This window comes from Cupressus sempervirens, chromosome 11, assembly GCF_028749045.1.
Source record: "Cupressus sempervirens isolate cs-2001-9-10 chromosome 11, ASM2874904v1, whole genome shotgun sequence".
Taxonomy (NCBI): Eukaryota; Viridiplantae; Streptophyta; class Pinopsida; order Cupressales; family Cupressaceae; genus Cupressus; species Cupressus sempervirens.
In genome coordinates this window covers 96,992,432-97,064,520 of record NC_143128.1, presented here as the reverse complement: position 1 = coordinate 97,064,520, position 72,089 = coordinate 96,992,432, and positions in this window count along the sequence as shown.

Sequence of the window (72,089 nt, the reverse complement as noted above, 5' to 3'; positions counted from 1 at the left end):
ATGATCACCTTACTATGATAGATAAATATTTGCTGCTCCTTATACTATTGTAGCCTTTATATTTCATACTTCTACTCTTCTCTGCTTGTTTAAATTAGGATATGTAAATGAACATACACATACATTATCAAATTTATATTTAAGAACATGAAATGAGCATGCATACATATAATTCCTAAACATTAAATGAACATATGTATGCATGTACATACATAAACTTCCTAAACTTGAAATGAACATACACATAGATCATTTATATGAAAATTAAATGAACCTATGCACATATAATTCCTATACATACATGAAATGAACATGCACATATTTAAGTCCTAAACATAAAATAAATGTACACATATCCTGTACATACATTAATAAAGGGGTCCTAATAGGATGTCTTAAGGGAAAAATCTAAAAATATAAATTAAATGTCTATCATAATGTTGAAATCGGTCTTGATGTTAAAACTAAAATCAAACATTAATCTAGATCATAATTTTCCAAACTAGTCATGATGATCTCTAGTTTATACGTGCATGTGGATATCTGAAGGGGTCTTAATAGGATGACTTAAAGAGATGATCTAAAAATGAACATTTATCAAGCTAGATCATAATTTAATGTAAGGGGTTCTAATGAAATATCTTAAAATGGGATAACCTATTTAGTCAAACCTTAATCTATCATAATTTTCTAAACTAGGTCATATAGATAGTTCATATATGTGTTACATGCATGTATAAAGGGGCCATTATAGTATGGTTTAAGTAGTGAAATGTAAAATAGAATGTTTAACAAATAATAATGTTCAAAGGGGTGCTAAAAGGATAGGCTTAAAAGGATGCATGTTTATAGGGGTCATAATATGATGGATTAAGGATAAAGCATACAATCAAACATCAAGATCTATCATTGATGTTGAACAGGTCCCCAAAAGAATGGCTTAGGGGAAAAATATATGAAATCAAAGACCATTAGGTATCTATCATAATTTTCTATATGTTCCTTGAAATTAGTTCATAAATATGTGTTTAAATGACTCCTAATTTAGGAATTTCATTAACCTAGGAATTTCATTAACCTAGGAGAAGCTATAATTGAAAATTGAAATCTATATGAAAATGTACATGACATAGGGTATCTCAGGAGTAACTAAGGCCAATGACATGCTTAGCTACCCAAACCACCATGTATGATTTAACACAACGGAAAAAAACATAAAAGAGAACAACACCATTGAGAGAGAACAATATTTTTTATTGATTCATGAAAATATCATCATACATGCCCATTTGTAAGGCCTTCTAGGTTATGGCTAGATAAAAAATACATTCAAATCCAAGATCCAACTTCAAATTCACATTTTCCATTTCTGGTCTGAAATCATCTCTAAAAATTGCTATAGATCTAGGCCTAAACACTCTATTTATACTAGCCAAAATGGCTTACAAATATTTCTAGAAAAAATCAACTCTTAGCAAATATTAAATACCCATCATGAAAATAAACCTAGCATTAAATACTTGAAGAGCCACAAGTCACCCTTCATCAAGAATTAAATGTTTAGAAATTGATGTTTGAGAAAAATTGTGATATATCGTAGCTCCAATTGAATTAGAACTCATGCTTCAAACTGTAGGTATTATTTTAGGTCCTCTACAAGCCTATAAGTGCCCAAAGGCTGATTCACTAAGGATAAGTGTGCATCCATCCCAAAAGACAAGCATAGAAAACTATTGCATAGAACTGCCAAAAATAAATACTATGGGAGAATTGCCATATCTCCCAACCTATGAGGAATTAGAGCTTGTGCCTTTGATAAAAGGAAGTAATCTGTGCCCTCTTCAATCCTTGAAAAGTGCATCCTTTCGTTCATTTTACAAAATTAGATAATTGGTTTGCAAAGTGTACCTAGAAACTAGAAAACACAGTTTTAGCAAAATATAGATTCAGCAAAACACAATTTCAGCAACAATGTAAAAAAATTGAAAACATGAAAGATAATAGTGCAACCTAGGATGCTCCTACATTATACAACTAGGGTTGGAATAATTGATTCTCCTAAATTATTTAGATTTCACAATTTGAGCTGAATCTAACTCAAATTGAGAAATCCATGAAGCATCTTCCATAGGTCTATTCTTCCACTTCACCAGATATTCATAATAATCTTTTCTCCTTGTTCTCTTACCAACTCTCTAATCCAATATCTATTCAACTTCTTCAATCTACTTCTTAGGATAGTCCTCTGACACACTAACTTCATCATTTGACTCATGATACTTGCATAAGTCAACAACATTGAATATAGGAGATATATCCATGTCATCAGGTAACTCAATTTCATAAGAATTTCCACTGTTAAACTTCTTCAAGATATTACAAGGTCAAAACTTCTTCATCTTTATCTTACTGTATGTTCCAACTAGAAATCTTCCTTTTTTCAGATGAACCATCACCTCATTACCAACTTGAAAATCATGATATCTCCTAGACTGATCAACATTCTCCTTGTACTTCTAATTACTTTGTTCTATCCTCAACTTCAATTCCTTATGTAAATACTCAATAAAATCAACAAATTCTTCTCCTACAAAACTTCTCTTTTCTTCACCACCAATATCTCTCAAATTTGATACTTGTCTAGGCTTCATTCTAGTAACAATCTCAAAAGCGTCTTCCCTATATACTCCTATTCACAAAATTATTATATGCAAATTCAACTTGTGCCAATACCATCTCCCAATTACTTGGCTTATTCCCAACTAAACATCTCAGAAAATTACCCAAGCTTCTATTCACAACCTCTATCTATCCATCTGTCTATGGATGGAATGTAGAACTAAACTTCTTCTCAGTACCCATCTTCTTCCACAAAGTTTGCCAAAAATAACCAACAAAATTACTATCTTTGTAAGAAATAATACTTCTTGGTAATCCATGCAATCTCAAAATCTCTTTAAAGGAAAGTTCAACAACATGTTCAGCATCTAATGTCTTCTTACATGGTATGAAATGAGCCATCTTAGAAAATTTGTCCAATACAACAAATATGGAATCATACCACTTCATTGTCTTAGGTAATCCAAGAACAAAATTCATACTGATGTCACTCCAAGATTTCTCAGGAATAGTAATAGGTGTATACAAACTAGTATTTTGACTCACTTCTTTTGCAACTTGACAAACTCTACAACTCTTTACAAATTTCTAAAAATCCTTATACATTTGTGGCTAATAATACTTCTCTTTTAGCGAACTCAATGTTTTATCAATTCCAAAATGTCTAGGCAATCCACTACTATGCTTTTCCTTAACCAGATTCAACCTCATAGAACATCTATGAATACACAATTTAATATCTTTGAACAAGATACCTTCTTGAATGAAATACTCATCATACTTACTTATGTGATTCATCAGATTCGGTACTCTATACTCTCCACACCTTAGAAAAATTAAGATCAACATCATGCAACTCTTTCATTTCATCAAAACCAAGAACTTTCACCTTCATTTGAGTCAACAAAGAATATCTTTTACTCAATGCATCAACAACTCTGTTAGGAACTACACTATTATGGTTAATCACAAATGTAAAATTCTACAAATACTGAACCCACTTCATATGTCTTTGATTCAATTTATGTTGACTTTCCAAGTATTGTAAAACTTTATGATTAGTATACAACACAAACTCCTTAGGAATCAAATAATGTCTCCACTTGTTCAATGCTTGAACAATAACATAATATTCTCGATCATACATAGAATATTTCCCTTTAGAATCATTCAAATTTTTACTAAAGAAAGCAACAGGTTTACCTTCTTGATTTAATACAGCTCCTATTGCACTACCACTTGCATCACATTCAACTTCATATACCTTATTGAAATCAGACAAAGCCAAAATAGGTAATTCAACAACTTTTTTTTTTAAAGTCTCAAAACTCTTATCAGCTCCATGTGTCCACTTGAATTCCTTTTTATCTCCCCTCATTGTCTCAGTCATAGCATTACAAACAGTAATGAAATTATTTACAAACTTTCTGTAAAAACTATCCAAACCATGGAATGATCTTGCCTCACCCACATTCTCAGGTGTAGGCCATTCAAATATTGCTATAACCTTCTCTCGATCCATTCTCAAAACATCAACTTAAATAACAAATCCCAAATACACAATCTCGTCTTGCATAAAGGAACTCTTTTTAAGATTAATTAGCAACCTTTCCTCTTTCAATCTCTGTAATAATTGTCTAACATGCTCAAGATGTTCTTCCTTAGTCTTACTAAATATTAGAATGTCATCCAAATAAAAAATCACAAACTTACCCAAGAATCTTTTTAAAACTTTATTCATCAACCTCATGAAAGTACTAGGTGCATTAGTCAAACCAAAAGGCATAACCAACCATTCATACAAACCATCTTTTGTCTTGAAAGTAGTTTTCCACCCATCACCTTCTCTGATTCTAATCTGATCATAGAAACTCTTCAAATTAATCTTGGTAAAATACTTTGCTCTACTCAAAAAATCCATTATGTCATCCATCCTCAGTATAGGAAACCTATATTTTACTATGATCTTATTAATAGCTCTAGAATCAGTACACATTCTCCATTCTTCATTCTTTTTAGGTGCTTATACAATAGGTATAACACATGGGCTCAAACTTTTTCTGATCAAACCTTTCTACAACAACTCATGCACTTGTTTGTTAAGTTCTTCATTCTCTATAGGTGTCAATCTATATGGTGCTTTGTTTGGAAAACTAGCTCTAGGAATTAGATCCGTACAATGACTTATACTTCTTACTAGAGGTAAACCATTCGAAATACTTGTAGCAACAATATCTTTGTACTCATTCAATAATTTTGCAATTTATTTTGGTACTCAGCCACCACTATCTATTGTTACTCTATCATTACCAACTTTTGATGCTTGGTCATTACTACCAACACTCAGTCCTCTAGGAACCATAGCAAAAAAACTTGATTCTTCTTTACTTCCTTTTCAAATTACTTTCCATTAACCATGCAAACTTTTATTATAGTACAAATGACCTCATCTGGACTTTCAATCAAAGGTAGCAATATTTGTTTCTTACCATTTAGCCAAAGAGTATATTGATTCAATCTTCCATCATGCACAACATACCTATCATATTGCCATGGTCTACCCAACAAAATACGAGAACAATCCATGGGTATATTATCACACAAGACTTCATCAAAGTAATGTCCAATTTTGAACTTCACAACACATTGTGCACTTACTAATATCTTATGGTTATCTTTGATCCTTGTAACATGATAGGTTTTGGGATGTTTCAGCCTCTACAACTACAACTTTGTAACCAACTTGTCAATCTATATGGTGCTTGGTTTGGCAGACTAGCTCTAGGAATTAGATCCATACAATGACTTATACTTGTTACTGAAGGTAAACCATCCAGAATATTTGTAGCAACAATATCTTTGTACTCATTCAATAATTTTGAAATTTCTTTTGGTACTCAACCACCACTATCTATTGTCACACTGTCATTACCAACTTCTGATGCTTGGTCATTACTACCAACACTCAGTCCTCTAGGAACTGTAGCAAAAAAAATTGATTCTCTTTACTTCCTTTTCAAATTACTTTCCATTAACCATGCAAACTTTTATTGTAGTAAAAATGACCTCATCTAGACTTTCAATCAAAGGTAGCAATATTTGTTTCTTACCATTTACCCAAAGAGTATATTGATTCAATCTTCCGTCATGCACAACATACCTATCATATTGCCAAGGTCTACCCAACAAAATATGAGAACAATCCATGGGTATATTATCACACAAGGCTTCATCAAATTAATGTCCAATTTTGAACTTCACAACACATTGTTCACTTACTAATATCTTATGCTCATCTTTGATCCATGTAACATGATAGGTTTTGGGATGTTTCAGCCTCTACAACTAAAAATTTGTAACAAACTCTTCTGATGCCAAATTTGTAGAACTTCCGCTATCAATGATTACCTTACAACATTTTCCATCCATTTTACATTTAGTCTTGAAAAGACTTCTTCTAAGGATATGTTCCTCATCACTTCCCTTATTACATAAGGTTGTTCTCACCATCAGATTTTCTCTAGCCTCAGGTCCATTTGTGAACTCCCAATGTTTCCTTAAATCACAAAATTTCTATTATTTTGTCCACTTTCAAAATATCTACATTCAAAAGATCTTTTTCCTTCTTTACCACATCTGAAACAATTACCACAAAAATTACCTCTAGAATAAGTATTACATCTTCCTCGGTAAGATCCAATGCCTCCTTGGTATGAATTACCACCTTTCCACTCAGTCTTGTCTTTGTCATCATTTTTCCATTTAGATTTTCCTTTATCATTCATAGAACTATCAGATCTGCCACCTTCTCCATAAGATCTACCTCTGCCTCTCTAGAATCTACCATCTCTACCTCTTTGTCTTTGTTCAGGCTTCTTTGTCAAGATCTCCTCAACTTTCAAGGCATATTGATATGCTTCTTCCACACTTTCCAACTTCACAAAACTTATTTCATCTTGAATTCTAAATCTCAATTCATTTATGTACCTTGAAATTTTCTCAACATCACCATATACATGTCCAGATCTGATGTCCAATCTATATAAATCCTCGGTATACTCTTTCATAGTCATGTCCTTTTAATTTAAATTTTGTATCTGTCTTAACAAGCTAACTTGGTAATCAATACGAAGGAATTTTTCCTTTACCTTATTCACCATCTTTGGCCAAGTTTCAATCTTCTCCTTTCCTCTCCTTTCTCTATTAGTTTGCAAATGATCCCACCATAGTGAAGCATGACCTTTCAACCTAGTAACTGCAATCTTCACCTTCTTCATGATCACTCTTTGTTCCTATTTTGGGACATTCCTATAGTTGGAGGCTTCTTTGGTTCTTCATTAGGTTTTCTTACCTCTTTTTGGTGGAGGGTTTTTCCCATGTGATTTTCTCTCTTTCCTCATTTTCAAAGGTTGCATTTCTTTGCATTGTACATGGGTACCTAACATGACCTCATTGCTAGGACCCATTCTACATTTCATCTTAGTTTTTGTGAGCTTAGGAAATTCCCCTAAGTTGCACTTAAGGGAGGGTGTTAGAGTAAATAATTATTTATTAATTATTTATTCTTTTACTTAAGTTTACTTAGGTTAATGCATTTATTTAATAGTTTTAGTTGATGAGTTGTTGACAACATGGAAGTTTGTTCCTATTTAAAGTCATACTTATCATCTCACCTTATTTGAGGATATCCCACCTTTTGTGGACATATGCTTAGTTGTCAACCTTATCTTCTAGCACTTTCTAGCTTGTTCTACAAGCTTCCTTGAGGGCTTTATATTCAAGCTCTTTCATTGTATTTCATAATTCATTTTCAAGGTATATTGCACAGCAATACATTTTTCTTTGTTTGCAATATCTTCTCACTCAGTCTGTTTAGTTTTTCCAAGCTCCGCCTCTTTCTTCTTTGGTTTCCCTTCAATAGGTTATTTTCATTTAGGTGATCTTGGCAAGCTGTGAACCCAAATGTACTAGTGATTACCATCTTCATTCAAATTATTTTTGAATACTCAATTAATTCTAATCACATTTTTATCTTTAAACCTAGGTACAAGAGTCCACGTTTTGTTCTTCTCTATTTGCTCTATCTCTTCATTCATAGCCTCAATCCAACTTTCATTTTCTAATGCATCTTTGACATTTCTTGGTTCAAAATCAGAAAGTAAACAAGTACCTTTTAGCTTACTTCTTGTCATAGTACCTTTAGATTTATTTCCAATGATCTGATCTGGAGCATAATGTCTCCTTACATACTTGGCTAATATAGGTTCCTTTCCTTTTTAATGAATTGCATTGTCATCCTCTTGTATTTCAACTTCAAGTTTTGGCTACCCTGTCTGCTACTCAGGTTCTTTAGACTCGATAGGCATTGGCTCAATAGCATCTGAATGTGACTCAAGTTCCTATAGCTCAATTTGAACTTCTTGCAACTCAGTGATTGAAGACTTGGGAGTAGAAGTTTCTTGATTGAAAGATGTATCTGGCACTGTATCAGGTTCAATGAGAATAAATCTCTTGTAATCTTCTCATTCGTTTTTGCTTTCTTCTTTAGTCCTTTCTGCAAACTCATCAACTTTCACATGTGCACTTTCTATGACTTTGTGAAAAGACAAATTCAAACATCTATATGCTTTACTCTTGCAAGAATATCCCAAAAATATTCCTTCATCACCCTTCACATCAAATTTAGCTTTTCTAGATTCTTTCAAAATATAACATTTACTTCTAAATAATTTTAGGTAATTTACATTGGGTTTATAGCGATACTATAACTCATAGGGGGTTTTGAATGAGTCTTTCTTCAGCTGTACTTGGTTCAACATATGAACCGTAGTGCTGATAGGTTCCTTCTAGTATTTGATAGTAATGTTCTTTTCAATCATTAAAGTTCTTGCACAATCCATGATAGATCTATTCCACCTCTTAGTTATTCCATTTTGCTAAGGAGTTCCAAGTGCTAATACATGTCTTTTGATTCCTCTTTTAATGCAAAATTTATTGAACTCATGGGAGATGAATTCACCACCTCTATTTGACCTCAAACATTTTAGTCTTTTCCATGTTTCCTTCTCTACTCTAGCCAAATACCATTTGAACTTCTCAAATTCTTCTAATTTCTCTCTCAAATACATGATAGTCATCATTCTAGAGTAATCATCAACAAAAAAATGAAGAATTTTTCCCTTGTATAGCTTTCAATTCTAATAGGTCCACACAAATTAGTATGTGCAATTTCTAAAACTTCTTTAGACTAATAGTTCTTACTTGTAAAGCTATTGTTTCCCATCTTACCAATCTAACAATTCTTGCATAGACCAACATCAAGTTTCTTTATACTAGGAATGCCTTTTACTTTCCTGAATTTGCTTATTTTCACCAGATTATCAAAGTTCACATGACATAACCTTCTGTTCCATAACCAACTTTCTTCAACTTGAGCAATAAAGCATGAACATTCACCAAGTTCAAGATAGAACAAGTTACCTTTTGTTTGTATGCCTGATCCAATCAGCTTTCCTTTGTCATCTAGCAGTCTTACTTTTCCATGCATGAATTCTACTTTGAATCCAATATTGATTAGTTGTGCCACACTCAACAGATTGTGTTTTAGTCCTTCAACCCAATAGGCATTATCACATGCAAGCTCTTTGTTTAGTGAGATTCTTCCTCTTCGTTTCATGCAGCAAGGTTCATTTTTACCAAATCTCACACTACCACCATCTTAGTCTTCAAAATATTCAAACTTTGTTTTGTCACTAGTCATATGATGAGAGAAACCACTATCCATGTTCCATGTATTATTTTTTCTCACATGAGAGATAAGTGTCATTTAATCTTCCTCATCATTGTCAAATTCATCTTTCATAGCAATGTAAACAATTTCATCTTCACCATCATCAGAATTATTAGAATCCTTAGCCATGAAACATATTTTCTTACCTTTTTTCTTGAATGATTTAAAAACTTTCTTGCCATTGCACTTGTGACCTTTTTTCTCATCTTTATTTTTCTTATTTGGACACCTAGCAGCAATATGTCCAACTTCCTCACATGAAAAATAGATTAGAGGAACTTTACCTTTGTATTTCAATTTGCCTCTAGAATATTTCCTTGCTAGAAGAGCTTCAACCACCTCAAGATCACTATCAGAACTTTTTTCTAATTCTTTTTCACTTTCTAACTGAGATTCCTTTATCTTCTTGCCCTTTTCTTTGAGTGAAAGCTTGGCTTCAAATGTTGATTCAATGTTCTTGGAAGTTGGAACATAGTTGTCATAGTTATCTAGCTCAAATGCAACCAATCTTCCTACTATTGCTTATAAATTTATCTTATGATTTTCTTCACATCTTCTTTCTTGAATTGCAAAAACTCTAACTGCATAAATGGGAAGTAATGTTCTAAGAAATTTACTTGCAACTGTTTCCTCCTCAATGTCTCCTCTAGAAGCCTTGATTGCACTGACGACTACTTTGACATTTCAACATATTTGGCAATGTTTTTATCCTCTCTCATCCTCATCTGATCAAGTTGTCCTCTTAGACTTTCTACTTTGGCTCTTCTCACATTATCATCACCTCCGTAGATATCTTTCAACTTGTTCCACATTTCAAAGGCAGTTTTGCAGTCCTTGACATCATCAAATTCTTCATAGCTTAGGGCAGATGCAATTTCTATCATCATGGTGTTATGAGTCTTCTTCTCAGTAATATCATTGATAAATAGTGTACCAGAAGGAGTTACATATGCTTCATCAAGATATTTCAATTCTATATCACCAATGGAAGCCAGATGGAGTCTCATGAGACCTTGCCAAGCTAAAAAGTTATCCCTATTAAGCCTTGGAATTTCTCTCTTGTAAGATATCCTGATCTTTAGCTTAGATCCTTGAAATCCTTCCTGCAAGCACCAAAAGCTCTGATACCAATTGTTGGAAATATAGATGCAGTAACTAAGAGGGGGGTGAATCTATTACGACAAAAATAAATCTCTTGATCCCTTAGATGTCTTATAAACTTAGTTACTACTGTCACTCGGTAGCCACACAAAAAAAATGTTGTAACTTGGTAAATATATATTACCTTATTACTGATCTTTAAGCATTCACAAAGATTTAACATGCATGCATAAAATAAATAACATCAACACAAGAGACACCAAATTTAACTTGGAAACCCAATATGGAAATAATCACCAAGTAACTAGCTACTGATTTTCACTCTTCTGAAGTGAACCCTGTTAGGAGCAACCCTGTTAAAGGTTACAAAACACATGGTTAGGTGTGACCTTGTTAGAGGATTTAATCACCTTGCTAGGAGTGGCCTTGCTAGAGGCCTTTAGAAAAATTCAATGGAACTTTTCACCTTGTTAGAGGATTTAAAAAAATGGTTGTTAAACCAACTCTGTTAAAAGATTTAGGAATCAGTGCTACAATGATGAAAAAGTAACAATGAAGTGACCTAAATGAGATGCAATTGAACTTTGTTGTTACAGATCTTTGTTCTGCTTTACTAGATCCTTTCTGACCAAGTACACCTTTTTTTCTCCTCAAAGATATTTGATCCTTCTTCAAAATTCGCTCACACTTTCCTCTTCACACAATTAACTCACTTGCATGCTCCTCATTCATTCCTCCATACTTTTGAATTCACAACTTGACCTTCTATTTATACCATATAGATTATCAAGTTGGCTCTTTTACAAGTTACATTTACCAATAATCATTACATCATTTGGCTACAAACATCACATGAAACAATTAAATTTTATTTCCCAAAACAATGAAATCCTTTATTGGTTGACCCTGCTCGGTAAACACTACTTCAGAAATGATGTTCAGTTTTAATCAACTGAAGCCCAGTAAACATTGCAAATTCTACAAAATCCTTTGGAGACCGAGTGAACTCGGTAAACACTAACTTTCCTTCGATGACCTTGTGAGCTTGGTAGAAACTGACTTTTACCACAAAAACCTTTGACACTTGAGTGGGCTTGGTAGAAATTGTTTCAACAGAGTAACATTCAAGAACACTCGGTAGACTCTGTAATTCACTTTTCTGACCAACTAAGATTGGTAGACTCTGTCTTTTGCTTTGCTGACCAACTAAGCTCGGTAGACTCTGTGATTTTATTTGCTGACCAACTGAGCTTGGTAGACTCTATCTGAATATGACATTTGTGTAACATCAAAGACAACACACAATTGAACAATTGTATCCAACACCCTCAAGATCCAACTTACAAAAATGAATCCCAGCTAGCCTAGATCTGTAACATAACAACAATCTGGTAGAAACCTCCAAGATCTTAACTTGTGCTCACAAGCCACCAAGCAACCTCCTTGTTTCTAAACCATAGCCACTAGCTCTTATCCAAACTCATAACTCCACCATAATCCTATTGTAAACTACTTCACATTTAGTGCTCTATTCAGAGACTCAGGAAAATTTTCCCTTCATCTACTCCCGAATTCACTACTCCAAAATCATCCTCCCAAAAAGCTTGCTTAACTCTAAGACAAAATACCCTATTTATAATTTCCAAATGGCTTACATATCATTCTAGAACATACAAAATAATAAGGCTGACCAACCAATGGTCAGGACACTTCCCAAGCAAAGGTCTCATCATAAATGGTGCGATTGAAATAAATCTTGCAAGTTAGTTAGCACCAAAAATGTAAAAATCATGTCCAAAATGATAACACTTGGCATAAATAGGAAAACTTGACACATGAAGAGTCACTTGGCACATGAAGAGTTACTCGACACACGAAGAATCACTCGGCACACACTATGGAACTTGGCACACACTACAAAACTTGGCACACATTGCAGTGGTGAGATGGGATAACATGTGAATCCGAGTGTTAACATGATGTGAGATAACTTGAACTTTGCTTAAACTACAAAATTACTAGCACTCGGCAATTGGTGTACCTCGGTAGCAACCAACAGAAATAGGGGGATAATGTGATGACCAGGATGCTCCTACATCATATTAACCCTAGTCCTTGAAGCCAACCAACCATAAAATATTATTAATAGTCATATTTTATTACATTAGAGTAGGCACCAACAACTTTCAAAATTCAAAAGAAATTTTGATAGAATTTCATTTTCTTTGATTTTAAGTGGCACAACTTCTAAAGACCATAGCTCAATGCTTGTTGCATTGACTAATTATTATGACCTCATTTTTGAAATTCCATAAAGTTCTCTACAATGCCTATCTTGTGCAAGCTCTAATCAATTGAGATTTGACCAAAATTTTCACAAATAGACTTAATATTGCAATGGACCTTTACTAGTAGGCTAATATACCTACGATGGACCTCTGGGGATTGAATTAGAACATTCTGAGATCAAACAACTAGCTAACTAAAAATAGTAGGCTTTTAGAAGTAGAAACTTTTCACTAAGATAGCCCTTATTGAAAAGACAAAACATAAATATTTTTTTGGGTGATGCAAGATTTGCCTTACACCTAGGATGCTCTTGCATGAATATCTTAAGTTGCAGTTGATGGTTGTTAAGAACTTTTCAATAGTTGAATTTTTGAAATAATTGTGTAGGAATAACTAATTCAACCCCTCTCAATTATTCAAATTTTTCAAAACACTTTGCATACTTATAGATTCTAAATTATACATTACATTGCAACCATTTTTTTGTTATCTTTGTATGTGACTTAAATACTTAAAAGATAATTCATATATATTTTTAAGGTGAGAATCTGCTTAGCTCTAACTAGCTTGCTTGGCTCTTTCCAATGAACTTAGTTAGGCTTTAAAAATGACTTAGTTAAACCTTACATCTTTGATGTGTCTCAGTGTCTCCATCCTTAGTGTCTTAGAGTATGTCATCAATAAACTATTTCATCAATGGCTTAGCTAATCCTTATACTTCATTACAACATCATAACTTTAACCTTTCTCTAGGTACTCTAGTTACATCTTATTGATTGCCACCTCCTTGTCAATCAACCAATTGATAGTACTTGGATCACTTAAGCAATTGTCATTCCTACAAGTAGCAAGTTTGACATCAATGACAAACAATGATTGAAAACATTCTTTACCAGTTCCATTATTCATGATCTTTTCAATCATTTCCAACAATCTCCCTCTTTGGCATTGATGGCAAAAAAACTGATCAATTGATCAACTTAGTTACCACCAAAATTACATACATTTTCTACTTGGTATATAACTCGTTCTTTTGCTGATACAATTGATACAAATTGAATCCTTTTTTCTACTTCTCCCTCTGGACTACTGCATCCTTACTTTGTATTCCTGATCCTTCATAGCTGCTTGTTGATTCTTATCTCTTCTGAATCTCCTTCTGTCATCTCTCCTTGCATACATATACATCTCCCTCTAACCTTTCATTGATCAGTTTCTCATAAATCTCCCTCTTTGACATAAATGCAAAAGATCTAGCATCTTCAACATGCTAAATATAAGCTTTTCATCTTCATGTTTTCTCCCTCTGTCACCATGCTTGTGACTGATCTGGAATTGTTGTTCTTGTTGTCATCCTCTGCATCATTCTTCTAATATTTCAATGATCTACTCCTGTTGATGCAGGGCAGCTTCTTTTTTCCTTTAGACTGCTTGAGTTAGGGGCATTACCCCCAACTTGCCTCTAAGATATTCATAAGGATCCTTAGGCAATGGTTTAGTGAAGATATCTGCAGTTTGTTCCTTTGTGTAAATGTACTCCATCTTCACTTGTTTGTCTTCCACCAATTCTCTGATATAGTGATACTTGATTGCAATATGCTTGGTTTTTGCATGCATTACTGGATTCTTAGATATGTTTATAGCACTTGTATTATCATAATACAATATCATAGGTTTGGTTACCTCTTCTTTCATTCCTTTCAATAGATGTTTAAGCCACACAATGTTTGTGCAATTGACTGCTACTACCACATATTCTGCTTCTACAGTGGACTAAGATGTGCATTTTTTTTTTTTGCCAGTCCAAGTAATTAGCCTTCTTCCTAAGAATAATGCTCCTCCACTTGTGCTTTTCCTGTCATCAATTTTGCCTCCCCAATCTGCATCTGTGTATTCATTGAGCTCAAACTTCTCATTCTTTTTGTGATATAGGCCAAAATCATCAGTTCCTTTGAGATACCTCATTATCCTTTTTACTGCCATGAGATGATTTTCTCTAGGATTAACAGAGAATCTAGCCACTATTCCAACTGCTAATGCTATGTCTGGTCTACTATGTACAACATATTTTAGTTTTCCAATCATGGATCTGTAAATTGTTTGATTGACTTCAGCTGATTCATCATTTTTGGATAGCTTATGTCCCATTGTCATTGGTGTGCTGACTGGTTTGGAGTCTTCTAATCCAAACATCTTGACTATCTCTTTGATGTACTTTGATTGTGTCATGAATATACCATGTTTTAGTCAATGTACTTGCAATCCAACAAAGAACTTGATTTCTCCAAACATTGACATCTCAAACTCATGTTTCATTTTGTCAGCAAAACTTTTTCAAAGTACTTCCTTTCCTCCAAAAACTATGTCATCCACAAATAATACAGATACAAGAATATCCTTACCTTCTTCTGATTTGATGTACATGTTGATGTTATCATCAGTTCTTTCAAATCCTATTTGCATTAGATACTTGTGAAGTCTCTCATACCATGCTCTAGGGGCTTGCTTTAATCCATATAGAGCCTTATGCAATTTGCATACATTGTTTTTGTTATTTTCATCAACAAATCCTTCTGGTTGCTCTATGTAGACTTCCTCTTCAAGTATACAATTCAAAAATGTAGACTTAACATCCATTTGATAGACTTTAAACCCTTTGAAGGCTGCATATGCCAGTAAGGTCCTTACTCCTTCCATTCTGGCAATTGGAGCAAAAGTTTCTCTATAGTCCAGTCCTTCTTCTTGTGCATACCCTTTACAAACTAGTCTTGCCTTGTTCCTTGTGATTCTACCATTCTCATCTAACTTGTTTCTAAACACCCACTTGGTTCCTATCACATTCTTGTCAGCTCATCTTGAGACTAAGGTCCATGTTTTGTTCTTCTCTATTTGTTCTATTTCTTCTTTAATAGCATTGTACATTTCACCATCTTATATAGCTTCATTTACTATTTTTGGTTCCATTTTGCTAAGCAGACATGTCTCACTTCTGAGTCTATTCCTTGTCATTGGTCCTGCCTCTTTGTTTCTAATAATTTGATCTGCAGGATGATTTCTTCTTACATATTTTTCCAACACTGGTTCTTTCCTTGTTTTCATGTTGTTTCTCTCAGAATTTGCATCTTCACTTATATTTTCATCAGATATTTCTTCATTTCCTTCAAAATATGAATGAATATTCTCTGCATTCTATAGCTCAGCTTTTGAATGTGTTTGTTGTTTGACATTCATTGTCTGTGACTCGATAGATACTAGATTTTGTTGCTGATTTTCATTTTGAGTTGCAACTTTGCCATTATTAGGCATTCCTTCATAAAAGTATACAAAGGTCTTGTATTCTTCTTCTTACTTGGTGTCTTCAATGCTTTGAACTTCTGCAAGCTCATTAAATTTCACATTTGTGCTTTCTACTACTTTGTTAGTGTTAACATTCAAGCACTTATAAGCTTTGCTTCTAGTAGAATAAAAAAGAAATGCGCCTTCCTCACTCTTTGCATCAAACTTTCCATTTCTAGACTCTTTATATATATATATATATATATATATATATATATATATATATATATATATATATATATATATATATATATATATATATATATATTCTAGTAGAATAAAAAAGAAATGCGCCTTCCTCACTCTTTGCATCAAACTTTCCATTTCTAGACTCTTTATATATATATATATATAGATATATATACATATATATATCATTTGCATCCAAATATTTTGAAATTTTTACATTAGGAGAATGCCCATACCATAATTCAAAAGGTGTTACATTTGTACCTTTCTTGACTTGAACTTTGTTGAGTGTGTAGACTGTAGTACTTACAGCTTCTCTCTAGTACTTGAGTGCAACATTTTTCTCCATCATTAAGGTCCTAGCACAGTCAATAACTGATCTATTCCTTCTATCTGCTATACCATTCTGTGGTGGAGTCTTAAGTGTTAATGTTTGCCTTTTGATTCCTTTTTCATTACAGAACTCTTCAAATTCTCTTGATGTGAATTCACCTCCTCTATCAGATCTGAGACATTTTAGGCTTTTTCCAATTTCTTTCTCTACTCTAGACAAGTACCATTTGAACATTTGAAATGCATCCGATTTTAGTTTCAGGAACATGACTGTCATCATCCTTGAATAGTCATCTACAAATAGCATTATGTATCTGTCACCTTTGTAGCTTTGCATTTCAATAGGACCACACAAGTCAATATGAATTAGCTCTAATACTTCATTAGAAGTATAAGCCTTGATTTTGAATGTTGACTTGGTCATCTTCCCTAGTTGGCATTGTTTGCACATAGTGTTATCAGGTTTCTTCAACTTTGGTAGACCTCTAACTTTCTTTATTTTTTTGATGCTTATTAGATTGTCAAAATTTACATGACATAGCCTCTTATGCCATAACAATACATCATCAGTTTGAACAATGAGGCAAGAAGCATCTTCCATTTCTAGGTAAAACAAATTACTCCTAATCTAATCACCTTTTCCTAATAGACTTCCTTGAGAATCATAGATCTTAGCTATTTCATTTCCAAATTCAACCTTGTATCCTATGTTGCCTAACTGTGAGACACTTAACAAGTTATAATTCAAGCCTTCAACATAGTATGCATTATCACATGATATCTTTTCAGTAAGCTTGATACTACCTTTCCCTTTAATCTGACATGGTGCATTGTTACCAAAACTAACACTATTTCCTTCATATTGAGTAAAGGAAATGAACTTACTTTTGTCTCAAGTCATGTGATGAGAGAATCCGCTGTCTATGATCCATCTATCATTATGGTTCATGCAGGTTACCAGGGCAGTTGCTTCATCTTCATCTAATTCATCTTTCATAGCCACATAGACTACTTCATCATCATTCTTGTCAGAGTTTTCTTCAACAATGTAGCATCTTTTGTCTTTACCTCTGCAGTCCTTGTTATCCTCCTTGTTCTTGAAGTTTCGTCCATCCTTGTAATTTTTCTTTTGTGTGCATCTGGATGCAATGTGACCAACTTCATTACAATTAAAACAAATGATTGGCAGCTTACCTTTGAATTTGTCTCTTCCTTTGTGAAATCTTCTTGCTAGTAATGCCTCCAATTGGTCTACATGGTTAGTAGCTATCAAGCTTATCTTGCAATCTACAGTGTTAACCAAGTTCTATAGTTGCTACCGAGTTCCAAAATCAGTATTTAGTTCACACCAAGCTCGCAATGTTAGTGTTGACTGAGCCATGCAGTGTCAACTAAGTAATTTAGTTTATATGCTAAATTTACCAAGAAACTAGTACTAATTGAGTTCTAACTACTTTGAAGTGATTAGTATGAACCGAGCTTCTACATCTACCAAGAGCATGATTATACTGAGTGTTGACAATGGTTGCCAAGTATCACCACCTCACCAAGTTTTTCTTCAGAACCTGAGTGCTAGTAGTTGAGCTGACTTTTTGTATTTTGGTGAAACTTATATTGTAGCTAACTTTGATGAATTGTAGTTTGGACTGATATATAAGTAATGTATTGTATCACATCCAAAAATAAGAATGTGAATAAAAAGAAATCATATGAGCACTAGTGTGAATTAAGAAGGCTACAAGCAGTATAAGGAGCAACAATGATTTATCTATCATAGCAAGGTGATTAGTACACTTCAAAAGAATCTTAACCAACAAATCAAAGTTCTAGATTAGAGATCAGCCACTGGTTCATCCTAACAGATGTATCAGTTAAATCCTTTCACAAGGTGGACTTAAAAGTCTTTTACAAATCTCTTTATCAAGTGCATACTTCATTGTATGTTTTGTAAATCCTTTAACAAGGTGGACCTGATAGTCTTTATTGCTCCTAACAGGGAAAATCATCAAAAGTGATCAATTGTAAGCCTTAACTGGCCAACTTTATAATATAGTATTAAACCTTGTGGTCATCATCCCCATCTTAGTTTTACTTTCTATTTGGAAGTTTTCTAGGTCACCATATCTTGTATCAAATTGTTATGAAAGTTTTAATGCTTTTAGTCTTTCATGCATGCAATCAAATCAGAATATAAGTGAAGGATTATTTGGTGTAATAAGAGTAAGTTTTATTGGTTCCTAGTTCACCCCTCCCCTCCTAGTAACCTAGCCTATCCTATATTTCCAACATGATCAACCTGTTCAACCTCAACAACCTATCCCCCCACAACAGTCTATCCCCCTAGCAAGCTTCTATTCCACCCTAGCAGCATCCTATTCCATCTCAGAAGAAATATTATTGCACTAACTACAACATTCAAAGACTTCAGAAATCCTTGGTTACTGGTACATTCTCTTGTGTATACAATAGTATATGCTAGAGTATTTAACATGGACTGATTTACATTCGAGATGAGATTCATGGTGCTTCTTCTGATGCTACACACACCATATAGGGAGTCCGAGAGTAAAAGATGAGAAGTCTCTTTGGATCTTACTTTTTATGAGGCATATGTTGATGTTTGTTAGCTTCAATAAAATTTGAGATTAAATTGAAGTTACATACATACATACATACATACATATATACATACATACCTCTGTATGTACATATATACATATATATGTATATGTATGTATATATATGTATATAAATATATATGTATGTATATATATATGTATATCTATATATGTATATATATATGTATATACATATATGTGTATATATACATACATACATATATATATATACATATACATATAAATATACATATACATATATATACATATACATAGATATACATATACATATACATATACATATACATATACATATACATATACATATACATATACATATACATATACATATACATATACATATACATATACATATACATATACATATACATATACATATACATATACATATACATATACATATACATATACATATACATATACATATACATATACATATATATATATATATATATCATACACACACACACATATATTTGTGTGTGTAGTTAATTAAATAATAAATTATATATATGAAATATTATATATAATAACGTTGTTATCATTTTAATGAATACATGAATATACATGTCCTATGAAGGGACATGTCTCCTCTTAATGGACATGTCTCCTCTTGATTTATCATCATATAAATAAGAGATTACTGGGAATTGGAAAACATATACTAATCATGGTAATGCAATTACATTTGAAGTGATCTTGGAAAAATCTTAACAATACAGGGCTTAGTGTCCAAAGACACCCTAAGGAGGGAATGTTTCCTTCATTATGTAGATTAAAATTTTGTGAAGGGGTATCATGAGGTGCATTGATCCAGAGGGACTAGAGCTCTAACACTTAACCAATATGAATTAAGGATCTAATCATTGAACCATCCAATGGCTCCTATTTTCTTGATCTTTCTGCCAATATTAACCTACAAGACTCTTACCTCAACTTTCTTCCTAGGTATAGTTGGGTTGGTGTAGACTTAATCTCCCTTATTAAGGCACTAGTCCTACTAGCCTTTTCTTCTGTCAAAACCCTAACCCTTTCTTAGGATCTTTCTCTCTCAATTTCTTGGTTTCTACTAAAGTTTTAGATACCCTCCATATCCTTCTTGACCTATCCTAACAGCTCTAGTCACATCAACAACCATTAAAACTCACTATCTTCAAATAGGGCTAATTAGGCCTATTTGCTTTAGGTTTAGTAAAACTACTTTGTTCCATTTCTTCAAATTCTTCTAAATATACCCATGAAATATCTTAGGATTCCAAATCTATCACTAGCACTTCTAGAATCCAAATTTATAGAACCACAAAACACCCACAACCCTGTTCACCCTCAAGCCCTAGTTTCTAGGCTATCTTTTAGGCCTCTAAACTAGTTTTCACAAAAAGACCTCTAGATCCTTTCAAACTTCAAATAAACCTTACCAAATACTTGTACTATCAAGGTACCTCCTAGGGATTATAAATATTCCATTGGATTGGCCTTGTCTGATCATGGGTGTGCTCTGCAACAACATCTTCACACTATCTTAGCTCACCTACTCCCAGTAGTCAGCCTAGAGCATCACTTCATAACTTGAAAACCAGATATAAAAATAAAAAGGAAAGAAAAAACCATATGTAAAGAGTCTAACCTATCATCCCAAAAGGTTTCAAACATTTTCCACAATGGATGATCAAGTTAGAGCCATTAATGTGACAACAACCCTATCAATGGAAACCATAGACCAATCACCAATAAAACTTCCACAACTCACCAACCTTGTAACTTCAAACTAAGTTTTTATATTCAAAAGAAATATGAAATACTACTCTACAAAATCCAGAAGTCAAATGATCTATCCCAATCCGTACATAGTCATACTAGGGCATTAAACTTTGCAAAAACCATGACAAATAAAGTAAATTATCCATACAATAGGTTTTCACATGTCTAATATGACTGAAAACATTCTAACCCCCCAAAATATTATTTTCATACTTGAATACCTGAGCATGGGTGGTTACAACTTCCCAAACTATCATTTACAACTTTTTGCAAAAATTGATTAAGTTGTTCAAGCAATTTTTTGAGCAACTTTGCAACTATCCTTTCCTTACATATGATCCCTTTGTACTCTCTTTCATAGTTGTTATCCACTTTCCCTATGTGATCTTTTTTTGAGTTTTCCATGGTATTAATTATCTAATATGTTATTCCCTAACAAAGACTTTAACTGGATTATTCAGATAATGTACAATAGTCTTACACCAAGAGAGAAGGAAATTAGTGTTGGTAAAAGATTCTAGCCTTGGGTCATGAAAAAAGGTGGAAGCAAAAGAAATGAGGGAAGTTGTCCACTTTTCCCTATGTTTTTTTTAAAATTTTTTTCATGGTATTAATTATTCAATATGTTGCTCCCCAATTAAAACATAAATTGGATTGTTTGGACAATCTAGCAGTCTTACACTGGGAAAGAAGGAAATCAGTATTGGTAAAAGATTCCAACCTTGTGTTGTCGAAAAAAGTGGAAGAAATAGATATGGGGGAAATTAGACATCAGGAGGAAACATATGGTAATAGGTTAATTGCCATGTTCTGTTGCATGTTCTCTAGCTATCATAGGGGTGATAGTGTTGTGGATGATATTTTCTTCTAGTAGAGTGATTCTGCCCTTTCTATACATTATATCTATTACAGAATTATGTCACCATAGTCGTGTTCATTTTATCCTAAGTTGCACACTAGAAATAGAGAAGCTGGTCATCTAAGAATTCATACCAAATATGAACCTTGATAGGAATTTGGTTGTGGCTACATTGTTAATTGTTTGAATCGTAGAAGAACAAGGTGAACACACATTTCGTAAATCTTTTCTTGGGTGTGAGAATCAAATTAGGAGAACATTATAGTTTAGTTTGTAAGTTTTTTCCCCTCTTTAGCTATATTAGAGTCTTGCATAACAGGAAACTATTATAAGTCTTAAGTTTAAAGCCTACTCAATTAGAGTGAAGATAAATTCATAATTTAGTGATGCTTACAATTTTTCTATTTAATAGTTTGTATAGTACAAAAAATCAAGTGTTGAATCCAAATTGAATCCAAGTATAGAGAGACATATAAACTACAAATTCTTCACCTTCATGTTTGTTCAATTTTGAAATTTTTTTTGCATGAATAATAATCAATCTAATAAAAATTTGATTAATTAAATGAAATGGTGTACATTTTTCATTTATTTTTCCCACAATTTTTTGCTTTCTTGAGCACTAGAAATATGAGTTTTCAATTCAAGTGGATTTTTGAATGAGTTTAAAGTACATATGATTTTTTTGGTGTTATTTCAAACACATTTTTCTATTAATAGAGAATACAGCAAAGATTTTGTATAGATTTAGGTACAAATCTCTCATTTACTTTGTAAAAATGCTCAAAAATGTCTTTCTTATGATAAAAGAAATAAGTCTAAATAAATGATAAGAAATTATACAAAAGAACTTTTTCTATAGAAAAAAGAGAAATAAAATAGAAGCAAGTTGTAAATTTGTAGCTCTAAATATAATTGATTTTATTGATTGATTAAATGTAAGTAGAATGCCTCTATTTATAGACAATTTTGAGCATCCATACATGGGAAGAAGTCTCTAGATTTCTCGTATGTGGAGATGGAGTCCACCATTCTATGCTCAATTGTTAGCAAGTTTGTAGGGAAAATTTTTAATAGATTAATGTGGTCAAAGTTAACACTGCAATTCATGTATAACTCCATGTATATGTGGGAGGAGAGGAATTTAATATTGCCAACACTCTCTTTATAAACACTTACCCATTTTGGTTTGTCACCTTGAATGTTTAGGACAAGAATTTAAAATAGTTTGATTGTGAGGAGTTTTTTTTATCTACCCTAAATGAACATTCTTGGGATTTTAATAGGCCTTTATGAAGTGTAGTTTTTCCTATGGCATGCAACTGATGTTGATATTTCTGTTTGCTATAAAGCCTTGGAATGAAAAGTGTATTGTTTGGATTCTATCATTATTTAATATCATTCTTATAATTTTTCTCATGTGTAGATTGATTTAAAGGAATTGAAGCCCAACGTGTTCTAGGATATTAGTTGTTTAAGAAAGGAAAACATAAAAAAGTCTCTTATCCATTAGAAGGACACCATGTAGATGTGGCTAGGTAAATTGGAATTAAAATTTTTAATTTATAATTAAATTCAAACAAAAACTATATATATTTAGTCTTTTCTTGAATTTAACTTTCCTCATTTTCTTATGTTCTATTGCCTCTCTCATTTTTTCATCACATGCAAGTTATCATAATTTCTTGAGTCCTTAATGTTAGAGAATTTATCATATGATTTTTTTGGGGTTTTTGTATTCAAATATAAACCCCAAATCAAGCCCTATTATTAGAGATTTTTTGAAGATATTGAAATGATATTATTGGAAATACAATAGAGAAGTAAACTTTGAGAGGGGGGTGAATCAACACTTAAAACTTTCAACCTCAAAAGCTATTCACCACACATCCATCTCACAATCTATGCATATAAATTGAAATACCAAATTAAGCATATACATCCATAGCATAAAAGTAAAATATTCAAGACATGTATGACACAAGATATTTGGCTACTTAGAAACCCTCCAAGGAGAAGGTAAAATTGGGGTGGGGATGAAACCCACAAATTTTTAGTATTGCAATAATAAAGTGTATCCAATGAAGGTTACAATGTTTGACCATGAAACATGATCTACCCTATGAAAGGTTTGCCTTGTTAAAGGCTTACAAGATTGTTAGATCTTTCCCTATTAAAGGATTTAAACACCCTGCTAAAAGTATGCCCAGTAAAAGGACTTTAACTTACAATGAAGTAAGCACCCTGCTGAAGCATTTACAACAGCCTATCAAGACTACTCTGTCAAGAGATTTAACTAATTTTCCTATTAGAATGTCTCAGCAATGATCCATTAGTTAACACTCTATTTCTTGATGTCAGATCACCTCTATCTTAATGTATACTTGATCCTTTCTAATCAGATGTATCTTTGTTGTCTTTTGATTCCTTTCCTTTGTTCTCCTTTAACTGATTCTGGAATGTAACTCAAATCATAACACCTTAGTCACCATGGTTGCTTTGTTTGTGCATGCAAACTCTCTTCAATTCTCCTTAAACATTCACAAAAAGTTTAGGGTTTATCCTCCTTAAGAAGGCCTAGGTGACTTAGGGTTAGGTATGAATCAACGATAGTGATTCACCCATATTGCCACTTAAACCTTCTTCTTTTTTATTGGATGCATTTAATGCATAAGGATTCACTGCTAAGATTCATCCTTATCATCAAAGATCATAAAGCAATCCTTAGGTCAGCCCAAAAATGGTTTACATAGAATTTTTTGCCATTACAAACATCTATGTCAAAACTATGTAATTCAGCACTTGAAGTCCCTGATACTCAACATTAAATACAACTTCAATATTGTAACTCGGCCTCTGAATGACTCAGCATCCACTGATCACTTGGCATCTGAAAAGCTCAGCACACACCATTTGCTTGATACTTGAGTGACTTGACACTTAGTAGTTACTCAGCTCATACTAAATATTTGTGGCTTGGCATATACTACCTGACAACTTTATGCTCGACATGTATTACTTGTTCGACATGAACTAAGTAAATGGCTTAAGTATATTGTCACTCATATGTCAAAACCAATATGAGATTAACAATAAGCATAAGTACAATAGGTTTAAATTTCTTCCACCAACAAATTTATTTATATTTGGTATGTTTAAATTGCACTAAGGTATTAAGTTTACAAAGTCAAGAATCCATTTGATTAGATTAAGTTGATCTCTCTTCATGAAGTTTAGGCTTGGTACATTTAAAATTCTAAGTTTCCATGTGTATTTTTTACATTAAAAATTAAATTATTTAGATTCTTTAAATAGATCGTGAACTATTTCATTTACATTGTTGAATTGATTGCAATCATTTATTTAATTGTAAAATATATATTTAAAGCTATTTTAATTAATTATATTGACATCCCTTTTATTTATTATGGAAAAAGAACTTAGTAATTTAGATCATATTCTTAAATGAGATTAGATTTGTTATTAGTTGGAATAAGTAATTTTATTTAAATTTTTAACTGAATTTTGATTAATTTAATTTCACTTTAGATTTTATATTAGACCATGTGCTTTATTTCTCTAATTAAGATATTTTTTTTCCTATGAGTTTGGTTTACTTTAATAGGCTCCACATATATTACTTTTTTTGTTTTATTTCAAATTGACATTATTGTCCTAAAAAATAATAATTTAAAGTTCAAAATTGATATAATTAAGACAACTTCTCATTTTAAAGAACTAATGTTTATGAAAATTGTCTTATAGTTTGACCTAAAAATTTAATCACATATGAAATCAAAATATAAAATTGACAGAATTAAGATAACTTTTCATTTTTAAAAAAACTAGTTTCTATGAAAGTATCTTATAATTTGACCCAATTTTTTTTTATTTTTTTAAATTGATAAGAGGCCAAAGCCAAGATTCATTATTATTATGTGATGTGATTAATTGTTGTTATTTATTAAGCTTGTGTATAGTCAAACTCAAGAGCTCTCTGATAAGAGGCTCAAAATTTACCATTGTGTTGTAGGCTCTTGCCTAATTTGACCAAAAAATTTAATCACATGAAATCATATTGTTATTTGGTGATACTGTGTATGGTAAAAGCTCATGTTAAAAAGCATTTTATAGTTTGACCCAAATTATTTTTCATTTCAAATTAGAAATGATAGTGTTATTGATATAGAAAGATACAGAAAGATGGCGGAGGAGTAAAATGAATGATAGCACTTGAGAGAGAGAGAGAGAGAGAGAGAGAGAGAGAGAGAGAGAGAGAGAGAGAATATGAAGATATTTAATGATGAAGAAATGATAGTAATAGTGATAGTTAGAGGGATATAAAGATGGAAAGATGGAGGAGGAGTAAGATGAATGATGGAAAGAGATAGAGATGTGAGATGAAAAATAGAGACATAGATAGAGAAAGGAAGAGGATAGTGAGGAGATGAAGATATAGAATGACAAAGATGTATGAGGTGATAGAAAGACAAATAGATATAGGAGCTCAAACAGAAATAGAAGAGAAACATTGAAATAAATAAACTATCTTCATCCATAATAAAGTGGCATAACATATACAATACTATCGGCTTAACCGTTGCAACCTCCCAAGATACAAGTGCTAGTTAGTCATTTCCAATTGGATATGGGCTTAAGAATGATAGTTCCAAATTTCCTTCATTATGTATAAGGACTTATCTATATATTCATGATTTTTTTTGCGATTCATTTATAGATATGTATTACATTAAGTAGATTGCATATTTAAATAGTATAAATATTTAAAATTAATTGTGAAGGGAAGGTTCTTTGCAGCTAAACACAGTTGAGATATAATCGTATGGAATGGAGTAAAATAATGAGAATATAATGTGAAGGAAGGCTACATGATAACGTCTCACTATCAAAATCAACTCAAAACTTCTCTACATACCCATCTCTATTGGAACAAAGTGTGTCTTCCAAAAACAATTACTTTTTCTCATGGAACCTTGGAGAGCCAAATTTTGGCTACAAATAATTTTAAGAATTTTGGATTCTAGGGTTCATCTATTTTCCTCCTATGTCTTAGTAATGTGGAGAATGTCGATCGCTTAAGCTACGTACATGCTCCTCCTCGTTAGAATGCTAGCAATGGTTGTTTGCTTAATCAAGTTAAATTTCAATATTTCTAAATGACATCATCTCCCTTTTCAAATTATGGCCTACTCTTTTCAAAAAAATATCGCATGACAACCTATGAATCCCAACCCCCTCAATATTGATTTGGGAACTCTACAAGGAGGTAAATAATAGTTTACTCAAAAACAATAAAATTGTACAAACATAGCTCTAGTGTAATTGGGTAGTTGGAGGAAAATACAACTCACAATAGTATGGGCTATAATGGAAAACAAATGTCAATGATTAATGCTTCAAAAAGAGACAATCAACTTAGGAAAAATAGAGAGTTTGGGCCTATGTTCACAACCATGTCAGGTTACTAAAATGACCTTCACATACAACTGATGTTCTCCTTTGAGTATTACTCCAAAATGCATAACAACTCATACATAATTATAAGAAAAATAGAAGGAGATCTATTGCAACAAGTATATATATCTCTCTCTCTCTAACAAATAAAGGTACAAGGCTCCTGCCTATATCCCCCTCACATTATACAACCAATAATTACTCTCAAATTTCACAACTATTCTTAACACCTAATAATTTTTCCACTTGTATTGCAAGTGTTGATATCACACAATACATTACGAACATTTTGAAAAAACAAATATAACTTAGATGTTGAATAAACATTTTGCATTGCAATACATTTTACATAACTTTGTCAATATAAATTATAATTTACATCTATTCGCACCAAAAATCCTTTTAATTGACTATATTTAAAATAATTATTCCTAACAAAAACAATGTCTCATTTTTTATTAATTTATATAACACTTCTTTGTTATATTGCACCTACTACTAGCTTCAATCGTGCGTAGAATACGTACATCGCTTTTGAAAAAATTGCAATCTGATTACCTAAGTTGTAGGGTGGGCGTTCATTTCAACTTCCCATTAAGTTTGTGTTATAAAGGAGTTAAAACATGAGATATCTGGAAATGTGATTAATATATCGTCCGCCTAATGCAAAGTCTATGACAAGTTTGACGTGCAATTACTGATAAATTCAGGACTGAGTTTTTCACAGACCCTCTGCTCTGCTCTCATTTTCCTCCTTTTTCTCATCACTCCCTGATTTAATTTGCCAGGTAAACCTTACTTCATTACTAAATTGAATTCAAGATTTCCATTTATGTCATTATTCTGTGCTGTTATTTTATAAGATTCTGATATTTAAGGATTTGAAAAATAGCAAGATTTTAGAAGCGATGATGTTAATGATTGAGGTTTATGCTTGAAATCATTCAATTTTAATTTTAAAAGGGCAAAAAAAAAGTCTGCAGCTTTAACTGCGATGTAGTTGGATGTTGTTTAAGTTATTGGAAATTGAATTTGTGTAATGAAAGAGGTAGATATGATTAGAAACATTGATGGTAAAAAATTGTTATTGAATTGAATTCAGAAATAAGAATTCATTATCATAGATTGTAGAAACCTGATATTACTTAAACATAGACCCTTTCAAAGATGATGCATGCTGCGTGATAAATTAGAGAACAAAATGACATACAATATTGCTTTTGATATAATAAGCACTACTTATTTTTGAAATTGTGTATGAAATTTGTAAAAGTATTTGGTTTGATGGTTTAAAACAGATTGATATATCGGTTCAGTGTGCAGGAGAGGGAAGAAAAAAGAAACAATGGAGAATAGAGGGAATCGAGGGGCAGAGAGAGGAAGTGGGCGCCAAGGGAGGGGTTGGGGAGCACCCTCTACTGGGAGGGGTCGAGGGAGACTAAAAAAGCTTAATTCAGCCTGGAGTTTCAACAAGCCAAGCTGCACAAGTAGCTCAAGGAAGAGCAAACAGGCCCAGTTTTTCTGACGTGGTTAAGGGCCGTCAGGGAAGTGGAACGCAAGAGCAATCCATCCCGCAGCCCTCTGTTCCGCCTCGTAACTACCAATTGCAACTGTTTTCTTATTTCTTTCTATGAAACTGCAAATTTCCTTTATGTATCGGACATTTCGCTCAAAACGTCTGTTTAGATTTTGTTAAACAGCCGTTGAAAATTTTATTCAGAAGAGATTTGTCAAATGCATATTGTTTCAGAGTTTGTATTTACAACTGGAATATGCATTGCAAATTTTGAATGTTGTTTCACTGATACTCTTTAACTCCACTTGAATATGATGGATCAGGAACGAATATTCAACAGCCCTAGGCCCAAGCAGTTAGAATTCCACAAACTTCTGGTAGCACTGGCGCCAGCACCAGTACTGGCAGTAGCGCTGAAGATTTGAAGCCTATAAAGAGGCCTGTTCAAGGAGGAGTCCAGTGTGGGTCTACAGTACAGAAGCTCTTTGCAAATCATTTCATGGTCAAATTTAATGATACCACAAAACAGATCTTTCGTTATGATGTGAAAATTACACCCCAGTCTGCCAACAATAGTGGGGATGAGAAGCAGAAAGGAGTTTGTGGTGCTTCTACTTCTACTTCTACTTCTAATGAAGAGCTTGATCGAGACATCGCACCCACTTTGTCTAGGGCAGATGCACAAGTGATAAAAAACAATCTTTTCCGAGAGAAAAGACTTGTTTATGATGGCAAAAAGAACCTATGCAGTGTGACTCCATTGGAAGAGAAGGATTTTACAGTGAGACGTGTTGAAGAATATAAGGTTTTCAACAATCCTCAGGCCTACTTTCCATGCACCCTTGCCTCTAACTGATGCGACTTTCCATGCACCCTTGCCTGTAACTGATTATTTGAAGCTGATTCTGACTCTGACAGACCTAATTATGTTCCCATGGACTTTTGCCAAATTTGTGAAGGGCAGAGGTTTCCCAAGGATTACCAGCGAAACCAAATGCGCAATCAGGCTCCTCTTCTCGATGTGAAAACACGGCGACAAAGAATTCAAGGAATCATGGAAAAAGTAGATGGTAAGCTTCCATTCAATAGTTTTAGTTTTGCCATAGCCTACTGCTTTGCAATTCGTTTATAATGTGATTATTTTACCTTAGAATTCCTAAACAATGAAACAACAACATTTTTATGTATTACCATGGAGCTACCTCACTGATCGACTTCAGAAATTAGTTTCCTATAAATGCTTCTATAGTTATAATTTACTTCATTTGGCATCCTCTATACTTAGTTTACTCCCATCTAGAGTTGGGTGTGTCAAAATAGGTCATAAATAGTATAAAAATTCTGAATAACAACTATTGCAATATGAGAAAACAGGGCAAAAAATAGAATAAAATATAATATAGATATGTTCAACAAAAAATGTTTTTATTTATTTGATTTACAACTAAAAATTCTTTTGAATATTTTCTAGTTGTAGATATAATCTAAAAAAAATCTTCTTCAATGTAGCAATCCATAGAAAATTATAACTACCTAATATTTCTGAATTCTCTTGGACAATATTACTTTTCTTAACAGAGTTAAGAATTCTAATTTAAAATAGCAATAAATATCTTAAATAAATCTACATAAAAAATTATCAAGAAATATCAATGGTAAAATACAAGTAAGAGTCTACAACACAACTTGGGTTCTAATCTACTCGATCATAACTAATAATCAAAGTAATTAATCACAATAAATAATAATTACCTAGCCTCTTAGACATCATTTATGTTAAGACTAATCACAATCCACCCTCCACCTTTCTACCACTGTAGAATGCCTCCATTACTTTTGTTTTTTTTGAATTTGATTTGATCTGATTTTATTGAGTTTGTGGATAAACTTGGTGCACTGGCCAATATCTAGAAGATTTTAAACTAGAAGTGCTTCCAAAAATGACACAAGCGATAGCACGTGTGCTAAATCCACCTCAGCTGAGGCTTGGAGGCGGAGGGACAATTGCAGACTCTTCTAAAAGTGGAAACGAGATCTTTGAAAATGGCATTTGAGCGACTTTAAAACGGTTATAAACTGACAGTTTCATTGATAGTGGCGTAGAAGCGTCATCACACAAGGCTGTTCCCCAAGGGCAATGAAGGCATTAATGTAGAAGAGAAGAAATCGGGGAATGTGCCACCTGGCACAGTGGTGGACACGTGTATAGTGCAGCTGAGGGAGTTTGATTTCTATCTCTGCAGTCACTATGGGGAGAAAGGCACCAGCAAGCCAACCCATTATCATCTTCTTTTGGACAAAAATAAGGGCCCGTTTAGTTGCTAGAATAGGAATAGAAAAGTTGGAATACGTATTCTATTTTATGTTTGGTTCGTCACTTGGAACAGGGAATAGGAATACATATAATTTTGCCTCTAAAATGAGCTTATACCCATTTCAAAAAATAGATGTTATTGGAATAGCCATTCCTATTCCTAATATTACATGACTATTCTCCATTCCTATGCCCATGGCCAAACAGGCCCTAACTTTACCTTAGACAATTTGCAGAAGCTCGTCTATCATCTATGTTACATGTATGCACGGTGCACAAAGCCCATCTCACTCGTGTCTCCAGTTTATTACGCCGATCCGGCAGCCTACAGAGGCCGACTATACGTCGAAGCTTCTTCTTCAAACAATACTCCACAGATCAACGATGGCGTCAAGAATCTCATGTTCTTTCTTTGATACTCTTAATTTTCTCCTCTTATTTTTGTGCTAGACAACTCTTCTCAAGGTTAAACATCACACATTAAGCTTCATTTTAAAACTAAAAGTATTAAATACTCAAAGTTCACTTATTTTTTCTTTTTTGTTAGTGTTTGATGTTTAAAGGTAGCTTAGCTATTTGAGTATTTTTTGAATTGTTTATCTACCTGAAATATGAAGAACGTGAGCTCTTCATAGGCCATTTTGATATATAATAAAAGAAGAAATATACTAGCAATTGCACCTTATCAAATTGATGACAAAATGATACATCGAGTAGTAATATATTGAAGGGTATAACATTTCAAGTAGTTATTTTAATTAGACAAAAATAGTAGCACTACATTAGAAGATAACCCTAAAAAAATGAGTTGCTCCAATAGGAAACTATTTCAAGCAAATCTAATTTAAAATAGAAACAAATTTAGTGATCAATAATACTAACAATATATACACATTTTCTATTCTATGTTCAATTTTTTTTCATCCCACTATTATTTAGGTGGTGTATGTGAAACAAATAGCTAATTATAAAAAATAGAGAATGAGAAGATCTCATACAATTATCCCTCCAAATTTATTATGTATACAAATGAACAACCTTTATATGCTTACGATTACCATATTCTTTATGTGTCATTACAATCTTCCACCCCTATCATAAGAAATATGCATTAGTTTTTAGTTTTCAAGGAGGAGTTTATTAAATATTTGAAAAACATCTACATTTTTTCTATAGAAAACACAAATTATATAGATAAAGATCAATAACATTATTATTATAGATTAAATATCATAGAATGCATTGAATTATAGATAACACTTCAAAATTATAAAAATGTATTTATTGTACTATGTCAACCTTAATTTTCTAAGAAAATTAACTGTGGAATCAATATTGACATACATAAATATATTGAGAGTGGTAGATGGGCACGAGAATAAGATTGAAAAATATATAATTATTGTAAGTTTATTTTAATTTAATGTTTAATTTGTAATATTGCAACTTCATTCTTGCATGAAATGTGAAATAGCACAATTAACATTTGAAGGTGTGGATGGAACTTCAGAGCTATTTACAATTATAGGGGATCCATATTGTGCATCCTCTTTTTTCAAATCTCAATATTTATGTAGTACCCCATTCTTTTTAAAGCCTCTTCACCCCATTCTTTTTAAAGCGTCTTCAATCTCTATTAAAAATACAACCAAACCACAAACTAAAATTTTTATATTCATTAAAATGTTAGTAATAAATAACAACCATTTCAATTGTTCAACTCATAATTCATTGCACCTTGTAGCACACATACAAAATTGTTTGATGTTATTATCAGATTAAAGTAATCTATTATTAAATTTTCGTAAAAGTAATATAAAATAACTTTAGAATGTGACACATTGATATTTGAAAGACGACTTTGTTTTCTTACTGTGTAGGTTTAACTTGAAACCAAACTAAACTCATGTGTCAATCTTTTTACTTAATGTTATTTGATGTACACTTACAACAATTTCAAATTGAACTCAAATTATATTTAAATTATTAATGTATATATCAATGAAATATTCAAAATATTGTCAAAATTTTAAGAAACAAAATTCTAAAAATAATTTAATCAAATATGCTCAAGATTTTTAAAAATTAACATTTTCTTTATCATTAGTTAAGTTTAGTTTTCAAGGAGTTTATTGAATATTTGAAGAGGACCTTCATTTGTACTATAGCAAGCATATCAAGCATAAATAATATTGATAAATATAAATTATTCTTAAAAATAATATATTGAGAATGTATTGAAAAAGTAACACTTCAAGACTATAAAAATGTATTAATTACACTCTATACAAAAATAGTATTTCAAGGAAATTGAGTAGACCAACAAATAAGAGCATGGCCTTGGCTTGTGTTTGATAAAGATGTCAAGGGATGAAATTTGATGGTGTTACATAGCCTTCTCCAAGGCCTCTAGTCTCATCCAACATCTGTTGACTACATGTCCCACCATACCACAAAAACTATAAGACTTGTCCAACTTCTTCATATTTATCTTGAATTGTTGATTCCATTCTAAATTTTTCTTCTCACTTGTATACACAACAAGAGCATAAGCTTTGTAACTTTCCAAAGTATCATCTTTATGATTTTATACTGATCATGTATCTAGATTCGACGAAAGCATTAAGAGTGGGCATCTTCCAACTCTTCCCTTGTGTAAGTCTAATTGTGTGAAAAGAAGAGATAAACACAACATATTGTGGACTCAATTTTTCCAAAATAGAAATAATTACTTTTCTTTCTTAGGAGAATTTCTCAATTCCACATTCTTTTAACTAAAGTAATAAAGCCTTAAACTTTGTGAAGCAGTCTTGAATATTCTCAAAACTACTTGGATCTAATGAGTTACTCTCATTTTCAAGTATGTGGCCCACTTCTCATCTTGCTTCCAAAAAGTAGCCTCTAATATAGTCCAAAAGTGGTTTGGAACCTGTGTGCATGCTTTGACATGAAATGATAATTCAGGAGCCGTGGATAAGAAGAAAAGACTAAAAGCCACATCCATGTGATTAGAGTATTTAGTTTCAATAGTTGAATAGGGTTCAACCTTTGTTGAACCATGACTATTTGATACAACTCTTTTTTCTTTGAAGCTGAAGTTGAATATATCTTTGGGTTCCATTTAAAATAGTTGTATGCAGTAAGAAAAGAAGAAGTTGGAAATTCCATTCTATCCAACAATTCTAATCTTTGATACCTGCAAAAAAAATGCTCTCTTTGGACTACTAGCTAGGCTCTAATACCACATGTTTAATTTTACTGCTATATATATGTGGCATTAATAAGAAAACAATACGTTGAAAATACAGATTTAAGTAGGATTTATATTATATTGAAATGATCTTATTATGTAGAATTACTATTCTTGGGTATTATAGTAGCCTCTTTCTCATTTTTCTATATGAGCTATATATCTTGATATTTTCCTTTGAGAATGTTCTTGTAGGAAAAAGAGGGAGATTGAGATTCAGGGGGAGGCTAACATTTAGACAATCTTGAAAGAGAGAGAAGATAGAGGATATGATTTAACCTTTAGTAATCTCGATCACATTGATTTAGAGGGAGCAAACCATGTTGAGATGGATTCTTCAATGATCCTCAACATTCTGGAAGGCCATTGCTCAAAGAGTATTTGGCGAATATCATTGATATTTTGGGAGGTCAATACTCATGATGTCATATGTGATATCAAACATTTTTGAGTAATTGGTGAATATCATGTATTCTGGGTTACCAATACTCATGATATCAAAAAAAATTGAGTACTTGGTGGATATCAAATGTCGATATTCTGGGAGACCAAGATTTGTGATATCAAATGTGATAGATCAAAGCCTTTTGAGTACTTGGTGAATATCTTGTGTCAATATTTTGGAAGACTAATAATCATGAAATCAAACATGATATAAAAATTATAAATATCTTCTAATCAAATATATATTTTTCCATGCCTAATATTACCAATGGTGTAATACATGTCATGTGTTTATCCTCCCTAGCTAAGAGAGGGTGTTGAAAAATTCATAGCTTTAGTAGGATAAACTTGTGAGATCAAAGAGAAATTAAATATGATTACAATGATTCACGTGCGCACACATACACACACACACACACACACACACACACACACACACACACACACACACATTTACACACACCTATAGTTAAATTTTTCATTATATTAATCATATTGATGAATAGACATGTCTCATGAAGGTACATCTCTCTTCCATTGGTTTATTCCTCATAGAAATTCAAGAAGACAAAACCATTTGAAAAACATGTACCACATACCAATAGTGTTTAGTACATTTGTATTGATCCATTAAAATCAACACTGCATAGATCTAGCTAAGAAATAAGAAAAACATCTTGCACAAATAAAATAATAGATAAAGAAAGAGATGTTGAACAATAAATTCAATTAATCATTGATGACTACAATCTAAATATCAATGCATGATTTATACAATAGAAAACTACAACATTTGACAAGGTTTGCGGTGAATAAAGATGAAGCTAATGTAGATACTAGTTTGCATGAGAAAAACTACCATCAACAGATGAATTAAGGTGGGAGAAGAGGCATAGATTAATATTTGCAATTTTAAGAAATCATTAATTAGACTTATGCATGAGAGAATCATGAGCATAGTAGAATTTGTTCACAAATTTCTAAATTCTACTAAACTAAAGTCTATGCTAATAGTGCCAAGCATATGATCAAATCTAGGTGGAATAATATGTAGTGATGAAGTAGACAAGACATCCCTCAAACTACCTACTATGGTCACCTTGCTTGAATGATAAGATTTTTATCGCTAAGTATTTCTTATAGAGATATGAACATTTCTAGAATAAGTAAAATGATTACGTAGTTACTATTTCTTATTGAATCTAGGCCAAACTTTAGCAATGTCTCAATTTTATAAAGATTAGATAGTGGATATAGTTTAACATAGATCTTAGTTTACTAAATAATTTGTAATTCCATAATGCAACCCAAATATATTCTCAACACTCCAAACATCTAAAGTCCCAACACTTTGTCCATGCATGCTGGGGAAATTGACAATTCACACCTGTTAACTTATGCTTCAAACAAAGTTTGTAATTCTTGTTTGATTTAATGGATGAAGAAAAAAAAAGGGTTCTAATCAAAACATAAAATGCAACCAACTTGAGCTTAATATTGATGCAATTTTAAAGAGAGGCAACTTTGGAAAAGGATGAAACTTTTACATTAAGTTTTAAAATGACAACCACTTTGTATTCTATTATTTTGCCAAGCATTTACGACTTTAGCATCTATCAACGAAGTATGGATACATACAATTTATAGTAAAATGTGAGTTTTCTCCATAACCATTTAGGTTTTCTCATAATGACAATTACGTTACTTCCAATTTCAAAGGAAATAGAGACATTATAAATAAGACACAATTAGTAAAAGTTGATATCAAGGTTTAAGGCTAAAAGACAATATCATTTTTAATTTATTCAAAATTTAAATTAAAAATGTCTTTTTCCTGAGCCTCTGATGCCCACCTACCTATTAGTAGCCTTCAAAATTAGAAAATAACAAGTTAATAATTTTGAAGAATGTAATCTTTAGCTAGCTCTTGACATTGAAAATAATTGTGCAACCCAATAGTAAGTAAATTAATTGCTCATGGGTGAGTTTGAAATTTGAAATGTGTGTAGGAAAGATTTGTGGACATCAAATAGAAAAAAGGAAATAATGTTATTTTTATTCTTCAACAAGTCATTTTTCAGTAGCAACAAAAGAATGCTTCAAATTTTATTCTCAATGTGATTCAAAGAATTTTAGTTGTGTGTTTGTCTTATTGAGCAATGATTAGTCGAGGAATTTTGTTTGATTTGTTTGTTTTATTGAGTAGTGATTTCTCTAGGCATTTTTTGTGAACTCTAAGAAGTTCTAGGTAGTTTCTGTGCAATCCCATATTATTGCAAGGTTATTTTTTAATTAGTGCTCAGTAGAAGCTATTAGTTTTATTTTCTAAGTTTGTAGTTTGAATTTTCGTATTTGCAAAAGTTATTTTTAGAGTTAATAGAAAGAAATAAAAAAATATTCTTGCACATACATCCATCTCTTTTTTTGCCTCTATTTGATTTATTTCATTGTGCATTACTAGTTTTCGGAAAATCAAGGTTGCAATTCTTAGTGTGTTTTCCCAAATTTGGGAATTTCATTTCTTTTACAAACTTATACTAGGAAACTATAATTGCATTTACATGTAGCAGCACATTCACAATATTAATAACTTTTCTTATGATCACACCATAGTTAAATTGAAATAAGCAAGGCAAAGTTACAAATTGAGGATAAGGTATTGGGCACACTTTGTACATTTTAGTTTATCAAGGAATGTAAGTGAAATGCACACGCTACATAAAATACACCTGCAAAAGATAGACAAATAGTTCTTAGTAAGGGAAGTTAATCACATATCCTACCTTAAAAATATAATTAAAAATAAATAAATAAGCATGCACACCAATTGTCATCCACCTTTAGGCAACAATAACTTGGAATGCATAGTTTACCCAAAAAAGAAAGGAAACAATACTTGCAACCTTTTTAATGAAGGCAATTAAGTTGTTCCCACCACCTAGGAAAGAGTGGCAATTTTAAACTATTATAATTACAATATCTTAGTCTCAATAAGATTTAGAAGAATGAAAAGATAGCCCTCAAATTTGGTGAGTTTTATCCAAAATTTTACTATGTAGCATTTAACCTTACAAGATGCACAACAAAAATAAAACATAAAATTAATAAGATTTCAAGGGTTCCACATGGTTGTTGAAGAATTCCATTTTATTTTTTTCGAATCTTTATTTAAAATCAAAACACTTGCATTCCTCTATGAATTTGTAGAGATGTTTTGATGTGATAAAAGAATTCAAAACTTGGATTTGGTGATACAAATTGGTAAGTTGGTTTCCATTATGTCTTACTCAATATTCCTTTCTATTCCCTCTGACTATCATTCACTTCCACCATACACAAGGAGAATCATAAAGTTTTACCACCTAACTATATACTCCCCAAAATCATTTTTTTTCTTTCTTCTTTTTATTCTTCTCATTCTTTCTCTAGAATCCACTTCACTTATGCATGTCTCCAACCAGACTTGGCTATACCTTATTTATTAAGCACTCCCCTTGTTGTAACTATTTTTCATCCTCATTGTCTATCTAAATCAAGGCATTACCTTTTTGTTAAAATTTTCAACCAATGAAAGATTAAAGGAATTTTATTTTTTCATATAAAAATTAAGACATTGTTTATGTATTAAAAAAATTTAACACATGGTTTTACCATGACCATAATATAAGATTTCCAACATTTACACTTTTTTTTTTTTATAGTTCTTTTATAATCTAAATGATATGTTATGAACCTATAAATGAGAACAACTTAGTTCATAAGGAATGAATGAATTATTTTATTTACCACATTTACACATGTAAGATATTAGTGCATAAATACACACAGTATTATTTATTATTCTTTTTTTGGATAGGTAATGGGTCAAAGCCTAGATTATTTATTATTATAAGTTGAGATTAAGTATAATTATGTGTTAAGCTTGAGTAGATTCGAACCAATGACCTCCCATATGAGAGACTTGCAATTTATCATTGTGTTGTAGGCTCTTGCCTATATTATTTATTTATTATTCTTGGTAATCAAACAGAAGATCAATTTTCCAATTCAATGTATAAAATGTCTACAAACACAAACATCATCATTCAAATTCATTAAACTAGCCAACACAAGAAAAGACTACAGTTATTCTTGAATTTTATGTTTATCCACATAAGGTTTGAAGAAGAGGCAATTATTCAAAATTTTCATCAACTGCATAAGCTTCCTGTTGGACTAACTGCCAATGTTCCCCTTAAGGATTCATGACATGGCTTACCTACCTCCTATGTTCTATAGGTCTAGTGGTTGTACTGGGCATTGAAAGGTCGATCTTTTGGTGCAATGACATGTCTAGCTTGTAACAAGTGGTATCAAAGCTTGGTCACAGGTTCGAATCTCCTTGAGTAACACCGAGGGGGGGGGGGGGGGGGATTGTTGGACTAACTACCAATGTTTCCCGTCGAGATTCGTGACATGGCTTAACCACCTCCTATGTTCTATAAGTCTAGTGCTTGTATCAGGCATTAAAAGGTCAATCTTTTGGTGCAATGACAAGTCTAGCTTCTAACACTTCCTATATGATGTGTGCAAGACAAACCATTCGTACCCACCATTGCTAAGGACCTAACCTCCATTACCTCAACCACACTCTTGCTTTCAACCTACAACTACTCAAGCATACTCACAATTATAGAAATAAATTAGTACCCATCAATAATCATAATCAAATAAAATCATATCACATAAATCATTAATTACAACATCATGCCATACAAAATCATCACTAAATCTAATTAAATCAATACAATAACATCATCAATTTACTCATATAACATTTAATAATCGTTGTTGCATATAAACTCATGTTGTAATTGTAGACACCTAAATTTGATTACATTGCTTTGGTAATCCTATTTAGTTATCTCTAAAGGCATCATTAATTAAATTCCTATTTAATTAATCCTTTGCCATCCCCTAGCTGATTAATTTAATTAATCATCTATAGTCCTAATTGATAAATCAAATAACCTATTATTTATCAATTGAATCCTATTCTTCTATCTAATTCCAAAATCCCCATTTATTAAATAAACCTATTTGATAAATGAAACCCTCAAATCTAATAACCCTTAACTTATTCCTAAACCCTCTTTTTAGCCTAATCCACCCCCTAATGTTGTCACATTCCCTAATCAAGCTTAAGACTTTCTTAAGCCAACGAAAGTCAACAATCTCAACTCCCCTCAAAATATCCCAACCACCCAACAATGAATGCTCTTACAAAAGCCATAAAGACTCTTACAAGCTCTTACAATCCATAATGAAGGGTCTTTATGAAGATATTATCCTTTGAGCCTCCTTTGTTGACTCATCCTTCCCCTTTCCTCCATCCACTCATCTTGTGGCATGTGTCACTCCCTGATTGGTGCTAAACAAGCACAATCCATGTGCTCTCTTTTGAGTGCATCTCAACCCTCCTTAATCTTTCATCTTTCCTTCCATCTTAGCCCTCCATCCCTCAAGCCCTTAGCCTATAAATTGAATCCCCTCCCAAGCCTTTTCAACCACAATCCATCAAGTAAAGTTATAATGCCATTTTGAAGCCAAATCCATACTTTTGCATGCATCCACACCAAAAATTCCAAAAATCTCCATTGAAGCTAGTTTGAAGCTTGAGCATACATCCCAAACTAATCCATTAGACTCGTCCCTAAATCAAGTGACCATCCTCATTGGGAGAGCCATTCCATGGCTCATATTCTCATTTGAGGGTTTCACTTTGTCTCTCATATATGTTATGTCTTTTATGCTAGTTAATGCTTTGTTCTCTTGATAGATTAGTATTACTTGCTAACATATTTCTCATATACAATAATCAATATCAAACTATGGAAAGATCATGATTCATCATTAACATATAACATCATCATTATATATCAAATGAAACATGAAACTAGAGAATAACATAGTCACATGGTCAAAAAACATATCAACTACAAGTCTAAGTTAAGCAACATATCAACTTTGAGTCAACAAGGTCAAAATGTCACATAAGTCCTACAAAATAGGATCCTGACAAGGTGGGTCATGACATTGCCACCAATTTTTTCTTTTCCCCATTAGGTGACTACATTAATGGTAAAAAAATCTACTAAGATTTTTTTTAGAAAATGAACTTTTAATTGCTAAAATGCTCATTGTAGATGTTTGATTTTTTAATACCTCATTTTTTTACTATTTAAAAAAATTAATGAGTATGTTGTAAAATCAAGATGATATCAGTAGATGAGTCACAATAGGCCCTATGTAGCATAGTCAATTTGACAATAGAATGAAAGGAGAACAAATTGTCTTGTTTGTTTCCTAGAATATGGGGTTTTATAGAAATATACAAATTGTTTCAATTATATCAATTTATTTTATTAACTATTGTACAAGGAAAACAAAAAACATTGTAGTTTATTTCAAATGATCTGTGAGCACTCCCACATATGTTTGGTGCATTCAAAAGATAATGTTTCAATTTTAGGGTAATTGAGAAGATGTGAAGCAATGTTTTAATAACATGACTTATTAGGTTGGTTTTTTCCTTTCATTTTAAATGAAATTTCCAATACGAGATTGGAGAATAATTAAAAAACTAAGAATTTTCAAAATGATCAAGCATTATGTATAGAGTAAATTTGTGTTGAGTGTTACAACATATCTACTTAAGGTTAGGATGTATTAATAAGCTCCCTTATGATAAAACTTATAAAAACTAAGGATTGACATTAAATGTAAGGTAAATACATACATATTTAAACCATTCTATTACATATGACAAGATAAAAACAAAAATCACTTGATTTAACATATCACTTTCAAGATTTCCAACAATGTTTATGGGGATTATGGTTGTGATTTTGGTAGTATTAAGGTTGGGAAATCCCCTTTCAAGTGCAATATTTTGAAAACTTCCAAAATCCTAGCTTCTCCTATAGTTGAGCATATCTAGACAATGTAAGATTTAGTAGGCGAAAATGTGTAGAAACAATGTAAAAAAGCCCCAAATAACTTCTATGGAACTTCAAAGATCCTTGTAAGAAACACATTTCCCATAATTACTCCAATTACTCCCCTCTCTTGTTTTCTTTGAATACTTACATGTTCCTCTAAAAAGGTAAGATCGATTAGTTGGGCACCCTAACTTAAAGGTTCTCAAAATCCTATATTAAAAAATTTAAGTAACTTCGAGTTTTTTTAGTAGCTTTCTTAGCAAGTCCATGCTTTTTACAAAGCTATACAGAAAGAATAAAAAGAGCAAGACCCATACTTTTGCACAAATTCATGTTTTATACATGTGTTGATGTGGTATCACATGATCTGTTACTTTCTAGATCTAAGGAATGCATTTAATTCAATTATGGTTACTCATGCAGTAACAACTTTAATTTCACAAGAATTAATGAAATATTGGACAATAAGTCAACAAGTGCTATAATAACTATTAGAAAATGCTCAACTCATTTTTTTGAACCATAATAAGTACTCTATCCATTTGTCTTTTAGTTTTTGTTAATCCATTTATGTTTGGCCCCAATTCTAATTAGTTGATTGTGCAAACAAATATTGTGATTTCTAAGTGAGATGAGCTCCCTAATTATCTCCAATTTTAAACAAAATGAATTTACTTGAAGTTTTGTTGCTACTCTTATTGTGTTTCTTGTTTAGTCACTATATTTTAACAATATAACAATTATATTCTTTGTATTTAACATAAGATAAGAATTCCACCAACATCATAGTTCTTATTAATACAATGATTTAAATTTCAAAATATATAAAAAAATCTATTATAAATAATTATTTACATAATATACTATGTCACTCATTCCTAATTATATCTCAATTATTCAAACTAATTCTCATAAATCTCTTATGAAATTTTCTAAATAAAAAATTAATCAATTTCTAGTTGAACTACTTCTAAGAATTCATATAAGCTTAATTAGCTATAAGCCATCCCTACCACCTAACCCTCCACGACCAGCCCTTTAAATACTTTGTATATTTCCTTATCCCAATTAAAATTTTCCTATTTACTTATATTGGCTAACTAATTTCAAATCTTAATTAAACCTCCATTAAATTGCTACCATGGCAACATTTTCAGAAGTAAGAAGTGTATTTAATGAATCAAAAGTATACCATCTCATTCATAGATATATTTTATTTAGGCAAATCCTTCTACCAAGAAACCACAGTCTTGTCTCTATTTCAAGATGCCATCTTGCGGACTTTTAGGGTGTGGTCCCATTAGGGGGGCTTAATCTCCATTCTCTAGGAAGTGGGTGGTCTCATGAGCAAAATATAATTTTGCTACGAAATTATTTAGAATCTTCTCCTAAAAAGTAGAAGCCCCACATTATTAGGAACAAGGTGAAAAAGGGGTGGGGCTGGAAATAGCCCCACCAGCTTAGGAATGTTTTTTACCATTTGTCAATAATCTAAATTTTAGATTTTAATTAAAATGTAATTTTAGAAGGAATTTAAATTTTCAGCTTTAAATGCATATCTTCCTTAAATTTCGGAGCTATAATTTTGAGCAGCATAAATCATGAGACCACTAACTTTAAAATAGCAGCTTCCGCTCTATTTTATAGAAAGCTCCATTCCATGAGACCCCAGCCTTACCACCCAACTTCCATTTGAATTTTGATATTTGCTTTTGCTAATTTGGTAACAACTAATCAATGACTCTCTCATAATTGGAAACAGCAGAATTACTTCACAATAAATTTGGTAGGGTTTTTACATTGAAATTGTTGCCTTTCAAAACCATCTCTTTCAGAATTAATCGATTTTGTTTTTTTCTGTGCAAGCCCTCGTTTTTCCATCGAGCTGAATAATTCTGTAAGCCTGCCAATCCAGCAGCGTACAGGTACAAAGTCTTCACATTTAAATTAATATGCTCTCATTGTGAAAAATGTGGATTATACTTTGATTTCGACCATTCAAAATTTTGAAAAATGCATGTCTTTTTGTTGGGAGGAGCTGTTTAAGAATGTTAAAAAGAAATTACGGCATACAACATTTTTTAACAAATCTTGTTCCTTTTGTTTTGTAAGTTGTTCCCTGTGATATTATCAAAAATAGATATCATAAAATCGGTTTCTGAAGTAACGTATTTCATCTCTGTGTTGGGGAAGTTTTAGCTTGTAGTATTTATTGAAATAGATCCTACAAAACTTAAGAATTGGCCAAAGTTTTAGCCTGTGATATTATTGAAATACTCCAGTAAAACCCATTACAAAATTAGCATATTTTCATTCTGTTGTTTCACAAGTTTCTATAAGATCCTATAAAATCCAATGATTATTAGAATAGATCCTAGAAAATTCATTTTGGAATCAACATATTTTCATTCTTTTGTTCTGAACGTTTGTCATTTTCTCCTCAACTTAACTATTTTAACTACTCAACTTACAAAACTTAGATTCAACCTAACCAGATTCATCTATCATATGTCTGATTCAAATTTTATTTGATACAGCGATTAATTTAACTACAAAAACTCAGGATGATGTACAAGTCACTCCCTCGAAAAACCACTCAACTGGACCTGGCACAATTAATCTCACAACATCAGGCAGCCGAAACAGCATGTATGGCTTTACCGCTCAGTGCACCGGAGATAGGAATTTCGCATTCACGACCTCACAAGCATCAGCTTACTAGTATCGCCACTTCTCCATTGAATGCCAGTGAAAACTAAAATTAAAAGAAGTCCACTTCCAATTGAATGTCTGGTTTTTCACATATCTTATGCCGGAAAGTTTGTCCGTAATTTTGCATGGCAATCTTCTACCAATAATTTGATAATGTCGCTTCTCTGTTGCCGCCCCTTGTTCGAACACTTTCACAGACATAACTTTGAATAGTTTACTCTGAGAAGCCAAGAACATGCAAACCAGTCAACAGCTAATGAAATTTTATGCTATGGGCATCTTAAGAAGAACACTGCTCCTACTGTGAATTAGTTAAATGAACGTCCAAGATTTTATGTATATATTACTTATTTCAATATTTTTTGAAGTAAAAGGTTAAGGTTAAAGATTATATTAATATTTTAAGAAAAACTATATATAAGGTTTGTTTGAATAATTCAAGATTATAATATATGTTATCTTATCATAGTGATATGTTTTACAAATAATCATTTCATGAAGATGTGTACTATTTATTAATTTTGTAGTCTTTTGATGAATATTGTATTTCTTTATAATTCGTTACTCCTAACTTTTCATTGCTCCCATAACTTCTCCTTCTATTTCATTTTGATGCCTTTTTATTTTCTCCTTTGATAACAATTTTAATTTCTTATTGATGAATTCAACATTTCATTAGATTTTTTTTTATTAAAAACAAAACTATGTTGACATATTTCCTTCTTTTTTTTGGGGCTCAATAACATATATGTATTTTATTAATAATAAAAGTGATTACATCAAGTTTATATAATCCCCACATATCATCAGATTTTTATACTTATTATGCACAAACCCATTAAATCTATCTAAGGTGTCCACATTACATAACGTTTATTGATTTCATCAAAATTAAACCATCACCAAAAGGTTCATCATAAATTTACATTCTTTAGTATGAACATCAAAACCATCCCGTTAATACTTGGAGACTATTGTGCAAACACATTCCATAGTTACTACCTTCACAAAAAAGAAACAACATATGGATAGTTAGCCCTTCAATTGTTATATGGATAGTTAACCCTTCAATTGTTACGAGGATAGTTAGCCCTAACCTTTGTAAGTGTTTCATTCTAAACAATTAAGACACATGATTGAATGATATTCACTTCATGTTCAATTCCTGCTCACTTAGTACCCTGTCCTTTTTATTTTCAGATAACAACCTAGTTGCCTCTTGATTAATTTTATCCTTCACCCAAAGCTCTTCTCCATTAAAACTCTTAATAACTTGAAAATCTTGTTCTTAGCTAGCCTTACTTTTACTAAATTATGGAAAACAATAGTGTTCTTGTCCTCATCTTTAAGCCATATTTTCCTTCACATTTTCCCCTAATACACTTTTTCGCTTGCTAGAAACTCTTCTTATTCTTTATTCAACTTTCTCTTAGTTTCTATATCTGATTTATTCTTGTCATTGTCAATAAAATTAGATTGTAATAATTAAGGATTTCTCTAGTTTGAACTATTATCTCTAAAAGTTGTGCTTATGACTGGATTCTAACTCAATCAACTTCAAGTAACATGGAAACACTCCTAGGTAGTGAGAAATACCTGAAAATAGGAATGAATCTCTGGGTTATAGGCTAGCTCCTCTTAATGGTTCACTGATTTACTTCTTCGAACAGGAAAATAAACTTGACAGGAAAAGGGATAGAGGGATTGCTTTGGAAGGTAAATATTGAAAAAGTAAAATGGGTAATACATCGAATGGTAAGATTGTTGGTCTGACTCGATGAAACACTTACGGGTAGCTAACAAGAACTCATATTGTAAAAAAGCATTCACATATAAATATTTCACAAGAAGGATGTAATTTAGACAATACATTAAAGGGAATGCTAACATTCACAATTTCACAACTTGAATGGGAATAGAGTATCTCGACTTGTAACCTACATGAATAATCAAATTTCCACTTGTAGTTAAAATTGAGACAAAATCCAAGGATTCAAAGAGAAAATCTCAAGAAATTCTATCCAATAAAAAGAAATTGAACCACGAGTAGACACAATAAGGGTTCTAAGAATGTTCCTTCTTTCAGATTTCAAAGGTCATTGACAACATTCATCTAGACTAACTATAAAAATAAAGTGATGTGCTGAGAAAGACATGAAGGACTCCTAAGAGATCTCAACAATACTATCTTGCAAAAGACTTAAAAAAAAATGCTAGTCCCTCCTCCACATCTTAGGAATCCTTAAATAGACCAAGATTGCAACAAGCTTCAAATGGAAGGGGCAACTATTAGAAAATCGACAGAAGAGTACAAATATCTTAGAGAATTACATTCACCATTAAGTTTTTACACCTCCCATCATGGGTAACACCAAGAGAATAATCATGAAAAGCTAGGTGCTACATGGTGTAGGAGTACCTTAACTACCCTTTGCTCCTTGTGGCATTCAAAAGATCAAATCCACAACCACCCCAGCTGGTATATCATTAACAGTTGCAACTGTATTTAAGAAAAGATTATATATTTCTTAGTGATCATCCCACGGAAGTGATATGATTTGATTTCCACCATCCCCATATTCAAATGTAGATTAGACATTCATTAAATTGAGTTGTTTGGATAACCAACTTGTCCCCTTGACCAATGCCAACCCACACTGCTTCATTCTACATTGATAGTCTGCCACCTTTGGGCAAAATTTAACTAAGTGCCAAGACATATTCACATGTTACAACATGATAGGCCAAGTGTGCCACCTTTGGTTGATCTAGGAAGGTTGTACATGTGATTGAAAAGTCTACCTTAACTCTGACCCCTGATCACTCAATATTACAACCTTACAACATACTAAGAGAAAGACCCCTCATAATATCTCACCATAAAAATCTTGGCTTTACGATCCTATGATCACTAGAAATTATCTTGATATCACAATGTCGTGAGCCCATGCAAATAGCTCAATGATCATATGACAACCATGTATTGTAGCATTGGAATATGCCCCTTTTGGCCCTTTATGACCTTACGACCACCCTTTTCTTTACTGGCATAACATCGACAACTTGATGTTTATCCTTCACGATCTTACCATAGACCATGTATCGTAAGATCGTAACCCATGTGAATAGTGCTTGAGACCTCATGACATTATACCTATCATAGTATTAGGGCTTCAAAACAACACATGCACTTTTTTTTGCTTAATGTTTCTAGGCCCACCTTGCCCTGTCTCTTAAGATCTTATGACATGCTACATATTGTACCATTGTGCCCCTTTGTTTTGGCTTTTGTGAACCTACGATTGTGTGTAGCAACATCAAAACCTAGAAACATGTCACCTCCTTGCCTTTTTGCTATAGATAAGGACCTTGCAACTTCCATTGGCGACAAAGCAATCACCATGATCTATTAGAGATCTATGATGGAAAATGTCATTGAATCTCCTATGTGCATCTCGAAAACTCTAGTCAATAGGAATGTGTATGTAGGTCGGCCTATCCTAACATTACTTTTGTTGTATTGTGGCCCACCTTTTGAAGATGCCCCCCATATATCCACGTGGCAAGTGCTTGCTATGTCGCTTTGGATAAAGAACTTGCAATTTTCTTTGGTGACAAAGCAACAACCTTTGATCCACTGAAGATCAACTGCCTTCCTGATTTCTTTGATTTTATGACAAATGGGACCCACAAAATATGAAGCTTATAATGCAATTTGTGTAACCATAGTTATGCGGATTTGGAAGATTAAAGCCTAGGGATAGAAAAATAAAGCATGGTCAACCTTTTACGTATCCCTTGATTGCATAGGTATTTAATGAGTTAGAAAAATTATTTTCACCACCTTAGGAAATATGGTTGATCAACCTACCCATTTGTGCATGGTGATAAAAATGGGTAACATGAACTTCTTCACAAAATAGTTTCTAAAGTATTCTCTATTCCATACAACTTCTTGAAAAAAGCAAAGGCTCATTTGTTCTCTGACTAACTACAACTTCTTGAAAAATAAATAAAGAATTTGTTACTTGATATTTTAGGAGCTTGCTACCACCAATATCGCACTAAATCTGTAAACCCTGCCTCCCTGAACCACATTGCTTCAAACTTGAAAGGACATCAACCTTGTGTCACTTCCTCCTACAAATATAACTTGATTAGGTAGCGATTTGACCTAGTAATAGGGGGAAAAAAATGCCTCACAAGTCCAAGTAAAATTCACCTAGGTTCCTGAACTAGCCAAGTTTTTCAGCAATATTCAAGAAGCCTTGCCTTCTATTAGTCCATGCATAATCACCCTTTTTAAAGGGGAGGTCAATTAGGCCATTGTTCACCACAAAATTGTTAAAATTGTGTTGGCTTTGTCCCATCCAACCTACACCTCCCATGTTTACTCTCAAGAATAAAATTGCATTGAAGTGTCCAGGTAGTATAAAAAATTCTCCCATAGCTTACTTGAATGTCAAAAAAAAAAAAAGAATAGGGACGAGTTCTTGCATAAATGTATGTAGAAGTTAGAGGAGTGCAGGTGGATTTTGCAAATTTTGGAGATTGGTATCAAGAGGTTGCATGTTTGTGTATGGAAATAATAGATGATGCAACAAGTGAAATCAAGTGGAGGTAGTTCATGGTGGATCAAAATCCATGGAGAGTGAAAGAGTGGAGAAGTTATTTGGTCGAGAAGGATAGACAATGATGGTTTGGATCCCATGAAGGATAAAAGTGGAGGAGAAAGACTGTGGTAGAGAGGATAAAAATATGATGAATTCAAATCCACAAGAGAAGAGAAGAGTAGTGAGTAGAGCATGTAGGAGGAGGGTGATAGTTGTTCCAACAAGAAGATGGAAGATAAAGAAAAATAAATTCTTTTTTGTGTATAATACAACCATGGAGTTTGCGATGATTAATTAACACCATTTTGTGAGTTCTACTCACAAAAATTTTGCACCCAATGTGTCTAATGAATGAACATTCAGGGTGAATTGATGATCTACATTAACTAAAAATGTTTTCAATTCATTGTCTTTAGTTTTGTTTTTTATTTTCATTTTTTATGTATTTTTTACTTAGCTCTTTTTAGGCATGCCTCCATCCATTTTAAAGATCTTGATGGATAGAAGTGATTGAAATTTTTCATGCGCTAAATATGATTCATCACATTGGATAAGAGATTGCTATTGAAAAATGGATTTGGCTACTGTGAAACTAAAACTTTTACTTTTTCACATACTAGGAGTGTGTGGCTTGTGAGCTTTAAAAGGAACATGTACAACCTTCAATTTATATTAAATTTTGTTAGATATTGTAGTCATAAAGATAAGCCAAGCATGTGGAATGTTTGACAAAATGCATCAAAGAAGTGTGTTTTAGAATGATTGTGGATAATGCACAAATAACTTTATTGGAAAGACTTTATGTATTTTCAAGCAACTAAACTAGTTGATCTAATATTGTCTATTGATTGGAATTGACAAAAGAGAAATGGATGAATGAATGAAGGATTTTAATGACACTCATAAGCTTGAAACAATCTAAAGAACCAAAGATATTAGAGAAAAAAATATCCTAACATACAAATAGAAAAATACAAGTTGTACAATAAAAATAGATGAAAGAAAGGTGAGATAGCAACACATTATTAAATATAAAATAAAGGATGAGTAACACCCAAGAATGGACACGACTATCCTTCATCCAAACTGTACAGTTGACCAATTTTTAAAAAGTTGAAAACATCATGGATTTTTCTCAAAATTTTAGTGTTAGATCTTCATGATCTGCATAGCTTGTTGTCGAAAATAACAAAAAAATTGGAAAAATCAAAATCACTACATTTTTGAGAATATGAAAAAAAAAGTTTGACTTTGTTTTGTCTTTAGCACATTTTGAATGGAGATTATTCACTCACTTCGTCAAAATACACATGAGCTGTACTACTTTGATAGTTAGGAAGATTTTTTAAAAAAAACTTATTATTCAGATTATTTAATTCCCTTAAAATAAAAACAGAGTTCAACATGACATCCCACACTAAATTTCTCCACTTTTTAAAGATTTTATTTTTCATTAGCGAACCAGAATACAGTGACATTTTTCCAACTGAAAGAAAAATTCACGAGATTGTTGGACGCCGGAGTAGACTGCGGTAGAATGGAAGCGATTTGAACCAAAATGGATTAGATTTTCACAGTTTAGTAGTAGGGCAATCTCACCTTTCAACCTAGGGTTTTGAAATGCAGGGGAATTGACTTGGGTATTGCAGAAAGACAAGCATTTGGTCGACACACAGAAGCATCTGCAACTTTAAATAGAAGATGCGGTGCATCTTCATGGCAATTTTATCGCTAGCTCTTTAGCTTCAACCCAAGGTGATAGGGCAATTAATATCATCGAAGATTCAAAGAAGGAATAGATGTAGAAAATTGTTCAAAAGTGAGCAGAGTAGCCACTCTCTGGATGGCCAATATAGAATGATTTGGCAATGTTGTGGTGGGGCAGAATGACACAATGAATACTGCTGGGACCTCTGTAAAGGAATGATTATGCTTTTCTCAACAATAAAATTAGAAATTGCACATTTACATCTTTATAAATAAATGAAAAAATAAGCACTTATGTGATAAAAATTTCAACATAGAAATTCGTATTTCTTTATCTTTCCTCCCATCTTGCTCAGGAACCAGTGTGGGTCTGGGAATGAAACGAAATGAAACGCAAAACAAAAATTTGATAAAATACAATGGTCAGGAAATTAGACAATATAGTTTGATGAAGTTTGAATTTCGCTCATTTAAAATGTATATATTTATCTAAATGAAATGACTTTTCAGTTCATCTTCTACATGACTATTCAACTCCTAATGTATCTATAATTATTTACAATAGTGCTGAAATCGTACATTTTCTTCTGATGCCAACAATAATAATTGCCAATCCTTGAAAGGGGAAGTTGCTCATTAGTGAGTTCTTAGTGGCTGATGGAGCTCGTAGTATAGAGGAGGTGGTTTGTGTTTTTGAGGTCTGTGCTCTTGGTTAAAACTTATAATGTAGTCAAAATCTTATTCATAAAGAGGTTGAAGTCCTGGTCTATGACATGATTGTAATCATTGTTTCATTTTCTAAAATAATCCTCAATATTTGCTAACTATCAGTTATTGATCTGTTTTCTCATAGCTTCATATTCTTTTAGTTTCAATGTGTATGAAATGGAAGGTGACCACCTGGGGACTCCAATGTTTCAAATTATTTAGCAATTTTTTGTCTTTCACTATAGTTGTCAATATCAGTTGATTGCATAATAATTGGAGACTTAGGGTGTTGGCATTGATACATGATTAGATATAGCATTTAAATTGAGGTATATGCATAAATGAATAAGGTTATGACTATATCATGTATTGATAAAAGCACCAGAAGATGTAGGTATGTGAATGAGATTCAGTCCTCCACCTAAAATATTTAAAAATCTTGCTCATTATTGCTTTTTTTATATTATTATTTTCTTATGGAGGAAATTTGCCCCCCTCAAATTGGTGAGAAAGGGAAGCTCTTTCCCTGCATTGCTTGTGTTAATTGGCATGATTCTCTTTATCCGAATGCAGATGCTTCATAAAGCCATTATAGGCTACTGAAGGTAATAGTTTGATTGTCTTTGTTATTTATCATTTATATCCTGCCAAGTCTAATTTAGTGGTTAGCTGATATTAGATTAATCTTATTATATGGTGGTTGACATGGTTCTACTTATTTATTTATCTTCCAAAACAATTGTCATTTCTAGTTTATTGTTTTTATTGTTCTCTTTTCTTGTGGTGGCATTTATTTTCACTCATGAGAGGGAAGTTGCACATCTCATGAAATCATTGACTGCTTTCTTTTGCTGATTTTAGAATCTAGATGCTTCTTGAAGTTGTTTAGTGTCACTCATAATTTTGGTATAGGGTCTTTGGTATTTCATGGGTGTCTTGATAGGGATAATTTAGTTGTTTCTGGGCTTAGATGATCTTAATTAAATATAGGTCTATGAATTGATTGTACAAATTGCTTTTATCTTCTGAAGCAGTTTCCAGTATTAAATAACTATTGCGATTGTTATGAACATACATATTTTTAATGGAAGCAAAGATTTTCTGATCATAAATATATGTTATAAAGGTGAGAATCAAAACTAGAGGGAGTAGAGTCCCAACCAAATCAACAACTCAGATAAAGGTGCAAGAACCAAAGCAGAAAAAAATAAAAATAAAAAATGTAATAATGCATGTTGAACAAGGCTGCAAAATAATGCCTCAGTTGGCCTTTATATCTGCAAGATGTTATTGTTCTATTTTCTTACACATATCTGGACCTGATAATTTTTATCTAGGGTCTTTGGTATGTCATTTGTATGGTGAAAAGAATTGAGGGATTTTCTTTTTGTGCTAATCTGAAATTGAATTTTGGCCTATGGCTTGATAATCAATTTAACTATTTTAAATTTTTTTACATTTTATTTAGAAATTGACAGTATTAAAAAACTATTGTTAGTGTTCTATTTTCCTGTGGTGCCAATTATTTTTATAACTCTAATTGGCTAAGATGGAAGTCACTAAAATACTGATTCCCAGTTTTATGAGTTGAACTGAATCTTTCTCGGTAATTGAGCTCAGCTACTACTTACAACATGTAGTGGCTGCTGCTATTCTTAGTTTTGATAATTTGTCTTCGGTATTTTTTAGGTCCTTATTAACAGGTACAATGTGGCTGCTTTACGACCAATTTGAGTTATGTTAAATTATCGACTGCACCTTACATGTTAACAACCATTTTTCCAAAAAAAATCGTCACTATAATTTATTTTTTCATCAACTACTTTTGTAAGGGTAGGAACTCTTTAGCAGCTCTTGTAGCTTAGTAAGGGAAGCTCTTTTTAGTGATTCCTCTATTTTCTTGAAGCTCATCAGCAACTGTTTTCCTTCTCTAATCCTCGTTTATGCCTAGAGTATTCAATAGCTAGCATTGCTTGTTATTTTTATTAGAAAAGGTCTTTGGTGCCTATGAGGTTTATGCTTATATGTGTTTGTAGTTTGTCTACAAGTTTGGATGAATCATCATTTTGATCAACTATAATTTATGTTAAATGCTTGTATGATTGGATGCATTGGCTTTTGGATATTTGTAGCTCCTTTTGGGAATAAATGAAGCTACCCATATGCCCATATGTTACTCATTTATGCTTCATTAAATTTTTTTATTAGACAGAGAGATATGAGGCTACTAATCAAAGATCTTGGAATCATTGACTTTTAAGTTCACACGTAGGCTTACAAGCTTGTGAAACAGGCATTTGTTTGTCTCAGACTCTAAAATGCATAAAGTCAGGAAGGGATGCATTGTTGTATTATTTTTTAGGTAATTTACTTAAGGTCCTGTTTGACAGTTATACCTTCTACTGTGATGAAACCACTTTATATGGCAATAATTCAATTCAGGTGATTGATAGCAGTTCCTTGATATGTTTTTCTTTATACATTTACAAAAGAAGAAACTAATATTGATTTCTTGTCTATGTATTTCATTTCTTTTGGTGGATTATTTAATCATTATAATGTTTCTTTGACATTTAATTAACTAAAAATATGTGGGAGCTTTTATATGGTGTAGATTAAAATTTGAAGATATTGAGTTCATGAACAGAGCAGAGAAAAATGACAGGGAATCCAAGGTTTCAAATATCCTATAGTAGCCGAGATGGATCAAAATCTCCTATTAATTGGAATGTGCAACATAGAAAGTTAACTGCTTCAAACTTGGAAAGATCAAGCAGCTCTCAGGAAAACCTTAAAAGTCAAACTTTAACAAGAAAAGTGATTTTTCCCAGGGCTAGTTCATCATTACATGGAGAAAATTTGGCTTTGTCATAGATTTTACTTCTGGATACATTGTCACTGGGAGATAAGAAACATCATCATCATCTAGAATTGAAAAGGGTAACTAATGCTGCAACAGGAATTGTAGCAAAAGACCCATCATTGGGTTCAGTGCAATCTAAGCCTCTGTCTTCTCTTGGAGTAGAAGAGCTGAAGCGATTAAGGAGTAGTGTCGCTGAAAATTCTCACAGGGCAAGGTAATATACCCTCCAAAGATAACAATATTAAATTATGGATGATTATAGCAAGGTTGTTTTTAAATGTTTTTAGTGATTTCCATTTGTTATATGTTAAACATTTTCAAGCGTAATATAGAAGTGTTTAGTGCATTTTTTTCTGTCCTAGATGCCATGCAGAATGTTTATCATGGTTTGGTTGTTAATGACATTCGTCTACATTTCTGTTCATCATACTTAATGTGAATCTTTTGTGATGCAGAGAGTGAATAATTTTTTTGAATGAAGCCATATACAAATTAGATAAATATCATAGACCACTGTTGCTAAGAAAGAGGTCTCAGACAGAATTATCATCACCCAATCTGTTGTTTTTAGTTGATTGATTTGCTGAGGAAGGATATTTGATAAAAGATGGGCATCAGAATCACACAACTTCAAATTGTGCAGATCTTGGTTCCCATGAACCAGAGAAGAGGGAATTTGTTGTTTCAAATAAACAAGTCTGCACATCTAGAATGGATATGGAGGTTTGTATCATAACCACCTCTCCAAAATAATACTTTTTGGTAGTTATATTTTCTATTTCACTTCTTTTCTATTTTCTCTTGTTCAATTGTACTAGTTTTACTTATCTATTGATTGTAGGAGATCAAAAATTTGGTAAGAAGGTTTAGAAATTTCAGTAAACAACAGTTTTGATTGACTTGGTTTTCAATTTTTTCTTTTGTATTTTCATTCATGTCATAGATAATGACATTCTCTTAAAATTTCTAGTGTTTGTGATAGGGATTGCTACTTGCAATTTAATAATTGAATATTGTTCTTAATAGTGCAGTGAATGGGCCCATGTTGCCATCAATGGAAAGGTTATACTAAAAGCAATATGTACGTTGACTTTTTGATATATTGCTTAATACTTGATGAATGGTCTCAGGTAGAAGGGTGTACCAACAATTTGATGAATGGTATGGAGCAAAGTGCTAGCAGAGAGTGCCACTCAAGGCCAACTGAAGGCTATGGCTTCAGGTAGGACTTGTGATTGACACATTTTAATTTTTATATTGCTTCCAATCCATAATCACATATGGCTATCACCTATATTGTTTTGATTTCCATATAATTTTATCAAATGTTTTTAATTTCTTACGTACTTGCATAAAGCTCACTGGCAGATGTATTCCATAATATTCTCATATTACTCTTTGAGAATCTTGAAAGATTGAAACAATTTAAATGTGCAGGAACCTCTCCTTTTGTGGAGGAGATTTTACCAGTCCCACTCCTAAGATAAACTTATATGCATCTGATAGTTGATTTGGAAAGATCTAATAATAAATTAAAATTCATGGTGAGGTTGCATTTCAAATAATTGCCGAAAAATAAGATGCATATGTTTTGCATGACATAAATTTAATTGGAATGGGCACAAATAATACATGAATTAGAATATTCTGTAGTGTTAACAAATTAATACAATTAAGCATTGAATTACTCGTAGAAGAATCATTATATTAACATAGATTATAAATTTTCCTCATTTACTTTTACTTAATTATTTAAGTTATTGAAAATGCTAATTTTGACCCTGTAGCCATTTTTTTGATTCAATGCAGTTTCTAATTATGGCATTGTGGAAATATGACTGGGTTTCTCCTAAATAAACCCGAGTGAACACAGACAGAATTCAAGCAGCTTCAGTAGTGCAAGCTAGAACCCAATCTTTTTGATAGAAATTCTAATTCTTTTAGTTTTTTTTCTAATAATTTTTAGTGTTTGACTGATTAAAATAGTCTAAAATGAACCCACAACCCTAATAATTTGGAGAAGCTAGATAGCAAGCACACTATCGGTGTGAGTGAAATGACATTGCTTGTGATTCTTTAAATAATCTTACATTATATAATGTTGATGATGATGTTTGATTTGGAACCTAGTCATTGAACTTGAAAATATATTTCTACATTGAAGTTTGAGTAACGAATATTTTATCATATTTATATTTATCATGATATTCTTGTATATATTTATATGTATTTCATACAGAAAAAACCCAAACCCTTTTTTGTGTGTAGGTGATCCACAAATTGAACCCCCAATTCTGAACTGAGCTAAAACTGGCACCTTAGTTTAATCTCATCCCTTCACATTTGTTGACTCAAAATGGAACAAAAATAAGGACAGTAAAATTTTAGTAACTGTTCAGAATTCAAACCTCTGTGAGCACTACAATCACTTGCTTGTGTCCAACAGGCTAGTTCATTTGGATGATTTTATCTAAAAATATGAATAATATGCTTTATAAGCTAACTCAAAACATGGTTACAGTTTATAAAAAGGAACATCTACATGTGCTATGAACATTCAGTTACAACCCAAACTAATAATTAGTTAATGTTTGTATGTTTGTAGCATTTTTATAATCTAAGTTACCAGATTCTCTCTGGCAATCCTCAAAGTTTGGTTTGATTCTATACAAAGTCTAGTCCTTGTCAAATTCTGTCCAAATTCTCTTGCATAGCTACAAATTTGCTGCGAATTCTGTGAGAGGAACCCTGGCAGAATTTGCAGCGAACTTTGAAGAATTTGCTGCCCGATGGCCAGACCTGGGCTGTATTTGATCTCAAAACATTTTTTTGGACATTTTTTAAGTGTTTTAAATTTTTTTGCATAATTTGGTCTATTCAATTCTCCCAACCCTAAAGTGATCACTAAAAAAACCAAAAAAGACACTTTCTATTTTATTTATGCATTTGTGAATGAAAATGAAAACTTCCTTATAGAGGAAATCCAAATTGATAATAGGTGACATCCAAATTGACAATTATAGAGGAATGTCTTTTAAAAAGATATGATATCTTTGAATCTAGGGCTTAAAATTTAAATCTCAACTTTTGATCTAGCCTGGTTAGAAATCCTCTGACCAATACAAAATAAAAATTCAGATAATTGCACTTATCTTTTGATAGTTACTTTCATTCTCACCTGTCCCCTTGATATGGAAATATGTTCCATGCATGTGACCAAGCAAGTGTATCATGTTGTATGTATGGCTAAATGTTGCAATTAATATCTTGTTGAATTGAAACATAGATATGGTGGTGTATTTTGTTATGTTACTTTACTATTAGCATAGTGATGTATGGACTTATATGTTGTTGGATATATATACGCACACATATTTTTAAATTTTATTATGTTACTTTACTATTAGCATAGTGATGTATGGACTTATTTGTTGTTGCATATATATACACATACATATATATTTTTAATACTTATGTTTTCATACAGACGAACCCAAAATGAATCCAAACCTAACCCCTAAAAAATTAGGATAAATTTCAAACCCTAATCTCAAACTCGCATCCACATCAGAATCCGAACCAACAACTTAGTTTATAATTATTAATGAAGGCTTAAACAGAGAAAGAGATCAAATTAGACTTAAATAGAATTCCCCTTAGCAATGATTTACCATGCAATACAGATTTCTACAGTAGCAACAGAGAGGTTCTCACACTTACGCATGTTGCTACCCTATAAAAGAAAATTATGTTTTCCTAACAAATTTTATCATCTTCATCTCTTAGAAATCAATTGATTTCTTTTGTTTTAATATTTTGGATTTTCGTGGATTGAGGAAGGGAAACTGCTTAGAAGTTTTGAGGCATTTGAAATAAATATTACACTTGACCTAATGGAATACTTCTTTGCAAGGTAGATGAATCCTCAATAGTGGGGCCATGTTACTTCTTGGATCAAGGGTTGAGGCTGGTTGAGGAGGAATCCTTTTTGGATCTTCTTAGAATATTTCCATTCAAACTGTGGAACCTTGCAATTTTCTCAGATTTCACAATAGATATGCAAAGATCTTGAGAGAATTTAAAGGGTGTTACTAATAGATGTGTTTAGTCCACACAGTTTAATGCCTTGGGCACCTATTCAATCTCACTGCTGGCATGACAAAATAGAGAAAATGGACCTTTGATATAAATAAGGGAGCCGTAAACCATGTTTATAAAATGGTTGGTGGAAAAAGCATTTTAGGAGAGCATCATAGAACATATAAATGTAAGCAAGAAAAGATAAATATTTGCATCCATATAGATAAGCAATTTGAAATGAGAAAATCCCAAACAGGGAAAGGAGAACACCTAAAATATGACAGTTATGTCAACCGGTTCTCAAAAATAAAGCAACACAATATGGTTAGAAGAATAGTTCTGGATCATCACTAATCTCCAACATATCAAATTACAAGGAGCTATGAGTAAAATTCATGACTTGTTTTCATCCTTAAGCTATGACAATAAAGATCTAGAAAAATAGAGGAAAAAACTTGAAATAATGCAGAATTATGATAAGAGGATTGTAGCATGTGGTAATGAAGGAGAAAAGAGAGACATTGAATTCAAAAAATGATTCATTGTTCTACAAATCAATCTATTTGCAGTTGACTCACATCTATGATCTGCCAACTTTTGGAACAAGCTAGCTTGATTATCTGCATTACTTTGTATCGCTGGAAAAATTAAGAAAACTTCCATGAACAACTTGCTCTCTTAAAAATTGTGGCTATGGAAAATCATATCTTTAGATTTACGCTTTCTTAGAATTGCCTTCTTGAAGTTGAGTTGTCAAAATTTAGAATTTAAAAAAATATTTTCCTCATCTTTTAAGCTTTATTTTGTTCTTTGCTTGGAAATATCTACACTTGAGACATTCTATTTTGATATTTCTTGAAGTAATATTCCTTTTGAGAGAATACTAGCTCCTGGATAAGTGAATGCTAGAATAAAATGAACATGTTCTATCTCTAAGTCTGCATGCCATGGCTAGATATAGATTTGATTGTGCACTTTCTGCAAATGAGAAGTGGTATTGTTTTATTGGTTCAGAGAAGGATCAAACCATTGGTAAGAGCAGTTTTCATTTTGATTCTTAGGCTGTTATCCTTTCTTATTTTTCTTTAGTGGTCTACTTTGGTCAAGTTTTATAACTTCATTCCATTTTGAAACTGAATTCCTGCATATCTTCACAAAGCCTAGTTCATGTATGCATACATATAATATATGCAATAGCTAACGATATAATTTACCAATTCCTTTGTAAATGTCCATAATTATTGCTAAAATTTGAGCTTATCTTGTTACTGTCTTAGAATTCAATACCTTTATGTTATTTTATGCGTAGGTCAAACGTTCATGACCAAAATCATGCAGTAAGACCAGCCACAATTACAAAGGGAAATTCTTCTTGTGGACCTCCCTCAGGCTCAGATAAATTTCGAGTCTCAACTAAAACTACTTTGCATAGCCAATGTACTTAAGATAGCTGGAACAGACTTCAAATCTAAATAGTCAGATTGTTGGTGGTTCTAATTGTCACAAGCTCTTGTTTTCAAACATATCTTCATCAATTCCTGTTGCCCAGTGGGGTAAGAAAAAGCCACCAAAGCATCAACGGTCAAAAAGAACAAACTTAGTACCACTAGTTTCAAATGGCTACAATTTATTGGAGAGGTTTTCAAATCCTGAGTCAGTTGCTAAACCCAATTCAATCGTAAGGAGTGGTCAAGGTTTTCTAAGACACTCTTCTGCAAATAATGTTCTCCAACAGAGCAAATTGACATCTAAAAAGATCTCTTCTTTGGTTGCATTTTGTGAAATTGAGGAATCAAGAATTGGTGATAAGTTTAAGGACAAGAATAACAAACAAGTAGATGCAGATGAAAAAAATGCACCTCTTTATCAAAATGTTGAATTGTTGGCATTGCTTCCAAAGAAGACAAAAATTGTCACTAAAGAAGAAAGTGGGAGGTCTAGCACTCACCTTAGAGAAAATGCTCCTCCAAATGAAAATCTTGAAAATTCTACAACAACAAATCATCTGAAAAAGACAAAATTTGACATTGACAAATGGGCACGGTGAGCAGTGTTAAATATATAGAATCTAGTTTTTCATGATTAAATGATCAAGAATCATTGAAAAGAAATGGCTATTATATGAGCATGAGTGATTGTAACCTATTGGTTTCTTCAGTAAGATAGGTTGACATCCAACCAAGAAATCTCCTTTGGATTGAAAGCTTGTTACATGGCCAAGCCATCGTGTGAATGATAGATTGTCAGACTGTACAAGCATGCTATTTTTATACCCTGAAAATTGAATATTTTCTTTCTATGGATCTTCATAATCATTTCTGTATGGTGGAATGTGATGTTAACATTTGCCTGGTGATATTGTAGCAGAATTGATTGATGATCATGAGGAACTGGTGGCAGCTGCAAATGTTGCTATTAATATAAGTGGTATGATTTCCAGTATTGTTGGATTAGGATCAGAAAATTGGCAATAGCTCAGAACTTAGAATTTTTGATACATAGCTAGATTGAATTTGAAAATTTTAATTGTTATGATCCAAGATTTTGTTAAAAATTTCTTTCGTCCAGAAGAAAGTAAAAGCCTTATATGAGATTATGTTTCAATTCCTAATTTTCTCAATAGAGTTAGTTTCATTGAAAATTTTGAGGAAGTTTCATCTAATTATTGTAACATGGTCTCTGAGGTTAATACAGTCATAATTCGACTATGTTTTTGAAAGTCAAATCTACTGTTTAGGATAATTCTGTTTGCAGTTTTCTATTTGACCTATTAGTACTTGTGGTAGATGTTGCATGCCAGGGAACCTTTTGGAAGCAAGTGGAACCCTTTTTTGCATTTCTCATTCAGGATGACCTAGATTTTCTCAATCAACTGGTAATTACTGCCAATACATATATTCAAGGGTTACATTTTGAAAAGTCACATAATTATATTGTTTCCTTTGATTGGATTCTTTTTTTGGCTAATGTGCACGATATATATGGGATTGGTTCATGCAGGTCAGAGAGGTAGAGGGTGTAGATACAACAGTGGTGGGTCTTGGTAGTAATCAAACTGGAAAGGTGCAAGACAACTTCATTCATGTAACATTTTAATTTTATTATACATGAGATTCTGAGTTTAGGAGACAATTTAGAGTCTTGAAAATGACTCATTTACTTCATTAAATATTGTTTATTAAGTGTCAAGGTTGAGGGTGAATGCTATTCATAGTTGTAGAGGTTTTGTAGGTTTGCAATTGCCTTTGATTTGTAAATATAGGTATCATGTAAAGATTATTTTTTCTTAGGATCTTTTTATTGCTTTAGTTTGACAAACAGTTTCTCTTTTGTCAAGGAGATTTTATCTGTAGTACCCTGCCAAAAACCCAAGTCCAATTATTTCGAGTAAGAAAAGAAGTTTTGTGAATGAGTGATTGGATAGTGAGTCCTTGAGGCCTTCTTTCAAATTGAGTGCAATAGAAGAAATTGAGAGACCTAAAAAATTTAGATGTTTTGACAAGATGCTTCCACTTTCTCAAAGACTCCTTTCAACTTTAATTGCTGAAGAAGATTTTGGGGAAGTAAAAAGAAGTTTCTATGATGGACCACAAGCTGACTACATTTAGTACACAAATAATGGTTCTTCTTGTGGCAATTGTAGTCATATTAAAAGTGAGACTGAAAATGCAGGGAAACGGGAATCAGAGATAGAGCAAGGCATTAAGATGAAAAATGGGAAGCATCACATGTTGGATTGTTGTAATGACAATAGTCATTTTGTTAATGAGCATTAGGATAATATGGCAGAAAATATTTACAGTGATGGTTTCAAGAAAGATGATATTGTGGTCCACTCAGAGGTTTTAGGTTTTAATAAAGAGTTTAGAGGCTTGGACAAACAATATAGACATTTAGTGAAAAAAGGAAAATTTGATTTGCAATCCAATTGTCAGACATTAAGATTAATTTCAGGCAATGTTGCATCTGACATTCAATACCAAGATATGGATCTGGATGAGCGAATTTTATTGGAACTCCAAAGCATTGGGTTAAGTCCAAAACCATTGGTATCATTTCTAATCTAACACTATCTCTATCATTGTGTGTGAATTTTTTTGGATTATTTTATACATAAAAAATACTTGCCTTAGGTTTTTAGTTTCCTCTATGATATTCTTTTGATACATTACAATATCCCTTGTTCAGCTAGATCTAGCACAAAAGGAAGATGAGGAAATAAAAGCATATATTTGCAAGCTTGAAGATGAGCTCCAGCAATAGGTAATTTTCATCAAATTCAATAAAAGTACATCAATATCCTCTCTTATTTCTCACTTTCCTCAAAGTTGATTAATATAAGTTATAAACAGTGATGAGAAAGTGGATATATATATCCATGAGAAATGAAAGAGTCCTTTAGACAAAGGGTACTTTTCAATATTAGTATGATTGATTTCATTGCCCTACACCTTAAGTGTATTTTGCTTTGATATATAATGGCAGTTCTTTTTATGATCTTAATAAAGAGAGGTACTAGTGGATATTCACTCTTTATGTTTATAATACTGTAGTTTGTGAAAAAATAAGTAACTTACCATCCTTTGTTGCATCTCTAGGTATCCCAAAACAAGTACCATCTTCACAGACTAGAAAAGGTTGTCCTTAAAGGATTGGAAGTTGAAGAAAGGTAAATAGATTTTTTCTACAACAAATGTTCATTCAATAACATCGATATTGGTGTCTTCACCTTATCAGTTTGACATTTGTTTGGCTAAGCAGTAGTTTGCAATCATTATAGTTAAGTTGATCATTGGGCATGGATTTATGCTTTGTATTGCTTCTACATTCTGTACTTTTTAATACAGTGTTGAACAAAAATTGCATCTTAATTGTATGGAATTGTTTTTGGTTGGTTTTTATTTTTCTAGAGTACCTAATATTTTTTGGTTTATTAATGATGTTTCCAGAGAGCGTGAGTCTCTGTGCATGAACAAGATGGTGGAATCAGCATATAATAGGCACATGGTACGCACTCTAAGATAATCTCAACTAATATTTGATTTGGTATTAGATATTAGCCTCTTATGCAAACTGATTCCAGAGATTTATGCCAATCTTTTCAACATAGCCTATACATATATTTAAGGTTTCAAATTGTACATAATTCTTTGTATGATACTTTGATGCTTATTCTTTCTTTTCTTTTCTTGAAAGTAGTTCTTTGTTTAACAATTGAGAGTTTTACATAATCTTTCTTTCAATAGAATTATCAAAATCATTAACTTTATAGGATAAAATTTATGCTATAATGACTTGGAAAAATTACAGAAAGCACGTATAATATATAGATGACTTAGCACTGCCTCTTTATGTGTGCTTTACTTAATGAATGGAGTAACACTTAATGGCACTTCTATATAAACTATGTGACAGCAGTGATACTTAAACATACCATCTTTAAATGACTATAGTATTTAGCATTAGTTGCCAGTTCAGGTTTGAATCTTGCTTTGTGTTCACAAATTTGATTCATTAAAGAGGCAAATTGTTTTTGTGGGTTAGCGTCATTTTTTTATGTTTGGCTATAGAAAACATATACATATATGCATGTATGTTCTTACCACCAAGTTAATGATAGCCATAGATAATAAAATATTAAACCCTCCACAATTTTGCAAGGGCTCTCACCAAATTTATCATTATGTGATGTCTTCTTCTTTCCTAGAATCACAATTACAAGTTAGGGTTAGGGTTAGGTGACATCTTTACCAAGTAAAATATCTTCTTGAATCATACGGTCTTGGCTTTGGATCCCGCAATCATAACCAAGGAACACACATACACATACTTCCAAGTATTAGGGTTAGGTAATAACACATTATTCTTATAATATCTATATTATTGTTTAAACGGATTGGGGTTTGGAGGGAAGGTACATGATAGGTCTTCCCAAAGCGATCTCTACACTAAGCACAAGAGTGGACACCCACTCTCTTGGTCCTGGCGGGCAGGCAACATGGACATCCACCGAGGTGGCCTACTTAGTGGGATGCTTGTAATTTCTTTCTCTACATATGCCTCATCCTTCCAAGGTCAATGGCCATCATTATAGAAATGGAGAGGAGGTTGTAAAGGGATTTTTTGACTATCCTATCTAAGAGAAGATCTTTGCCCTCTTGGCCCCAAGGGAAGGTAAAATGGACATCCCTAGGGAGGCCTACTTAGATAGCAATCTTATAATTCCCCTCTTTCACCTCCTACCTTCCATATCATTTGGTGGTTTCAAACAGTTTCATCATGACATACATTTCACATTCAATCATAATTAAGGGATAATTATTGACCAACAATGCATAAGCTAAATATATACCACAAGAGAAGTTGTTAAGATTATTAAATGCTTGGTAAAATTGATCTAAAATGAGTATAAGCCTGTCGTGCTCAAGTTGACCTGAATGCTACCCACTGATGATAAGACTTTATTTTATGTGCTGATGGAATCACTAGTGCCTGATCTTATGTCTGCTTGCTTCCTCAAATCAGAATGCTTGCTCATTCAATGTAATCTAGGAAATAATTGCTTGTATGTTAGATGCCACAGCCAAGTCGGACACTATTTTGACGTATGGCACTTTCACTGTGGAATCCTAGAAGGTTAGTTTTACTTATTTCCATTAACTTAGTCTGTTGTTTAGCTTCAAATTTTTTATCCTGGGTTTTAGCCTGGTGAGCTCAGTAGTGAAATGGTTGGTTGCTATCATTAGTTGCGTGGAATAATTTGATAATCAATAAAATAGTTAAATAGATCTTCACAGTGTATTAGTAAATTTTTCCAAATTCAAATTTTCTTCCAACTTTAATATACACTTTTAAAACATATTTAGAACTCAATTGTGGTCTATCTTATTCAATTGCAATCAATTGATCTTTATGGTGTGCTTTTATTTATTGATGTTTCTATATTTCATATTTTTGTTCTAGAAAATTGTGTATATTAAGTGGGCATCATGTGGAGACTGGACAGGGTTTCAAATTTCAAGAAAACATTCTTAAATTAAAACTAAATGTAATGTCATGTAGATATATTAAATGTGACTATGTTAGGTACTACAAAATTACTTTTAATTTCTACTTGTAGCAGCATAAAAGATTTCAAAACATAATCATGGAGAAATGATTATCTATATTTATTATTAGGTCTTCATACGAGAGATGTTTTTTCCACAGGGATTGCAAGGCACCAATGCATCTAGTGGTAAGCGTGGAAGAAAAAAAGTTACAAAGCAAGCTACTGTGGATTTTGTCAAATGAGCACTGTCTAAGTGTAGAATGTTTGAAGAGACTGGCAAGACCTACTTTTCAGATACACCTTTAGAAAAAAGAATATTTTCAATATCCTCAAAGAAGATGGCTAAAAAATTAGGTGGGTATGCTGTCAAAGGAAACACTTCAAATATGCTTGCTGACAATGCTTATGCTCTCTTAGATATCAAAGCATCAGGTGTTGTACATGTGTCCTGAATTTTGCCATTTCATTCTAGAATAAGGGGGATATTCTCTACCAATGCTTGTAGTTGTTATCTTATTATTAATGGCATAAAAATGATTAATGTATACATATGTTACGGATAAATATTTAATTACAGTTATTATGCATTAAAGGTTCTCAGAGTCTTGTTACCATTTTGTGAAATCATATTTTTAAAATGGCCACAGACTGTGGATCAAGTGTGACATTTCTAACTTTTATGAGTAACATAAATGCATTCTATCATTGTTGTCTTTACTGTTAATCCTACCATCCCTTCAGAGCAAGGTGCACATTTTGTTGACCAACATACAGAGAAGCTGAAGAATCAAGATAGGAAATTATGTAACCCAATGCAAAGGGTGGCTTCTTATCCAGAGAAAATTGTTGTGAAAGATAAGGTGCAGTCAACATTTTGTAGAAAGAGAGCACTGCCACTTGAAGAAATTAATGGCAGTGGCATTCGGAGGGAGACAACCGCTCTTGAAGCTAATATACTTGTGGGGGCTAAAAGAAAACACATTAAAATAGACAAAGAAGGCCAGGTCTAGACCAAAGTGATCTTAACTAGATCTTGTTCCACTTGGAGTGGTCGACCTGATCTAGGAAAAGCCAAAATTAAGAGGCAAAACAAACTTAAACCACGGCAAAAGACTGCTTAGTTGTCAGCTGCAAAAAATGGCTTTCTTCATAAGCCAGCTGAATTACAAAAGACCAAGGTTGAGAGGGAAACCAAACTTGAACTACTGCAAAAGACTTCTCAGTTGTCAGCTTGTAGGAATAGCCTTCTTGGGAAGTCAGCTGAAGCCAAAAACCTAATGTAACCTATAAATAATTGTGAAAAAACTAGTGATAAAATTGTTAAATTGAAAGATGATTTGCCTTCATATAGATATCCATTGCTGAAGATGATGGATTTCATGATAATTCCCCTATACCTTTGTCACATTTAGTACCTTATATGGAGGACTTTGATTTGGAGTTTGGAGACCAAGATCTGAGTTCTTTGTTGAATTTTGAGGATGATGGCTTGCCAGATGCTGCCAATGATCTTATAGGTCTTCCTATTCCAGTGGATGATCTAGTAGACCTAAACATATTCCATTGTTGATGATGGAGCCCATGATAACATCCCTCTAGATTTGTCTCATATGCAACAACCAAGTTTGGAAAACTTTGATATGGGAGGCTAAGATTCGAGTGCTTGGTTGAACCTTGAGGATGATGACTTGCCAGATGCTGCCAGTGATCTTATGGGTCTTGCTATACCAATGGATGATCTACCAGACCTAAACATATTCCAAGAACAAGATGGAGCTACTATAGTATATGACTTAAAACTTGAAGCTATCAAAAGAAGCACTTGTCAGAAGCTGATCAATAACACAAGTTATCTTTGTTCCGGATACTTGAATCACAGGAATTGCTTCTGTTCTAAGTAGAGAATTGTTATTGCACCGGACTTGGCTGTGACATGTACAAGAATTTTTTTTCTAAATCAAAGCTTATGATGAGAGTTCCTTCCTGATCAATGTTTTCAAACAAGATCAAGAGGCAAAGGGGATAGTACATTCATTCTCTGTCATAAAAAAAGGATGTTCATGATTTTTGATATGGCCATCTCTTACAAGCTACATGCATTTAAACTCAGATTGTTTATAGGCTAAAATCTCACAATTTGTGTAATGGATTCTTTTGGCCCGTGCTCAGAAGTCATGTATTGTATATTTTCTATCTGACTGGTTCAATTTCAGGCCAAATTTCATGCGAAAGTTCCATAGTTACACTGCCCTGGGGGATGGGGGGACAAGTTTTCAGGATGGGGGACAGAGGGACCTTACTTTGGTGATGGTGGGGGGACGGTGGCGGGGGATAGGAGAGGGGGTATATATATGCATATGGTACTTAAAATGCTAGTTATGAAAATATGTATTGCAATATAAGATATAAAGATGTAAAAAAGTAAATAATTGAACATTGCATTGAATTGGAACATTGAAAATTTAACATAAATAATCAAATTTGCAAATAGTCAACATCGGGATGTCCCCCATCCTCAGTGGAGGTGGTGGAATTTGGTGTTGCTGCTGCAGACAGGGGGTTGGAGTCCCCAAGTCCCCTGCGCATTGAAGTCTCTAGGACATGGGACAAAAGTGGGGGGGGGGGTGTGATGCGTCTCCGTGTTACTATGTGCAAAACTGACTTAGAATTTATTTTTCTGTAGATGCTCAGATGTATTTTCCTTCTCCATAATAAATCAATTTGTGTAACAATTGAGTGAGTCTGTTCACCTTTGAATTCCAAATTCAGCTCTAGTACTGGTTCAGAAAAAACATTCCACTTATGATTCGTCCAATTTGTATCTTTACTAAATCTGCTAAATTTGTAACTAGGCGACTTTGCAGTCCTAACTTTTGAAATTTGACTTTTGACAACATTAACAAAAGTAATCAATCATAATAAGAGCAGAAATTCAATGACAAATTTTTTGGTTTTATGTTAATGCATATATTATAGCCAAACCAATCTAAAGTTTCTAGCATCGTTCAAGGAAATGCTATTTTGTATTAAGTCAAGAAGCTTTGTTTCTAGATGTGGCAAGCTTCCAATTCATTTTTTGTTGAAATATGAATCTATAGGTCCCACATTAATACCCAATCCATTTTTCTTCATGATTGTTGCAGTTCTCAGGAACTGTGCAATACGTGTTCATATGCTCAGGTCAATATATAATGGTAAGGTGCGTCCTCAACTATTCAGGAGCAGTTTAGTGGGAGCTTACTGATTGTTTTCTTGTTTTTGTAGGTTTATCATTCTGTAATTATATGAGATGATATAGCAATTTCTAGTGCCAATTTATATTGGTTCATCGGTAATTTTCTCTCTTTATAATTTTAGTGAGTACTTATAAATGCTATGTGCTATTTGCTATTTGCTAGAGGGTGTGTCTGAGCTGATATAGAAGTTTGTAGTGCCAATTTGTATTGGTCCATCATTAATTTTCTCTATTTATAAATTTAGTGAGTACTTTTAAGTGTTATGTTTCTAATTGCTAAAACAATTCATAAATCAATTTGGGGGGTGAGGTGGGGGATCATAAACTTTTAGGTTTTGCAGTGTTATATATGTGCACATTGAGCACTAAGTACCTGATCTCAGTAGAGTTTGGTATGGAACTATTGTCAGGTTAAACTCATAACTGTATTTTAGATGTTAGGCTATTTTGGTTGAACCATCCATTTCACAATACTTTAATATTAATTCCCTGAATAATTTAAAACTGCAATATGTCGTACACTCTTTTTGTAAGTTTAGAATACGTATCTCCTCTTCTCAGTCATAAGTGGTTCCATTTTTCAGTTGGATAATCTCATTTCCTGAAATATATCTAATTGTGCATAGATGTGGGCATGATGTTGAGGCAACAAATAAGATGTTGCTATTGTTGTAAGCTTTGTAATGAATTGAAGTGGTGCTCTCATAAATCGAATATCCGTAATCAGTAAGCTACCTCAATTATTACAGATATGGATCGGATAGCAAAATGTGATATTCTACTGCAGGATTATTAACCAAAGATAACCGAATAAATATAACATTCAAATATTTTTGGATTTAAGCTATTTAGGTTCAGCTATTCATATCAAAATATTCCAACATTGATGCACTGAGCTTTAGTTGGAAGTTGGCGTGCACTATGACGCAGACTCTTTTTCCAAGATTCACTAACAGAAGAAAACTGAGAAAATATAATTTTCAAGAGTTCGGGGATTTAAGCTGCTTAGATTTAGCCATCCATATCAAGATGTTGTAGCATTGATTGCTCATTCTTATCTCTTAAATAATATCATTAAAAGATGAAGAGGATTGGAATTCCTGGAAGTGGCCTTTGAGTTGAAGAAGACAGAAGGCTTAGCCTGTCTCAGTGCAATAATATGCAGAAGCTACCAGCACGAGTAAGAAATATGAATTTATGCTTGTTAAATAAATAATTTGTCTAAATGGGTAGTACTTAGAATAAAGTAAATAACGTGTTAATAGAAGATATGTAACAAAATGTATGAAGCAATTTATATATTTATTTAGATAATATCTATATTAAATATGTCGATCAATTGATGAACGTATTTAATATAGATATTGTCTGAATAAATATATAAGCTAGTGGCAACTACACATGACATACATGGATGATAACTATAATTTCTATATACAAGATTTTAGACAATATTTTGGTGAAATACATATTAATAAAAATAAATGTATTCAAACAATATTTATTTTTGGTCATTTTTTGGACATTGGTAAAAATAAATACATATGAATAAAAATAAAAGCATTTGAACAATATTTTAATTTTGTTTAAATTAATTGGAAACATAGTATATGATAATTATACTAACAAAGTGCATATTTAGGTATAATTGAGTATTACTTTGAAGACATATATGGTAATTAAAATTATAACATCTTACAATAGTATAATTCAAATTTTCATTTACATTTTAATTACAAATATTTATATATTTTATAATAGAGTATATTTTGGAGGACATATATAAGTAAAATTGAAATATTTTTCCATTTTATGATCTAAAATATAAACTAAATCTATAATTATTGATCATTTTTAAAAATATAATATTAAAGCATCTACACAAATCACATTCATCAATCTAAACCATTATGCAAGGATTGAAGTTGAAGCAAAAATAATTAAAATAACATATGCAATAGTTCATAATTAACCATATGCATTGTTTGATTCAAAAAATTTGGAATAGTCGTACAACCATTACCATATCAATTATAAACCATAACAAATTTCATAGGTCAAATTAACAAATTTCATAGGTCAAACTATGTAGCTTATTGATACAATTTAGGAGTTTATAAATGTTTCAAATAATTGTTATTTAGAAGTTTGGTGATATTACAAGTCATAATGATCAATCTAAACCATTACAGAAAGCTTGGAGTTTAAGGCATACTAATTATTTGATTCAAAATAGTTGAAAAAGCTCTACAACCATAAGCATATAAATTATAGAGCATAACAAATCATAGGTCAAACCTTGTAGTTTATATCACAATTGAAGAGTTTAGAAATGGTTGAAATAACTCTCATTTAAAAGTTTTGTGATGACAAAGTGGAAATTACATAAAGAGCACTTCATTGTAATGGTGCAAATACATTGCATATTCTTTAGTGATTAGAATAGTATTACGACCTTTATTATGCAATTGATCATGATATACTTGTTCCATAAAAATTGTGAAGGCAACCACCTTTGTATATGTTTCCTTAACCTTGTGTGCAACATCTTTCATCCTCATTATTTCTATCTCTTCAATGTAATCAATGGATAATGCAGTGTTTTCAATAGCTTGAAGAATTTTAGAGTGCAACACTCTAAAATTGACGTTGTGCATTTATCAACAGGTGTTTCATCAAATGGTGTAGAGTTGACTGAGATGTTTGGACTTGCATCAACAATTTCAAATTTATTGTCTGATAGATGCATAGAGAAAAGTGTTACCTAAGAATCAAACAAAATCAAATCAATGTTAGTATATATAATTTAATAAAATTTAAGTTTGAACATCAATAGGAAAAAAAAATTTGTAGTTTTTCAATTTTGTGTACTTATATATACATGCAAGTTTATATGGATGCAACCATTTTAAAGTCATTATTATTTGAACTTATATATAATGGACCAATATATTGTAATTAAAGAAATATCAAAAATAAAATCAATATCTTAATATTCTTCTAAACATTTGAGTCTATTTTCTTTAGCTTTTCTTTTGGAAAGTTGTATGCCATTTTTCATTTTCTCATAACGGTCATATGTGAATGGTGGTGTTATTCTAAGACTTTGTAAAGACTTCACACGAGATATTGCCACAAATGTCAAATCTATTCTCTCTCTTGGACCTATATCAATTGTAGCTTTTGAGAGAGTTAGTCCTTGTGATTTATGAATGGTCAATGCCC